The following is a 72,089-nucleotide window of genomic DNA, read 5'->3' on the forward strand; positions in this document are numbered from 1 at the left end:
TTGCTGCTCCTACTTGCAATTATTATGAGAGAGGAACTATATCTCCACCTCTCTATGTTTCCAACATGATAAAATTGCAAGAAACTGCTTATACTATGCATTGGCCTTTACTAGGTGTGCATGAATTGTTCTTTTATGACATGCCGATGCATAGAAAGAGAGTTAGACTTCATCATTACATGATATATGTTGCTTTGTGCTCACTACTAAATTACAAATCATTGTTAATTAAAATTGGCTTTGATATAACCTTGGGATCCGGGTGGATCCATTACTTGAGCACTATATGCCTAGCTTAATGGCTTTAAAGAAAGCGCTGCCAGGGAGACAACCAGGAAGTTTTAGAGAGTCAATTATTTCTGTTGTGTGCTTTCATATAGTTTAAAAACAACAAAAATAAACAGGGGAACCCAAATCTTTTTCAAAAAGAAAAGCGAAAGTGAGAAAGACGAGCATTGTTGAAGTGGGAGCTAGCCTTGAACATTGTTCATGCTCATGGAAACTTTGTGAATCTTGATTACAGAAACTTTTCAACAAAAATAATTATCCCCTTGTACAATTCCATTGTATTATTAAAATAATGTGCCAAGGTTTGCCTTTAGGATGTTTACAATGCTTGTTGGTTTGTGCGGTGCAGGACAGAAACTTTGGCTGTAGTGCGCGATTTTACATTTTTTACTGGAACGTCAAATGGTTCTGAAACTTTTTGCACTGTCTTTCTATACAAATGTTTTATTTGTCCTAATTTTGGTAGAATTTTTCAAGTATCAGAAGTATGGTGAATGTTCAGATTATTACAGACTGTTCTGTTTTAGACAGATTCTGTTTTTGATGCATAGTTTGCTTGTTTTGATGAAACTATCAATTTATATCAGTGGATTAAGCCATGTAAAAGCTATATTACAGTAGCTACAATGCAAAAACAAAATATGAATTGGTTTGCAACAATACTTAGCGTAGTGATTTGCTTTATTATACTAACGGATCTTACCGAGTTTTCTGTTGAAGTTTTGTGTGGATGAAGTGTTCGATGATCGAGAAGGTCTCGATGTGAGAAGAAGGAAGAGAGGCAAGAGCTCAAGCTTGGGGATGCCCGAGGCACTCCAAGTAAATATTCAAGGAGACTCAAGCGTCTAAGCTTGGGGATGCCCTGGAAGGCATCCCATCTTTCTTCAACAAGTATCGGTATGTTTTCGGATTCGTTTCATTCATGTGATATGTGCAAATCTTGGAGCGTCTTTTGCATTTAGTTTTCACTTTTCTTTTATGCACCATGCTGGTATGAGATAGTCCTTCGTTGATTTATAGAATGCTCTTTGTTTTCTCAATAACCGTTTGCAACAGGAAAACCCCATTAGCAAGCTAATTGGCCAATTAGCGGGCTAATTTCCCTATTATTAATTAGCGGGCTAATTATGAAACTGTGTGCGTATGCAGCCATCACCGCAGACGGAGCAGGTGGGCGATTAAGACAGTCTGTACGAGGTACTAAGGCTACTCTGGAGAGTAACATATACTAGTATCATGCATATGATACTACCTTCATAGTGCATAGTATCATAAAGTACTCCCTCTGTTCCTAAATATTTGTCTTTTAAGAGATTTCAAATGGACTACCATATACGGATGTATATAGATATATTTTAGAGTGTAGATTCACTCATTTTGCTTCGTATGTAGTCACTTGTTGAAATCTCTAGAAAGACAAATATTTAGGAATGGAGGGAGTAGTATCATAGATTACCATATTTATTGCCATGCATGACACAAAGTAGCCTAGCATTTAACATGATACGGTATCTACCTATGTTACTATATCCCTCTCTCTCTCTCTTATTTAATTGTGTGCCACATAAGCATGTTTGCTAGTCCCAAGTGCATGTTACCGGTTATGTTACCCCACTATGGCTAGCCTAAGTGACATGCACGATCGATCGCTAATAGCCTAATTAACACCCCACCTGCCGCAGACGCGGCTGCACTAAGAGAAGGCCTTAAGTTTCTCCAAAGTTTGGGAAGCAACAATGTGTTTGTAAGAAGGGATAACATTACTGTCACAGATGCCATAAAGGGGAATGCAGGCCAAGGTATGGTGGCGGCACCCATTTTGGAGGAGTGCATGATCCTTTTGCAAGAGTTTGGGAAGGTTTCAATAGAGCATTGTAACCGTGAGTCAAATTTAGTTGCTCATGAGCTTGCTAGTTGGGGAAGTGCTAACAACCCATCTGTGTGGGTTGATGAACCGCCGAACTTTATTGTAAATCTTCTTGTGGACGATGTAGCAGTCATTGAGAAATAAAGCTAGCCGTGAAGGCCTTCCTGTCCAAAAAGAAAAAACACCCCACATGCCGCGAGCCGTCTAATGAAGGAAAAATGTTCAAAATAAAACTTGAACTTGTGTGCGAAAGCTAAATCGAACCCTAAACTTGTAATCCCGGAAATCAGCACATCGTACTTTCTAATCCCGGTCTATTTTAAACCTTGACGGTATTTAGCTAGTATTTGCTGGACATTAGGACAAATTGGGCCGGCCGATTAGCACAGTCGCTCGCTTGCTCTACTCTGTAGTTTTCTTTTCAAATTTTTTTTTACAAGCAGCCGCAAAAATAAGAGCACAGTCGCTTGCTTACTCAACTCTGTAGTTCTTTTTTCAACAAAAAATATAAGCAGCCGCAAAATTAAGTTTCATGTAAGGAGACTCAATCTCAGGAAACCGCACTACCACAGACTGCACCTAGCCAATAGCCCTGATGGCTCCTAGTGATTATAAATAGCGCGTCGCATTAGAAAACTCTTAGAAGCATTCATATATTAAAAAACTGATAGAAGCATTCCTGAAATTTTTTGAAACATTCCTGAAAGAAAATGTGAACAATTTTTAAATACCGATAATATATTTTTAACGCAAATAATTCACGAAATTACAATTTTTTTGGCCATATTAATCGTGACGTTTACTGTTTGGTAATATTCAATGTTGATTTTGAAAAAAAAAATCGTGCCTCATAAATTGCAATGTGTTTGAACTTGGGAATTTCACATGATAATGGAACATCACACTTTAACATCCCATGCTTTTGAGATTTCTTCGAGACTTTAACACATTGTTTCCGAGTGGTTTTCATCGGTTTCCACCGAAACTTTGTTTTCATGTAATATTCTATCCTTCTTCATCAAAAGAAAAGGAAAATTAGAAGCTTTCATGCATGCACAGCCCGGACATCTCAGATCATACAAAGGCATTAATATCCCAGATGATACAAGCACATTGTCAGAGAGTTTCAACGTACTTTTATTCCACGTACTTATGCATGCACATATACATGCAAGTCTGGTACAGTATTAATTCCAGCAACACAACACGACACATTTTTACGATTACGCATGTACTCCCTCCATTCCTAAATATTTGTTTTTCTAGATATTTCCAACAAGTGACTACATATGTAGCGCTGCCTCATGAGGTATGTTTGATGGGTTTGCAAATTTAGCTGTAATCTTGAGGGCATACATAGGATAGGACAAAGGAATATAGGAGATTACGTGTGGGCAGCGCTACGAGCTGGCACATAACCTAATCTTGAGGGTCACGGGAGGAAAATATAGGAGATTACGTGTGGCCATGCATGCACATGCAAGCTACTAGCAGCGCAGAGATGTCTACTATACGTTTCGTACTCTGGTTTATTATATACTGGCTCGTTGGCACGCATGGACACATACGCTACAACTAGCTGTCTAATTATTAGTTAATTGTCCCCATTGGGCAGTGGTTGTGCTGGCAAATAATTTCAATATTGACAAAGGAATTACACTGTTGTAGTAGCTAGTTTACAATATCGCCGCAAAAGAAAACTAGCTTACGATATTCATGTGATGGACCTAGGCCGCTGTGTGAACAAGGGCGCGTGAATAAATTACTAATTTTCTATTTTTCAATTGTCTATAATATATTTATATTTCAGTCATCTTTCAATCTTTGGATCAACACCTACAGTTATCGTACTTTCCGGCAAAAATGCGCACATTGAGTACTAAACTTTTATGTTAGGTAATAATATGCCATTTTAGGTAATCAATACCTTAAAAGTATTATAACACTTGAGATTTAGTAAAAGTGAAATCATATGCTCTCTATTCATCGAAATGCTGTATGCTGCTGTTGAGCTTCTTGTCTAGGTAAAATAAATGATTGCATTGTTTGTTGTATGCAAAGACCCACACTGTGTTTAGTCTGTAGCAAACTTATTAATTACTAGTTTATGCAAGGATGAATCTAGCTTTATTTTTCGATGGGCTAATTTGTAGCTAACGAATTTCTAGTGCATGCAAGGATGAATGAGTCATCCTATTAAGCATTTCATGCGAAGGATAGTGGGCATTGCGCCTTGACAGATCCTTTCTTTTTTTGGCGGGAAGCCCTGACACATCCTTAATGCTTAATATTGTAGCACATCTAGTAATATTTTCATTTTTAGAAAGTATGTTTTTTATTTAATAGGTTTCAGAAACAAATGTTAATGTTAGTTTGAAAGTGAGCCTTAGTTGAGCTGAGCACGTGTCCGGTTAATATATATTCATGTATTTTCCAAAAATAAAAGAAAATAAAAAAATGAACAAAGTAAGCATAAATGCAAATAAAAGGTGGAGAAAGCAAAACATAAAAAAATGTTTGAAGGAAAAAATAAGAAAAAGGAATATGCAAAAAATGACACCCAAACATCAGCCACGTATTGCGATCTTCGGGCAGTATGCCCGCTATCCTTGACATGAAGTCGTAGAAGCTAAAGAACAACCAGATTTGAGATGAAAATGTTTGAGCAGGGAAAGGAGTTGCGGAAGACAACCAATAATAATGAAGGACTTTTTTACTTTACTCGGGGGAAATCTGGAAGACTTGTATTCTCTTTGTTTTCGCCCCTTCGGGTTCATTCCGATCTTCTTCAAACGTTAGACCGGGATTTTATCACCTTTTCTCGCCTTGTAGCCACAACCATTATATATATGATCCTAAAAAACAATTATATATATTACAAAAGCAACAATGATTTTAGAGTAGGATTTTCCATGATGAATTCTTGACGTGCATTCATGCAAGTATACCAATATTATTTTGTAGCTAATTTTATGAATGCCCAGCCTAAGTCGTGGGGGCCAATATAAAACTGCAATCCCACACATGAAATAAAACCGGCCACGTGCTTAGCTCAACTCAGGCTCACTTTTGGCCCACTTCATCTAGCATTTTGAATTGCACAAACCACTTTGACCGGTACACAAGAAGGAAAACGCGCTATGCAACACAATAGAACACTCTCCTGCCTAAGATTGCACCAAGCCATAAGCAGCTTCCACTTCTTTTGCAATGACTTCCATGCAAGGAAAATGCAACTCTAAACATTTTAAATATGCTTCGAGAAGTTTCTGGGTTCGTAACTGCATGTAAGGATGATATGAACTGCATGGCCGATACAAAGATCGTTGTTACCCAAAAAAAATACAAAGATCAATGTTGCATGCTCTCGCATTACAGCTCCCTTGCCATGTATCGCACGTCGTTGGCGATAAAGCTCTCGTCGATACTAAATTAATTCATCCTTGATCCGATTTATTTGTTTTTCTCTTCCTATGATCCATATAAAACATAGAGTTGACTTTGATCTAGGTGCTTGTACTCCCTCCCTTCTATAACGTAGTGCGTATACCTTTTTTCTTCTGAAAAGTCAAAGATTACAAACTTTGACCAAGTCTATAGAGGAAGCTATTTATATCTACCATACCAAATATATAAAATATGAATCTATGTCTTATGATGAATCTAATGATATATGTTTGGCATTCCATATGTAAATGTTTTTCTCCACAAACTTGGTCAAAGTTTGTGAGGTTTGACTTGTCAAAAAGCTATATGCCTCTTTGATCTTAAACTTAAAAATATTGGTTTTATATTGTGGAACGGAGAGAGTATATGTTTTTGGAGTGGACGATGACGGGCAGAATATATATAACACACAGCTCAAGTTAACACAACTTCAACATATTTCAGATGATACATGCTAGGGGCATATAGCCGGTACAGTATTTCACATGATGATACAAACCCCTGATTAGGTGGGTCATTTATTTGGACACCACAACATCACACACTTTCACGCACTTACACGAAATGATCATTGCGTGCATGCATAATGCTAATGCATGACAGGGAACTTAGGCATGCACGAGACATATAGATGAACTGAAACACAAACTGTAGTAGTATATAGAAAGCTGCATGCATGGCATGTGTACGCAGCATGGCATGCTTGGACAAGTACGTCGATTGATCAGAGCGGGCAGGTGAAGCCGCGCGGGCAGGTCTTGTGGCACTGGTTGAGTAGGAGGACGAGGTCGACGGGGACGTTGAGGTTGATGACGCCGAGGACCTTGGCCCTGATGGCGGTGCAGAGGCACACAGCGGCGTCAAGGTCGGCCAGACCGGCCAGCAGCGGGCAGCACCGCTCATTGGGCGGCACGCCGAGCCCGAGCTTCACCAGGTTCAGCACGTTGGCACACACGCCCAGCTTCAGCGTGTCGATCGGGCACGTGCCGCCGTTGGTCGATGGAGGCGATGGTGGGGTCGGGGTCAGGCAGTGGGGTCCGCAGCCACCATACACAGCGGTGACCATCAAGTTTAGGCCGAGGAGTAGGAGGAAGAGCTTGGTCAATGGCGCCATTGCGAAAGCTTTGGTCGAGAGGAAGCAAGGCTTACAATAGACGGGAAGGGCTTGTAGGTGTTGTGCGTTTGGGCTGTGTGAGGAGGTTGTATTTATAGCCCGGTTGCACATACGTACGACTACCCTTACCCTAGCTTATTGATGCAAGTGTGTTGATCCCATGATCGATCGTTCGAGTTTGATTCTACAGCTTAACGTAAACTATAACAAAATCCATCTACGTACGTGTACCCCGATGTGCTAGCCAACAAAATGTTTAGAGCGAGATATACGCCCGGCGATTTTTCAATACTTGATGGGCATCCGTATTTTCAAACAAGCTCCGCACACAGAATAGCGGGATACTAGTGGCTGGAATGCGCTGAAGATATGCTGTGTGATGACTTTTATGCCATGGCCATGCATGTTGTAGTTGCTAAGTTCGTTGGGTACCATGCATGGACACGTATAGCAGATGCATATTATTTGGAGTGCAGGAGAAGTCAACTATAGATGTTCCATAGCTAGCTTTGGCTTATACATGCATGGTCGTTGGTGTGGACACTTATCCAGGCACTGGTTTTTATAGAAAATGCTCAACATGTATTTGAAATCTCAAATAAATGTTCATCGTGTATTTAAATTTTTTCAACATGCATCAACTGTTCAATGTGTAGTAAAAAAAGTAGACATGTATTTTAAAAAATAAATAGAAGAAAAAATGATAAAGAAAAACACAGAAAAAAAAGAAAAAGAAAAGAGAAACGTCATGGAATCTTCCCAAAACCAAAACCTATAGAAGGTTGCATGAACCGCTCCATAGAAGCTTCCGAAAACCGCAAAACCTCTATTGCACACAATAATTGAGCCGGTCCACCATGTCGATCTCCAAAGGCGAGCATAAAAAAAAAGCAGTTTTTAGCATTTGTGGTAGGAGAGGCCCAGGAGCAGATGAACCGCATGGCCTCGTGTTGTAGTCATCATTTCCTGGCCCAATCAGATGTACAGGAAGGCCGAGGCCTAGTGCCCCAGCTGGCACTAGTGCCATACAACTGACACATTTCTTGTAAAAACTGTATCAACCAAGTTCTCATAGAGGTACTATTTCTCCATCAGTAGTCGTGCCACAAGACTCTAGATTCTAGATTAATCTCCACGCTTGCTTGGCTAGAAGAGACTGATTATAAGTTCTCATGTCTCTGAAACCCATTCCTCCCATAGTTTGGAAGGATCTTCTTGTCCCAAGGAAGCTAGGCCATCTTTATTTTACCCTTCTCCACTCCCCACATGTAGGATCTTCGCCCGCACAAAACCTTGCAAACAATGCAGACCACTGCAGCAGATTGATGTCATTGTGACTTGTGAGACCCTGGCGTGCCAAAGAAACAGTGTCAAATCCCGAGGTCTTCTGGTGCAAATGTTTCAATAATCACGGTGGGAATTTTATGATGGCCCTAGTATTTCATTTGTTGAGTATTTCGGAAGTTCTTCCATTTTTAGTGCATGCAATCTTGGTCTCGAGTGTTAGAATAGCGCATCAGGGGCAAAATAGTCCTCGTACAGATTAACATGTCCATGTGCCAAGCATCGATTAAACGCTTGATGTCCCAATATTGAACCGTTGAAGTTGACAACTTGCTCCTCCGCACACTTTGTTTCTTCAAGAAACGCCGTCATCGCCTCCGTTTCATACACATCTTCCTCATCTAACGAAGGCAAATCCATGAATTCAACCTAGCAGTACTCCTCGTCATAATCCATTATTTTTGCATCAAAGAAAAAAAACCACAACGCCAAGAAATTTCGCTATGGCACTTGACCGACCAGTTGCCATGCACGGCCTCCATAATGGATGTCGCCGACATGGGCGAGGGTACATGGGCGATGCCCGAATCCGACAGAGTGCGGCTGCAGCATAGGCCTAGGCGAGTAGACGCATAGAGCGGCAGAGGTCCCAAGGCATGGTGAGTGTCGGGTGGGGGACTACTGGGGCGGTGTCTGTCTCTAGGAGAAGATGAGGAGGGTAGGATTGTGAATGTCCGCAAGCTCTAGGTGAGGTTTGGGGTGTCGGAGTCCGCTGTGGTGGAAGTCTGGACTCCCCCAGGGCTCCCTCGATTTGGGGCCGGTCTGTGGGATCTCGGATGCCCAAACCGATCCATTCCAATTTGGTGGTCCGTTGCTGGTGCCTAATAGTGTCCAAACATTCGAGACTGTTTTGGTGCCCATGTTGAACTTGCCCTTACGAGTGGAACATGCATCTTCTCAAAGAGAGAAAATCACATGAAACAAGGTTTCAAAGAAAACTTCGTGGAAACCACGTTTGGAAATTTCAAAAAAATCCAAAAAAAGGGGATGTTAAGAGGGTGATGGCCTGCTGCCATGCGAAATTCCAAGTTCAAACACATTATGGTTTATGAGCTATAAAAAGAACAAATTCAGCTATTAATTGTGACGTTTACTGTTGGGCAATATTCAATGTTGATTTCGATTTTTTTTCGTGCCTCATAAATTGCAATGTGTTTGAACTTGGGAATTTCACATGATAATGGAACATCACACTTTAACATCCCATGCTTTTGAGATTTCTTCGAGACACTAACACATTGTTTCCGAGTGGTTTTCATCGGTTTCCACCGAAACTTTGTTTTCATGTAATATTCTATCCTTCTTCATCAAAGGAAAAGGAAAATTAGAAGCTTTCATGCATGCACAGCCCGGACATCTCAGATCATACAAAGGCATTAATATCCCAGATGATACAAGCACATTGTTAGAGAGTTTCAACGTACTTTTATTCCACGTACTTATGCATGCACATATACATGCAAGTCTGGTACAGTATTAATTCCAACAACACAACACGACACATTTTTACGATTACGCATATACTCCCTCCATTCCTAAATATTTGTTTTTCTAGATATTTCCAACAAGTGACTACATATGTAGCGCTGCCTCATGAGGTATGTTTGATGGGTTTGCAAATTTAGCTGTAATCTTGAGGGCATACATAGGATAGGACAAAGGAATATAGGAGATTACGTGTGGGCAGCGCTACGAGCTGGCACATAACCTAATATTGAGGGTCACGGGAGGAAAATATAGGAGATTACGTGTGGCCATGCATGCACATGCAAGCTACTAGCAGCGCAGAGATGTCTACTATACGTTTCGTACTCTGGTTTATTATATACTGGCTCGTTGGCACGCATGGACACATACGCTACAACTAGCTGTCTAATTATTAGTTAATTGTCCCCATTGGGCAGTGGTTGTGCTGGCAAATAATTTCAATATTGACAAAGGAATTACACTGTTGTAGTAGCTAGTTTACAATATCGCCGCAAAAGAAAACTAGCTTACGATATTCATGTGATGGACCTAGGCCGCTGTGTGAACAAGGGCGCGTGAATAAATTACTAATTTTCTATTTTTCAATTGTCTATAATATATTTATATTTCAGTCATCTTTCAATCTTTGGATCAACACCTACAGTTATCGTACTTTCCGGCAAAAATGCGCACATTGAGTACTAAACTTTTATGTTAGGTAATAATATGCCATTTTAGGTAATCAATACCTTAAAAGTATTATAACACTTGAGATTTAGTAAAAGTGAAATCATATGCTCTCTATTCATCGAAATGCTGTATGCCGCTGTTGAGCTTCTTGTCTAGGTAAAATAAATGATTGCATTGTTTGTTGTATGCAAAGACCCACACTGTGTTTAGTCTGTAGCAAACTTATTAATTACTAGTTTATGCAAGGATGAATCTAGCTTTATTTTTCGATGGGCTAATTTGTAGCTAACGAATTTCTAGTGCATGCAAGGATGAATGAGTCATCCTATTAAGCATTTCATGCGAAGGATAGTGGGCATTGCGCCTTGACAGATCCTTTCTTTTTTTGGCGGGAAGCCCTGACACATCCTTAATGCTTAATATTGTAGCACATCTAGTAATATTTTCATTTTTAGAAAGTATGTTTTTTATTTAATAGGTTTCAGAAACAAATGTTAATGTTAGTTTGAAAGTGAGCCTTAGTTGAGCTGAGCACGTGTCCGGTTAATATATATTCATGTATTTTCCAAAAATAAAAGAACATAAAAAAATGAACAAAGTAAGCATATATGCAAATAAAAGGTGGAGAAAGCAAAACACAAAAAAATGTTTGAAGGAAAAAATAAGAAAAAGGAATATGCAAAAAATGACACCCAAACATCAGCCACGTATTGCGATCTTCGGACAGTATGCCCGCTATCCTTGACATGAAGTCGTAGAAGCTAAAGAACAACCAGATTTGAGATGAAAATGTTTGAGCAGGGAAAGGAGTTGCGGAAGACAACCAATAACAATGAAGGACTTTTTTTACTTTACTCGGGGGAAATCTGGAAGACTTGTATTCTCTTTGTTTTCGCCCCTTCGGGTTCATTCCGATCTTCTTCAAACATTAGACCGGGATTTTATCACCTTTTCTCGCCTTGTAGCCACAACCATTATATATATGATCCTAAAAAACAATTATATATATTACAAAAGCAACAATGATTTTAGAGTAGGATTTTCCATGATGAATTCTTGACGTGCATTCATGCAAGTATACCAATATTATTTTGTAGCTAATTTATGAATGCCCAGCCTAAGTCGTGGTGGCCAATATAAAACTGCAATCCCACACATGAAATAAAACCGGCCACGTGCTTAGCTCAGCTCAGGCTCACTTTCGGCCCACTTCATCTAGCATTTTGAATTGCACAAACCACTTTGACCGGTACACAAGAAGGAAAACGCGCTATGCAACACAATAGAACACTCTCCTGCCTAAGATTGCACCAAGCCATAAGCAGCTTCCACTTCTTTTGCAATGACTTTCATGCAAGGAAAATGCAACTCTAAACATTTCAAATATGCTTCGAGAAGTTTCTGGGTTCGTAACTGCATGTAAGGATGATATGAACTGCATGGCAGATACAAAGATCGTTGTTACCCAAAAAAATACAAAGATCGATGTTGCATGCTCTCGCATTACAGCTCCCTTGCCATGTATCGCACGTCGTTGGCGATAAAGCTCTCGTCGATACTAAATTAATTCATCCTTGATCCGATTTATTTGTTTTTCTCTTCCTATGATCCATATAAAACATAGAGTTGACTTTGATCTAGGTGCTTGTACTCCCTCCCTTCTATAACGTAGTGCGTATACCTTTTTTCTTCTGAAAAGTCAAAGATTACAAACTTTGACCAAGTCTATAGAGGAAGCTATTTATATCTACCATACCAAATATATAAAATATGAATCTATGTCTTATGATGAATCTAATGATATATGTTTGGCATTCCATATGTAAATGTTTTTCTCCACAAACTTGGTCAAAGTTTGTGAGGTTTGACTTGTCAAAAAGCTATATGCCTCTTTGATCTTAAACTTAAAAATATTGGTTTTATATTGTGGAACGGAGAGAGTATATGTTTTTGGAGTGGACGATGACGGGCAGAATATATATAACACACAGCTCAAGTTAACACAACTTCAACATATTTCAGATGATACATGCTAGGGGCATATAGCCGGTACAGTATTTCACATGATGATACAAACCCCTGATTAGGTGGGTCATTTATTTGGACACCACAACATCACACACTTTCACGCACTTACACGAAATGATCATTGCGTGCATGCATAATGCTAATGCATGACAGGGAACTTAGGCATGCACGAGACATATAGATGAACTGAAACACAAACTGTAGTAGTATATAGAAAGCTGCATGCATGGCATGTGTACGCAGCATGGCATGCTTGGACAAGTACGTCGATTGATCAGAGCGGGCAGGTGAAGCCGCGCGGGCAGGTCTTGTGGCACTGGTTGAGTAGGAGGACGAGGTCGACGGGGACGTTGAGGTTGATGACGCCGAGGACCTTGGCCCTGATGGCGGTGCAGAGGCACACAGCGGCGTCAAGGTCGGCCAGACCGGCCAGCAGCGGGCAGCACCGCTCGTTGGGCGGCACGCCGAGCCCGAGCTTCACCAGGTTCAGCACGTTGGCACACACGCCCAGCTTCAGCGTGTCGATCGGGCACGTGCCGCCGTTGGTCGATGGAGGCGATGGTGGGGTCGGGGTCAGGCAGTGGGGTCCGCAGCCACCATACACAGCGGTGACCATCAAGTTTAGGCCGAGGAGTAGGAGGAAGAGCTTGGTCGATGGCGCCATTGCGAAAGCTTTGGTCGAGAGGAAGCAAGGCTTACAATAGACGGGAAGGGCTTGTAGGTGTTGTGCGTTTGGGCTGTGTGAGGAGGTTGTATTTATAGCCCGGTTGCACATACGTACGACTACCCTTACCCTAGCTTATTGATGCAAGTGTGTTGATCCCATGATCGATCGTTCGAGTTTGATTCTACAGCTTAACGTAAACTATAACAAAATCCATCTACGTACGTGTACCCCGATGTGCTAGCCAACAAAATGTTTAGAGCGAGATATACGCCCGGCGATTTTTCAATACTTGATGGGCATCCGTATTTTCAAACAAGCTCCGCACACAGAATAGCGGGATACTAGTGGCTGGAATGCGCTGAAGATATGCTGTGTGATGACTTTTATGCCATGGCCATGCATGTTGTAGTTGCTAAGTTCGTTGGGTACCATGCATGGACACGTATAGCAGATGCATATTATTTGGAGTGCAGGAGAAGTCAACTATAGATGTTCCATAGCTAGCTTTGGCTTATACATGCATGGTCGTTGGTGTGGACACTTATCCAGGCACTGGTTTTTATAGAAAATGCTCAACATGTATTTGAAATCTCAAATAAATGCTCATCGTGTATTTAAATTTTTTCAACATGCATCAACTGTTCAATGTGTAGTAAAAAAAGTAGACATGTATTTTAAAAAATAAATAGAAGAAAAAACGATAAAGAAAAACACAGAAAAAAAAGAAAAAGAAAAGAGAAACGTCATGGAATCTTCCCAAAACCAAAACCTATAGAAGGTTGCATGAACCGCTCCATAGAAGCTTCCGAAAACCGCAAAACCTCTATTGCACACAATAATTGAGCCGGTCCACCATGTCGATCTCCAAAGGCGAGCACAAAGAAAAAGCAGTTTTTAGCATTTGCGGTAGGAGAGGCCCAGGAGCAGATGAACCGCATGGCCTCGTGTTGTAGTCATCATTTCCTGGCCCAATCGGATGTACAGGAAGGCCGAGGCCTAGTGCCCCAGCTGGCACTAGTGCCATACAACTGACACATTTCTTGTAAAAACTGTATCAACCAAGTTCTCATAGAGGTACTATTTCTCCATCAGTAGTCGTGCCACAAGACTATCTAGATTCTAGATTAATCTCCACGCTTGCTTGGCTAGAAGAGACTGATTATACGTTCTCATGTCTCTGAAACCCATTCCTCCCATAGTTTGGAAGGATCTCCTTGTCCCAAGGAAGCTAGGCCATCTTTATTTTACCCTTCTCCACTCCCCACATGTAGGATCTTCGCCCGCACAAAACCTTGCAAACAATGCAGACCACTGCAGCAGATTGATGTCACTGTGACTTGTGAGACCCTGGCATGCCAAAGAAACAGTGTCAAATCCCGAGGTCTTCTGATGCAAATGTTTCAATAATCACGGTGGGAATTTTATGATGGCCCTAGTATTTCCTTTGTTGAGTATATGGGAAGTTCTTCCATTTTTAGTGCATGCAATCTTGGTCTCGAGTGTTAGAATAGCGCATCAGGGGAAAAATAGTCCTCGTACAGATTAACATGTCCATGTGTCAAGCATCGATTAAACGCTTGATGTCCCAATATTGAACCGTTGAAGTTGACAACTTGCTCCTCCGCACACTTTGTTTCTTCAAGAGACGCCGTCATCGCCTCCGTTTAATACACATCTTCCTCATCTAACGAAGGCAAATCCATGAATTCAACCTAGTAGTACTCCTCGTCATAATCCATTATGTTTGCATCAAAGAAAAAAACCAGAACGCCAAGAAATTTCGCTATGGCATTTGACCGACCAGTTGCCATGCACGGCCTCCATAATGGATGTCGCCGACATGGGCGAGGGTACATGGGCGATGCCCGAATCCGGCAGAGTGCGGCTGCAGCATAGGCCTAGGCGAGTAGACGCATAGAGCGGCAGAGGTCCCAAGGCATGGTGAGTGTCGGGTGGGGGACTAGTGGGGCGGTGTCTGTCTCTAGGAGAAGATGAGGAGGGTAGGATTGTGAATGTCCGCAAGCTCTAGGTGAGGTTTGGGGTGTCGGAGTCCGCTGTGGTGGAAGTCTGGACTCCCCCAGGGCTCCCTCGATTTGGGGCCGGTCTGTGGGATCTAGGATGCCCAAACCGATCCGTTCCAATTCGGTGGTCCGTTGCTGGTGCCTAATAGTGTCCAAACATTCGAGACTGTTTTGGTGCCCATGTTGAACTTGCCCTTACGAGTGGAACATGCATCTTCTCAAAGAGAGAAAATCACATGAAACAAGGTTTCAAAGAAAACTTCGTGGAAACCACGTTTGGAAATTTCAAAAAAATCTAAAAAAAAGGGATGTTAAGAGGGTGATGGCCTGCTGCCATGCGAAATTCCAAGTTCAAACACATTATGGTTTATGAGCTATAAAAAGAACAAATTCAGCTATTAATTGTGACGTTTACTGTTGGGAAATATTCAATGTTGATTTCGATTTTTTTTCGTGCCTCATAAATTGCAATGTGTTTGAACTTGGGAATTTCACATGATAATGGAACATCACACTTTAACATCCCATGCTTTTGAGATTTCTTCAAGACACTAACACATTGTTTCCGAGTGGTTTTCATCGGTTTCCACCGAAACTTTGTTTTCATGTAATATTCTATCCTTCTTCATCAAAAGAAAAGGAAAATTAGAAGCTTTCATGCATGCACAGCCCGGACATCTCAGATCATACAAAGGCATTAATATCCCAGATGATACAAGCACATTGTTAGAGAGTTTCAACGTACTTTTATTCCACGTACTTACGCATGCACATATACATGCAAGTCTGGTACAGTATTAATTCCAACAACACAACACGACACATTTTTACGATTACGCATGTACTCCCTCCATTCCTAAATATTTGTTTTTCTAGATATTTCCAACAAGTGACTACATATGTAGCGCTGCCTCATGAGGTATGTTTGATGGGTTTGCAAATTTAGCTGTAATCTTGAGGGCATACATAGGATAGGACAAAGGAATATAGGAGATTACGTGTGGGCAGCGCTACGAGCTGGCACATAACCTAATCTTGAGGGTCACGGGAGGAAAATATAGGAGATTACGTGTGGCCATGCATGCACATGCAAGCTACTAGCAGCGCAGAGATGTCTACTATACGTTTCGTACTCTGGTTTATTATATACTGGCTCGTTGGCACGCATGGACACATACGCTACAACTAGCTGTCTAATTATTAGTTAATTGTCCCCATTGGGCAGTGGTTGTGCTGGCAAATAATTTCAATATTGACAAAGGAATTACACTGTTGTAGTAGCTAGTTTACAATATCGCCGCAAAAGAAAACTAGCTTACGATATTCATGTGATGGACCTAGGCCGCTGTGTGAACAAGGGCGCGTGAATAAATTACTAATTTTCTATTTTTCAATTGTCTATAATATATTTATATTTCAGTCATCTTTCAATCTTTGGATCAACACCTACAGTTATCGTACTTTCCGGCAAAAATGCGCACATTGAGTACTAAACTTTTATGTTAGGTAATAATATGCCATTTTAGGTAATCAATACCTTAAAAGTATTATAACACTTGAGATTTAGTAAAAGTGAAATCATATGCTCTCTATTCATCGAAATGCTGTATGCCGCTGTTGAGCTTCTTGTCTAGGTAAAATAAATGATTGCATTGTTTGTTGTATGCAAAGACCCACACTGTGTTTAGTCTGTAGCAAACTTATTAATTACTAGTTTATGCAAGGATGAATCTAGCTTTATTTTTCAATGGGCTAATTTGTAGCTAACGAATTTCTAGTGCATGCAAGGATGAATGAGTCATCCTATTAAGCATTTCATGCGAAGGATAGTGGGCATTGCGCCTTGACAGATCCTTTCTTTTTTTGGCGGGAAGCCCTGACACATCCTTAATGCTTAATATTGTAGCACATCTAGTAATATTTTCATTTTTAGAAAGTATGTTTTTTATTTAATAGGTTTCAGAAACAAATGTTAATGTTAGTTTGAAAGTGAGCCTTAGTTGAGCTGAGCACGTGTCCGGTTAATATATATTCATGTATTTTCCAAAAATAAAAGAAAATAAAAAAATGAACAAAGTAAGCATATATGCAAATAAAAGGTGGAGAAAGCAAAACATAAAAAAATGTTTGAAGGAAAAAATAAGAAAAAGGAATATGCAAAAAATGACACCCAAACATCAGCCACGTATTGCGATCTTCGGACAGTATGCCCGCTATCCTTGACATGAAGTCGTAGAAGCTAAAGAACAACCAGATTTGAGATGAAAATGTTTGAGCAGGGAAAGGAGTTGCGGAAGACAACCAATAACAATGAAGGACTTTTTTACTTTACTCGGGGGAAATCTGGAAGACTTGTATTCTCTTTGTTTTCGCCCCTTCGGGTTCATTCCGATCTTCTTCAAACGTTAGACCGGGATTTTATCACCTTTTCTCGCCTTGTAGCCACAACCATTATATATATGATCCTAAAAAACAATTATATATATTACAAAAGCAACAATGATTTTAGAGTAGGATTTTCCATGATGAATTCTTGACGTGCATTCATGCAAGTATACCAATATTATTTTGTAGCTAATTTATGAATGCCCAGCCTAAGTCGTGGTGGCCAATATAAAACTGCAATCCCACACATGAAATAAAACCGGCCACGTGCTTAGCTCAGCTCAGGCTCACTTTCGGCCCACTTCATCTAGCATTTTGAATTGCACAAACCACTTTGACCGGTACACAAGAAGGAAAACGCGCTATGCAACACAATAGAACACTCTCCTGCCTAAGATTGCACCAAGCCATAAGCAGCTTCCACTTCTTTTGCAATGACTTTCATGCAAGGAAAATGCAACTCTAAACATTTCAAATATGCTTCGAGAAGTTTCTGGGTTCGTAACTGCATGTAAGGATGATATGAACTGCATGGCAGATACAAAGATCGTTGTTACCCAAAAAAATACAAAGATCGATGTTGCATGCTCTCGCATTACAGCTCCCTTGCCATGTATCGCACGTCGTTGGCGATAAAGCTCTCGTCGATACTAAATTAATTCATCCTTGATCCGATTTATTTGTTTTTCTCTTCCTATGATCCATATAAAACATAGAGTTGACTTTGATCTAGGTGCTTGTACTCCCTCCCTTCTATAACGTAGTGCGTATACCTTTTTTCTTCTGAAAAGTCAAAGATTACAAACTTTGACCAAGTCTATAGAGGAAGCTATTTATATCTACCATACCAAATATATAAAATATGAATCTATGTCTTATGATGAATCTAATGATATATGTTTGGCATTCCATATGTAAATGTTTTTCTCCACAAACTTGGTCAAAGTTTGTGAGGTTTGACTTGTCAAAAAGCTATATGCCTCTTTGATCTTAAACTTAAAAATATTGGTTTTATATTGTGGAACGGAGAGAGTATATGTTTTTGGAGTGGACGATGACGGGCAGAATATATATAACACACAGCTCAAGTTAACACAACTTCAACATATTTCAGATGATACATGCTAGGGGCATATAGCCGGTACAGTATTTCACATGATGATACAAACCCCTGATTAGGTGGGTCATTTATTTGGACACCACAACATCACACACTTTCACGCACTTACACGAAATGATCATTGCGTGCATGCATAATGCTAATGCATGACAGGGAACTTAGGCATGCACGAGACATATAGATGAACTGAAACACAAACTGTAGTAGTATATAGAAAGCTGCATGCATGGCATGTGTACGCAGCATGGCATGCTTGGACAAGTACGTCGATTGATCAGAGCGGGCAGGTGAAGCCGCGCGGGCAGGTCTTGTGGCACTGGTTGAGTAGGAGGACGAGGTCGACGGGGACGTTGAGGTTGATGACGCCGAGGACCTTGGCCCTGATGGCGGTGCAGAGGCACACAGCGGCGTCAAGGTCGGCCAGACCGGCCAGCAGCGGGCAGCACCGCTCGTTGGGCGGCACGCCGAGCCCGAGCTTCACCAGGTTCAGCACGTTGGCACACACGCCCAGCTTCAGCGTGTCGATCGGGCACGTGCCGCCGTTGGTCGATGGAGGCGATGGTGGGGTCGGGGTCAGGCAGTGGGGTCCGCAGCCACCATACACAGCGGTGACCATCAAGTTTAGGCCGAGGAGTAGGAGGAAGAGCTTGGTCGATGGCGCCATTGCGAAAGCTTTGGTCGAGAGGAAGCAAGGCTTACAATAGACGGGAAGGGCTTGTAGGTGTTGTGCGTTTGGGCTGTGTGAGGAGGTTGTATTTATAGCCCGGTTGCACATACGTACGACTACCCTTACCCTAGCTTATTGATGCAAGTGTGTTGATCCCATGATCGATCGTTCGAGTTTGATTCTACAGCTTAACGTAAACTATAACAAAATCCATCTACGTACGTGTACCCCGATGTGCTAGCCAACAAAATGTTTAGAGCGAGATATACGCCCGGCGATTTTTCAATACTTGATGGGCATCCGTATTTTCAAACAAGCTCCGCACACAGAATAGCGGGATACTAGTGGCTGGAATGCGCTGAAGATATGCTGTGTGATGACTTTTATGCCATGGCCATGCATGTTGTAGTTGCTAAGTTCGTTGGGTACCATGCATGGACACGTATAGCAGATGCACATTATTTGGAGTGCAGGAGAAGTCAACTATAGATGTTCCATAGCTAGCTTTGGCTTATACATGCATGGTCGTTGGTGTGGACACTTATCTAGGCACTGGTTTTTATAGAAAATGCTCAACATGTATTTGAAATCTCAAATAAATGTTCATCGTGTATTTAAATTTTTTCAACATGCATCAACTGTTCAATGTGTAGTAAAAAAAGTAGACATGTATTTTAGAAAATAAATAGAAGAAAAAACGATAAAGAAAAACACAGAAAAAAAAAAGAAAAAGAAAAGAGAAACGTCATGGAATCTTCCCAAAACCAAAACCTATAGAAGGTTGCATGAACCGCTCCATAGAAGCTTCCGAAAACCGCAAAACCTCTATTGCACACAATAATTGAGCCGGTCCACCATGTCGATCTCCAAAGGCGAGCACAAAGAAAAAGCAGTTTTTAGCATTTGCGGTAGGAGAGGCCCAGGAGCAGATGAACCGCATGGCCTCGTGTTGTAGTCATCATTTCCTGGCCCAATCGGATGTACAGGAAGGCCGAGGCCTAGTGCCCCAGCTGGCACTAGTGCCATACAACTGACACATTTCTTGTAAAAACTGTATCAACCAAGTTCTCATAGAGGTACTATTTCTCCATCAGTAGTCGTGCCACAAGACTATCTAGATTCTAGATTAATCTCCACGCTTGCTTGGCTAGAAGAGACTGATTATAAGTTCTCATGTCTCTGAAACCCATTCCTCCCATAGTTTGGAAGGATCTTCTTGTCCCGAGGAAGCTAGGCCATCTTTATTTTACCCTTCTCCACTCCCCACATGTAGGATCTTCGCCTGCAAAAAACCTTGCAAACAATGCAGACCACTGCAGCAGATTGATGTCATTGTGACTTGTGAGACCCTGGCATGCCAAAGAAACAGTGTCAAATCCCGAGGTCTTCTGATGCAAATGTTTCAATAATCACGGTGGGAATTTTATGATGGCCCTAGTATTTCCTTTGTTGAGTATATGGGAAGTTCTTCCATTTTTAGTGCATGCAATCTTGGTCTCGAGTGTTAGAATAGCGCATCAGGGGCAAAATAGTCCTCGTACATATTAACATGTCCATGTGCCAAGCAACGATTAAACGCTTGATGTCCCAATATTGAACCGTTGAAGTTGACAACTTGCTCCTCCGCACACTTTGTTTCTTCAAGAGACGCCGTCATCGCCTCCGTTTCATACACATCTTCCTCATCTAACGGAGGCAAATCCATGGATTCAACCTAGCAGTACTCCTCGTCATAATCCATTATGTTTGCATCAAAGAAAAAAAACCACAATGCCAAGAAATTTCGCTATGGCATTTGACAGACCAGTTGCCATGCACGGCCTCCATAATGGATGTCGCCGACATGGGCGAGGGTACATGGGCGATGCCCGAATCCGGCAGAGTGCGGCTGCAGCATAGGCCTAGGCGAGTAGACGCATAGAGCGGCAGAGGTCCCAAGGCATGGTGAGTGTCGGGTGGGGGACTACTGGGGCGGTGTCTGTCTCTAGGAGAAGATGAGGAGGGTAGGATTGTGAATGTCCGCAAGCTCTAGGTGAGGTTTGGGGTGTCGGAGTCCGCTGTGGTGGAAGTCTGGACTCCCCCAGGGCTCCCTCGATTTGGGGCCGGTCTGTGGGATCTCGGATGCCCAAACCGATCCGTTCCAATTTGGTGGTCCGTTGCTGGTGCCTAAGAGTGTCCAAACATTCGAGACTGTTTTGGTGCCCATGTTGAACTTGCCCTTACGAGTGGAACATGCATCTTCTCAAAGAGAGAAAATCACATGAAACAAGGTTTCAAAGAAAACTTCGTGGAAACCATGTTTGGAAATTTCAAAAAAATCAGAAAAAAGGGGATGTTAAGAGGGTGATGGCCTGCTGCCATGCGGAATTCCAAGTTCAAACACATTATGGTTTATGAGCTATAAAAAGAACAAATTCAGCTATTAATTGTGACGTTTACTGTTGGGCAATATTCAATGTTGATTTTGATTTTTTTTCGTGCCTCATAAATTGCAATGTGTTTGAACTTGGGAATTTCACATGATAATGGAACATCACACTTTAACATCCCATGCTTTTGAGATTTCTTCGAGACTTTAACACATTGTTTCCGAGTGGTTTTCATCGGTTTCCACTGAAACTTTGTTTTCATGTAATATTCTATCCTTCTTCATCAAAAGAAAAGGAAAATTAGAAGCTTTCATGCATGCACAGCCCGGACATCTCAGATCATACAAAGGCATTAATATCCCAGATGATACAAGCACATTGTTAGAGAGTTTCAACGTACTTTTATTCCACGTACTTATGCATGCACATATACATGCAAGTCTGGTACAGTATTAATTCCAACAACACAACACGACACATTTTTACGATTACGCATGTACTCCCTCCATTCCTAAATATTTGTTTTTCTAGATATTTCCAACAAGTGACTACATATGTAGCGCTGCCTCATGAGGTATGTTTGATGGGTTTGCAAATTTAGCTGTAATCTTGAGGGCATACATAGGATAGGACAAAGGAATATAGGAGATTACGTGTGGGCAGCGCTACGAGCTGGCACATAACCTAATCTTGAGGGTCACGGGACGAAAATATAGGAGATTACGTGTGGCCATGCATGCACATGCAAGCTACTAGCAGCGCAGAGATGTCTACTATACGTTTCGTACTCTGGTTTATTATATACTGGCTCGTTGGCACGCATGGACACATACGCTACAACTAGCTGTCTAATTATTAGTTAATTGTCCCCATTGGGCAGTGGTTGTGCTGGCAAATAATTTCAATATTGACAAAGGAATTACACTGTTGTATTAGCTAGTTTACAATATCGCCGCAAAAGAAAACTAGCTTATGATATTCATGTGATGGACCTAGGCTGCTGTGTGAACAAGGGCGCGTGAATAAATTACTAATTTTCTATTTTTCAATTGTCTATATTATATTTATATTTCAGTCATCTTTCAATCTTTGGATCAACACTTACAGTTATCGTACTTTCTCGCAAAAATGCGCACATTGAGTACTAAACTTTTATGTTAGGTAATAATATGCCATTTTAGGTAATCAATACCTTAAAAGTATTATAACACTTGAGATTTAGTAAAAGTGAAATCATATGCTCTCTATTCATCGAAATGCTGTATGCCGCTGTTGAGCTTCTTGTCTAGGTAAAATAAATGATTGCATTGTTTGTTGTATGCAAAGACCCACACTGTGTTTAGTCTGTAGCAAACTTATTAATTACTAGTTTATGCAAGGATGAATCTAGCTTTATTTTTCGATGGGCTAATTTGTAGCCAACGAATTTCTAGTGCATGCAAGGATGAATGAGTCATCCTATTAAGCATTTCATGCGAAGGATAGTGGGCATTGCGCCTTGACAGATCCTTTCTTTTTTTGGCGGGAAGCCCTGACACATCCTTAATGCTTAATATTGTAGCACATCTAGTAATATTTTCATTTTTAGAAAGTATGTTTTTATTTAATAGGTTTCAGAAACAAATGTTAATGTTAGTTTGAAAGTGAGCCTTACTTGAGCTGAGCACGTGTCCGGTTAATATATATTCATGTATTTTCCAAAAATAAAAGAACATAAAAAAATGAACAAAGTAAGCATAAATGCAAATAAAAGGTGGAGAAAGAAAAACATAAAAAATGTTTGAAGGAAAAAATAAGAAAAAGGAATATGCAAAAAATGACACCCAAACATCAGCCACGTATTGCGATCTTCGGGCAGTATGCCCGCTATCCTTGACATGAAGTCGTAGAAGCTAAAGAACAACCAGATTTGAGATGAAAATGTTTGAGCAGGGAAAGGAGTTGCGGAAGACAACCAATAATAATGAAGGACTTTTTTACTTTACTCGGGGGAAATCTGGAAGACTTGTATTCTCTTCGTTTTCGCCCCTTCGGGTTCATTCCGATCTTCTTCAAACGTTGACCGGGATTTTATCACCTTTTCTTGCCTTGTAGCCACAACCATTATATATATGATCCTAAAAAACAATTATATATATTACAAAAACAACAATGATTTTAGAGTAGGATTTTCCATGATGAATTCTTGACGTGCATTCATGCAAGTATACCAATATTATTTTGTAGCTAATTTATGAATACCCAGCCTAAGTCGTGGTGGCCAATATAAAACTGCGATCCCACACATGAAATAAAACCAGCCACGTGCTTAGCTCAACTCAGGCTCACTTTCGGCCCACTTCATCTAGCATTTTGAATTGCACAAACCACTTTGACCGGTACACAAGAAGGAAAACGCGCTATGCAACACAATAGAACACTCTCCTGCCTAAGATTGCACCAAGCCATAAGCAGCTTCCACTTCTTTTGCAATGACTTCCATGCAAGGAAAATGCAACTCTAAACATTTTAAATATGCTTCGAGAAGTTTCCGGGTTCGTAACTGCATGTAAGGATGATATGAACTGCATGGCCGATACAAAGATCGTTGTTACCCAAAAAATACAAAGATGGATGTTGCATGCTCTCGCATTACAGCTCCCTTGCCATGTATCGCACGTCGTTGGCGATAAAGCTCTCGTCGATACTAAATTAATTCATCCTTGATCCGATTTATTTGTTTTTCTCTTCCTATGATCCATATAAAACATAGAGTTGACTTTGATCTAGGTGCTTGTACTCCCTCCCTTCTATAACGTAGTGCGTATACCTTTTTTCTTCTGAAAAGTCAAAGATTACAAACTTTGACCAAGTCTATAGAGGAAGCTATTTATGTCTACCATACCAAATATATAAAATATGAATCTATGTCTTATGATGAATCTAATGATATATGTTTGGCATTCCATATGTAAATGTTTTTCTCCACAAACTTGGTCAAAGTTTGTGAGGTTTGACTTGTCAAAAAGCTATATGCCTCTTTGATCTTAAACTTAAAAATATTGGTTTTATATTGTGGAACGGAGAGAGTATATGTTTTTGGAGTGGACGATGACGGGCAGAATATATATAACACACAGCTCAAGTTAACACAACTTCAACATATTTCAGATGATACATGCTAGGGGCATATAGCCGGTACAGTATTTCACGTGATGATACAAACCCCTGATTAGGTGGGTCATTTATTTGGACACCACAACATCACACACTTTCACGCACTTACACGAAATGATCATTGCGTGCATGCATAATGCTAATGCATGACAGGGAACTTAGGCATGCACGAGACATATAGATGAACTGAAACACAAACTGTAGTAGTATATACAAAGCTGCATGCATGGCATGTGTACGCAACATGGCATGCTTGGACAAGTACGTCGATTGATCAGAGCGGGCAGGTGAAGCCGCGCGGGCAGGTCTTGTGGCACTGGTTGAGTAGGAGGACGAGGTCGACGGGGACGTTGAGGTTGATGACGCCGAGGACCTTGGCCCTGATGGCGGTGCAGAGGCACACAGCGGCGTCAAGGTCGGCTAGACCGGCCAGCAGCGGGCAGCACCGCTCATTGGGCGGCACGCCAAGCCCGAGCTTCACCAGGTTCAGCACGTTGGCACACGCGCCCAGCTTCAGCGTGTCGATCGGGCACGTGCCGCCGTTGGTCGATGGAGGCGATGGTGGGGTCGGGGTCAGGCAGTGGGGTCCGCAGCCACCATATACAGCGGTGACCATCAAGTTTAGGCCAAGGAGTAGGAGGAAGAGCTTGGTCGATGGCGCCATTGCGAAAGCTTTGGTCGAGAGGAAGCAAGGCTTACAATAGACGGGAAGGGCTTGTAGGTGTTGTGCGTTTGGGCTGTGTGAGGAGGTTGTATTTATAGCCTGGTTGCACATACGTACGACTACCCTTACCCTAGCTTATTGATGCAAGTGTGTTGATCCCATGATCGATCGTTCGAGTTTGATTCTACAGCTTAACGTAAACTATAACAAAATCCATCTACGTACGTGTACCCCGATGTGCTAGCCAACAAAATGTTTAGAGCGAGATATACGCCCGGCGATTTTTCAATACTTGATGGGCATCCGTATTTTCAAACAAGCTCCGCACACAGAATAGCGGGATACTAGTGGCTGGAATGCGCTGAAGATATGCTGTGTGATGACTTTTATGCCATGGCCATGCATGTTGTAGTTGCTAAGTTCGTTGGGTACCATGCATGGACACGTATAGCAGATGCATATTATTTGGAGTGCAGGAGAAGTCAACTATAGATGTTCCATAGCTAGCTTTGGCTTATACATGCATGGTCGTTGGTGTGGACACTTATCCAGGCACTGGTTTTTATAGAAAATGCTCAACATGTATTTGAAATCTCAAATAAATGTTCATCGTGTATTTAAATTTTTTCAACATGCATCAACATTTTCTTTTGTTTTTTCTAAAACTGAAAAGGCGGTCCAAGGGGGGGGGGGGGGGGGGGGGGTGGAGTTTGAAAATGGGCCCTTTAGTACCGGTTCGTGCCATGAACCGGTACTAATGCCTCAAAGCCCATTAGTACCGGTTGGTGGCACCAACTGGTACTAAAGGTTAGACCTTTAGTCCCGGTTGGTGCCACCAACCGGTACTAATGGGCATCGCACCCTTTAGTCCCGGTTCGTGGCACCAACCGGGACTAAAGGGCCCAGGTGAACCGAGACTAATGGCTTAGCCGCACGAACCGGGACCAATGCTCACATTAGTCCCGGTTCGTGACTGAACCGGGACTAATGTGAATATTGCCCTGTGACGAAAGCCCTGTTTCGTACTAGTGAAAGAAAAAGAAAAGAGAAACGTCATGGAATCTTCCCAAAACCAAAACCTATAGAAGGTTGCATGAACCGCTCCATAGAAGCTTCCGAAAGCCGCAAAACCTCTATTGCACACAATAATTGAGCCGGTCCACCATGTCGATCTCCAAAGGCGAGCACAAAGAAAAAGCAGTTTTTAGCATTTGCGGTAGGAGAGGACCAGGAGCAGATGAACCGCATGGCCTCGTGTTGTAGTCATCATTTCCTAGCCCAATCGGATGTACAGGAAGGCCGAGGCCTAGTGCCCCAGCTGGCACTAGTGCCATACAACTGACACATTTCTTGTAAAAACTGTATCAACCAAGTTCTCATTTGGGGCGGGTAGTTGGGGTCAATAGCTCCTGTGCGACGTTTTTCATGCGAATTGGAAGAAGTGCGACGTTGTTGGAATGAATGGCTGTGATGCGTTGTTTTAGAAGCAAACAATAGCTCCAATGCGACATGGCTCTATTTAACCATGAAATGAAAAACACGAGGGGTTAGCGATTCGAGTTATGAAACGCGGGCCCTAGCAGTTGCTTGCATGCGGGTGGGACCCATAACTTATCCACGCAAGCATGCCCGTGCTCATCAGCGTGCCCCGACCCAAGCCAGCCACGAGCCCGAGCCAGCCCACCCCACCCTCCCCCCCCCCCCCCCCCCGCCCTCCATTGCTTGCCCTGCCCCTTTCCTTTCCCACCTTCTTCTTCCTCTGCTCCGGCAACGAAGCGCGCCGCCGGCAAGTGACGTCTAGCTCGACTTCGGCCTCCCGCCAATCATGGACGCAGTACGGTCCACTGTCGTTGACAAGATGCCCCGATTGCCCGCGCATGAAGCCTCTGAAGCGTTTGACTTGTGTGAGGGAAGAAAATGGCAACCGTGGGCGCGAGTTTGTGAAATGCTTGAGCAAGCCACAGCCGGGGCAGGTTAGATCTGTGTTCTTGACCAATCCTATGGTCTAATTTCTCCCGATTTCTTTCTTTTTTTCCTCGAATTAGGGCGGTGGATCTGGGTGATGGATCTAGGATTCATGCGCCGCCGGCCCCCTATTTTTCAGGTTCTGAAGAAATGTGGGCATTTTGAGTGGCTCGATGACTATGTTGAAAGGTTGAAATTGGAGGGATCAACAGGAACCCAAGAGCTCAATTTTGGGGGGCGGCTTGCCGTGGAACAAGCCCCCAATTTGGCGGACAGAGCCGATCCGATGATGCACAGTGCAGAACTGAAGTGTGAATTGAAGAAAATTGGCAAGCAACTAAAGCATCTGATCGATTTGAAGCAGCAAGCAAATATGATGGCTGGAGCATTTTATGGTTGTGTCATTGCTATGGGTTTATTTTACTTGATGTTCATCAATCGCTAGAATTATTTAGAGTTTCAGTTAGTGTGTCAACTAGTTTCAGGGGTTCCTAGTAGTTTGAGTTAGCCAGGGATCATTTGTTAGATGAATTTGAATAAGTCTGAAGCAAAACTTGCTTGAATTATTGTAATGATATTCTCAGGGGCCCTATTCAGTGTTCATGCTCTGTTTCCTCTGTTTTTGTTCTTCAGTTAACAGAGTACACACCCAAATTCACTTTCTAGTAAAAAACAAAACTGGGCTGCCGAATAGATGTTGGGCCGTGAGAAAATGGGCCCTGAGAAAATAACCATGGCCAAGACCAGCCCACCCGCGTAGAGGCACCAGCCCACCTATAACTTCGGCAAATAAAATGGGGCCCAATAAAATGTTACTTGTTTTTATTTTGGCCTTTTTCTTGCACTAAATTTTGTGATGGATCATTTTTTGATGCACTAAAACTAAATGTTAATTGTTTTTATGCATGTCTACGGTTCCATGAACTAAATTAGTTGATGCTTGCATGAAGTGCCCGAAGTAAATTAGTTTGCATTTCCTAGTTGCACCCATGTCCATAGTGGGTTTGCATGGGGCTCCTAGTTGCATGTCCATGGTTTGGCCAATATTTTGAAGATGGTGTGTGTGGTGATTGGGGTGTAGAAACCCGGGCCCGTACGAATAATAAGCAAAAACAACCCATAGCAATCCACAAATAATAGCACGAAACACACAATATATATAGTAGCATAACGATTATATAGAAGCATAACGATTGCAACCCATAGTTCCACGATAGCCTTACAACTCCATGATAGCCTTACAACTTAAAGTACTAATAAAACTTAATAATAGTAGCATGTCCTCCTCCTCCGGGGCCACCTCGCTCCTCCGGGCGCCGCCCTTCACTCCTCCCCGTTGTTGATGGGGTACGGGAGCGTGTGCATAACGCCGTTGTTGGGGAAGATGCCGTTGAAGTCGGTGAAGATATTGTAGGTTGTGAAAGCTATGAACTCACAACCAACCCAATACGCTCGCCCGAGGAGATGGAAAGCATCGAAAGGGTTAGTGAACGTGGCGAGGAGCCCAACCACAACGCCGTTGTGGTTGACCTCCTCAAGATGGTAAATCCGAGGAGAGCCGCGGGGGAGGTGGCGGAAGCCGGCCGCAAGGAAGAACTCCGTTAACTCCCTTGCGCCCCTCCACCTTGAGATCGCCCAAACCCTAAGGGTTCTCTCTACATACACTCCGGCCGGGTAGAGCCTTTCCGGCACGGTTGGGGGGAAGCGGTAGGTGGGGCCGTTGTACTGCATGGTGGAGGGGTGGCTCGAGGGCTCGATCGGGTTTGATGGAGAAGAAGGAAGAAGGAGGGAAGAGGAGGCAGAGGATGGGGTGTGGATGAGGAGGGAGAGGAAGACGATAGTGCGGCTTAAATTGCCCAAGTGCGACGTGGTTTCACCCCGTAGAATTAATGGGCGCGCGGTGTTTGGTGGCGCCCCATGAAAGTGTGTACACGAGCGTGGGAAACGGGCTGCGATCCTTCTGTGCCACCGGTCGCGGGTCAAGGGGGACGGGCTAACGCACGCGTCTGTGCCGTTGTGGGTCAAGGGGACACGCCTGCCCTAGGTTCTCTACGTGTGCCGCCCGTGCATTCATGCCGTAGCCCATTAATTTGCACATCTTGCGAGGGCCTGGCTAGAGGGCAACGTTCGGTCGGTGGGAGATGTGACAATAATGGACGCCTTCATTTGCCCATCTTGTAACAGGCAGCACGCCGTTTGAACTGCATCGATACCCACATCGATACCCCATGCCAGTATTGCGTCCTCAAAGAGGAGCACGCCATGCAGCGTTGGCTTTTTGGTTGTCTTCATCGGGCTGCTGCATTGTGGCCGGGTGCATGCTTTGATGCGACGATGCATCGGTTCAAATGGTAGGCATGCGACAGGTTACTGCGTCGATAGGGGTGGCGGAGCAGGGCTACGTCGAGGGCATGCATGCAACGCACGGGCGCAGTTCTGCGGGTGGGCATGCATGCTGCGAGTAGGCACTGGCACGCATGCAACGATGGAAAGGGCACTGCGTAGGTTTGGTCCATGCACCGCGTCAACTCTTGCCGTTGGATTCAAATGAACGGTCCTGATGCCCCAACGAGAGAGGCTGATCCAAACCCCACTGGTTCAACCAATCAGCGCGTCTCATGCGGATCGATGCACACTGATTCAACCAATGAGCGCGTCTCATGCGGATCGATGCACACTGTAGCTAACCCTAGCGCCTGATCTCAACCGTCCACGCACAACGATCGACGACCCGGTAGTGTGCGGGGTTTTGAGGGGTTTTGAGGGGTTTTAACTGATTAGGGTTGAGCATAACTAATTCAAAAAAAAAATCAAAAAATATAAAACTTGCGCACATAGTCTTATTATGTCGTATAGTAACGAGAAAAAAATATAAATATGGTTCATATACATTTTTACAAAAAATCCTTCACAAAACTGTCATTTCTCGAACAATGTAGTATGGAGTTCAAGGGAGAGAGTAGTGGGCACCCGAGAGTAGATGGGGTTTTGAAAATGAAAAGTGTGAAAACCTCACCAAAATTTCATTTTGGATTGACTAAGAAAGATCTTAACTTACTTTTCTCATTTTCATGTTTTAAACTTGTTTTATATATAATTTGCTATTAAACCTTGTTTTTTCAGAAAAAAGAAAATAATAGAAAATTAATTCAATAAATAGTGAGACTTTAGATTTACACTAAATAGGTAGAATAGATGTGTAGAAAAATTATTTGGCTGGTTTAGACAAGGTGCCAAAAAAACTTGCTTAAATATGAGGTCGTTTATCCTACCTTTGGAGGTCATTTGAGACACACTTTTCATGACTATGAGTTCAACTTACCAAAAGGGCTCGGAATGATCAGAAAGCAAACATATTTCAGTTGAGGTACTTTAGATAGCATTAAAACATCAATACCCCATCCCTAATTCAAATTTGAGCCCAAATTTGAATTTAAATTTGAATTTTATTTGACTGGTTTAGACAAGGTACCAACAAACAAGTTCGAATAGAAATACGGGGATACATAGTGACTACCAGTACGCACCAAGTTACAAATATTATTACATGCCCCAAATTTTCAAACTGTTCTCTGTTCTACCTCTTCCTACCACGTCGCGTGCCCTTCTTCGCCTTAGCACTTCTTGTTTTTGGTTCTACTACACACACAAGTTCACTGATCATCTTGGTTTTCTTCACTGGTCTTTTCAACACCTCGCCAACACCCTCGTGATCAGTGTCTTCAGTCTCAATGTTGACAACAGTTTCAGTTTCTTCGGTGTGTACCTCAACATGGGTTTCTTCAGTCTGAACCTCGACATGCTCAGGTTCAGTTTCAACCTCGAGAGCAGTTTCTTCAGTCTGAATGTTGACTGCAGCAAGATTTTCTTCAGTCTGAACCTCGACACGCCCAGGTTCAGTTTCAACCTCGAGAGCAGTTTCTTCAGTCTGAATGTTGACTGCAGCAAGATTTTCTTCAGTCTGCTCAGGCTCAGGCACACTTCTCTTCTTTCTACCGCCATTGACTCTTGCTTTTTTTGTTGGCCAACACTGTTCAACAACAAGGGGCTGACTTGCTCGCTTCCTCCTGGCCATTGGGAAAATGTTATAGATATAGTAATTGGAAAAAAGCACCAAATCAAAACACAAAAAAATACACAAGAACATACTTTGGCTTATCAGGAGTGTAACGGCATTTGACAGATCCCACTGTGTGCCCAAGTTCCTGGCACAACTTGCATCTGTTTTTGTTACCTTTTTGGGCCCTTTTTGGCTTTCCATCTTCCTTTCCCTTCTTACTACTCCCACCTTTCTCAAACCATGCCTTGAATCTACTCTGTTTAGGCCTGCCAGCCTTTCTTTTCGTCAAGGGAGGACACATGGAAAATTCAATGTCCACTTCAGGCCACTGAGACTGATCTGTAAGTGCTGGAATTGGAGTAGCATATGCAGCTTTGAATCTTGCTACCGAATAATATTCATGCAAATATGGGTGCATGTTTATCTTCGGTTGGGATGCTAAGAAGAGAATGGCATGCTCACATGGTTTACCAGTGTGTTGCCACTCGAGGCAAGTGCAATCATGCAATTCAGTGTTAACAACATGTCTCCTTCCAGTTTTGTTATCTCTAACTTCAGCACCCCAAGGTGAAGATTTTTCAACAAACAAATGTGAAAGACATCTGCTCCTATTGACCACCTGTTGTACCACTGCTGGAAGCTTATCACCTTGCAGACAATCACCTATCCTTTTTCTCAATTCCCACAACCGCATGACCATGATCCTGATTTGGTCAACCATGTCATGCATAGGCAAATCTTTTAACTCCTTCACCTTGTTGTTGAAACTCTCTGCCAAATTGTTGTTGATGTGGTCACACTTGATGGCAGTGTTGAATGCTGACCTGTACCATAACAAAGAATGGTAGGTGTTCAGCCATGGACCAAACTCATCACATGCTGCCATTATCTTATCAAGATGATATTTGTGTGTCTGTCTAGTGTAAGATCTTGCTGCTGGCCACATGCGCCCAAATTCTTCTCCTCTAAATTTTTTGATCAAATTCATCCATAAATGACCGAAGCACTCCCTCTGCTCAGCATGTGGGAAAACATTTTTCACTGAATTTTCAAGCCCCTTACATGCATCTGTGTGTATAGCCAAAGGTGACACTGGCCCTAGGCATCTTTTCAACTGGATCATGAACCATGTCCATGAAGCCTCTGTTTCTGACTGAAACAAGCCAACAGCAATAGGAAACATCCAGTTGTGTCCATCTAGAGCATTGCATGCTGCCAACTGACCATTCCACTTGCCTGTCAAAAATGATGAGTCTATGCTCAAATATGGACGGCACCCTGCTTTGAACCCATCGATGCAAGGCTTCAAAGCCATAAAAAACTTGGAGAACTTGACTTCACCTTCGGCTGATACCTCTGTATCTATCTCCACAACACTGCCAGGTGACCTCTTTTCCACCTCTGCTTTGAAGTTGTAAAGCATCCTAAATGTATTTTCCCAATCACCATATAAAATTTTCATTGCCCTTTGTTTTGCCTTCCAGACTGTGGTATATTTCAGTTTAATGGGTACATCTTTTCCAAGTCTACTTTGAGTTTCTTGGCAGTAGTGTTTGGTGTTTTGGCTAAAATTGGGGTGATCTTTTCTGCAACCCAAAGTTGTGATGTCATGGTTGATACTCTCTGTGAACTTGTAATACAAGTATGTTGATTGGGGATTTGGTTAACCCTGACAGTACTTCCATCAGGTTGCAGTCTAGCACATATGTACCACTTGCAAGGCTTCACACTACCATCAAATCCTCTGCACCTCGCATAAAACTTCTTTCTATCAGTCCAAACAGTCTTGGCATCAAACTCATGTTTCACTGCATAAGTCTTGAAACACATCCTAAACTCCTTCATGCTTGGGAACAACTTGCCTACTTCAATGACAGGGTTTTCTTTGTCATACACATGCACAAGCTCATCATCATGTGCATCATCTACTTCATCCGTAGCTTGTTCCATCAACTGTCCATCTACTTCTTCATCAGCATTAGCAGGCAAACTAGATTCGCCCCTCTCCTGCTTATCTCTGTCATCGACTGGAATGCCAAAAAGTTTGTCCATCTCAATGTCAGGCATTGGTGCAATGACCAAATCAGTAGGCTCATCTAATTCAACTACATTCCAATCAACAATTGCTGCAGTTTTAGCTTCAGTTCCAGTCACCTGTCCCTCTTCGGCTATTACTGTAAGTTCAGTACACATGGGAATCAATGGCCTCTGTGTAGCCCAATCATCATCTACCATCTGCGCAGCCAATTGTGATGGAACATATCCAACCTTCGAAAAAATGTTCAGATCAACGAGCTCAGCAAAAAAATTAGCCCGTTTGCTTGTCCAGCAGTTTTGCCGATCGATTTCTTCAACAATCTGTTCACCATCTTCTATTCTCACATACTCTCCTTTCCAATCATCAAACCGCAACAGTGATACTTCTTGCTCTGGACCCCAAACTATATTCTCCCCAATTTTTTCCACCCATTTCTTCACTGCCGTCTCTCCCATGTTCTGTAGAACTTGTGGATCAATCTCTGTAAACTCAACCTCCCATTTAACAATTGTGTCTCTCTCAATGTTCTGTATGCTACCATCAACTAATTTTGCCTTTGATGGAAAGAAATTGACTATCAATTCGAAGGTCCGAGCGGAAGCATCCCCTCTGTCAGTGGCGGACAGTGTGAGCCCGTGAGAAAGAGCAGACGAGGCCACCCCCTAATTGCATGCAAAATTGGATCGGAGAGAGGCGCATTACCTATTCGAAGTTGAATCTGGCGGCTCCATCTCAGTATGCCCACGGACTCCCCTCACAACCTATCGATTCCGCAAGCGAAAACAGAGGAAACGAGCTGAGATCCACGGGCCCGAGAGAGGAACGGGAGGGCGAATAGGGTTTGAATTCACTCACCATTTTCTTATGATGAAGGCTCCGCTGCCGTTGAGAACGAGGGCTCCGCCGCCGCCACCGAGAACGCAAGATCCGCCGCCACCGGAGAAGAAGGGGGGCAGAGTGGCGGGCCGGCACGGTCGGGCGGCAGGGCACGGTCAGCTGTTTTGAGAAACAATTAAGTTGGACCCACATGTCCTAACATAAACGGGCGGGCTTGGTTGACGACCAATTTAACCACATTTAACACCCCATGTGGCCCTGGGCTATTTACACGCTCAAATGTGTCGCACCACGGCCATTCGCTCGAACAACGTCGCACTCTTGCCAATTCACCTCAAAAACGTCGCACATGAGCTATTGACCCCGGGCAGTTGTATCCGCAACCGCGAACGGTGGAGACCATCAGTGCCATGGCAAGGAGCAGGAGGGCGAGCTTTGACGATGGCGCCATTGCTAGAGCTTTGATCGAGGAACCTAGTCACGTGTGTATGTGATTGTACTGCTGTATGTCCTCGGGTTGTTTTGGCTGGTATTTATAGCCGGATTGTACATGATGCAAGAGGTTGTGTACGCCTTGATGATCAGATCAGAATCAGATCGTGTACCCTCATGGATCAATGCTCTGAACCTATGTACGTACTTTACAACAAGCCACGCGCTGCTTACAGTACAGGTGCCCTCATGGCACTAGCTGGAATTGGCTGATATTTTTGGGGAGCACGCCATGGCCATGTACTGCTTGCTCTCGTTATTGTGAACGTACACTATTGGCATGCATGTGCAGAGCTCAATTAGGTAGTAGCAGGCCAAGTCAACTATGTGCTCCTATATATAGCTGGGCATTGCGCATTGGCTCCTCTCCTCATATGTGGCACTAAATTGGTAGTTGCGTCCCTCAAGATCGGATGCTAACAATCCGGGACTACGATATGATTTAATTTTAATTTGGATCTACCCTCATGCACACAAGTTGACTCGTTAGGCCAGTGGTTCTCATAGTAGACCAATTAATATGTGAAATATCACGGCCAATGGCTCTCCTCTACTCAAGCGTGGCACACTATTATATGATCTGGCATGATTTCATTTGGATTTACCCTCATGCACAGAAGTTGACTAATTAGGTGTGCCTATACAGCTCCCAGATCTTTGCACTCCCCTCAATCACAACTCCTCCCTCATTCCAACAAATAAGGCGCATACGCATCCCAAATTTAAACTTTAACCATAAATTCGAAATCAAATGTGAATTATATGTGATAAAAATCATACTGTTGAATTCGTATTGAAAAGGAATTTTTAATGGTATGATTTTAAGTCACCACAATATATATTATATATTGATCCAATTTAGAAAGTGTACGTGCCTTATTCGTTGGAATAGAGGGTGTAATCAACTAACAAAGATGTCCGTTTTAGCGATTGTGCATGGTTCGGCTTCGTCAGTCCATCCGTCACTTGATCGTTGGTTGACATGAACCAAATTTCCAAGGCCTTGCAAGCCACTCTTAATTTCATCTCCTTCACTAATTTGGTAGTACAAAGTACGGAATTTGAAAAATTAAGGTGCCTTTAAAGTTAAAAGTCTTTATGTAGTTTGTTCACAAGATAGTGATCTTGACTAAGGATTACTTGGCAATACATAATTTGGATGGTAGTAAACGGTGTTGTCTCTGTGATCAACATGAATAGATTCAACATCTTTTCCTCAAATGACAACTAACCAAGCTAGTGTGGCGCACATTGCACATGGCCTTTAATGTCAATCCTCCTAATACCATTGCTACTTTATTTGAGACTTGGCTAAATGGGGTAGATCTTCAAATACCGACGCATATTCGAGTTGGATTGTGCGCATTACGTTGGGCTATATGGAACTATTGAAATTACGTAATTTTTAACGGACAAAACATCACAAATTTTTTATAGGTCATCTACAAGGCAACTGACTGATCCGTACGTGGTCGTTACTCAGCCGTGCAAATTTTTTTATAGGTCATACACTTTTACACAAAACGACCTTGATGTTTCTAGACATCAACCCACAGTCTGATGAGGAAGTTCCATATGTTGTTGTTCGTCCGTTTCATCCGGCCTCCCCGTTTCTTATCGTCATGCCATATCCAAGATAAAAATGTATGTCTTGTGGGACGTGAAATTCTTAGCCTGTCAATGGTCCACCTTTATACATCATATATACGTGCCTATACACGAAAAGCAATACATCATGCAATTCACATATTCTACATGGTATCAGTTTCTGGGTTCTAATCCTAGCCTTCCGCCGCCGCGCGCCTCCTTCGCGCCGCCGCCACCGTTCGCGCGCTCCCCCGCGTCGGCCGCTGCTTCTCCGTGCCGCTCGCAAACCTGCCGCCTGCGTCCAGATCTTCTGCACGATCTCCTGCTGCCGCTGTCCTCGCCTCCGCTGCCGCTGCGATCGGTTTGTGGCCGCCCTGCCGTGCCGCGCGCTTCCCCAGCCTGCACGCCGCCAGCCCGCTTCGCCTCCCAGCCGCGTGCCCGCACGTCGGCCGCCCGCTTCGCCTCCCGGCCGCGTGCCCGCTTCGCCTGCTTCTCCCGGTCCCGCCAACAGCCGCTCGCTAGCCGCCGCCTGCCCGCTTCGCCAAATCCGATCGCTAGCCGCGCCCGATTCCATGCAGTACGGGCTCTCCGTGTAGCGCGTGCAGGAAGTCCGCCTCGTGGCCGCTTCGTCCGTTGACCTGGACGTACATGCATGCAAGCACGTCCAATAGGTACATGCAACGGAGCAGCTAGGACCTAGCCGGCGTCGCACCAATCAACCACATCAGCACAGCCGCACGGAAAACTCCTCCGCACGGGTGCGTGATCCCACACGAGCGGCCGCCTCCTTAGGCCCCGATGGCGTTCGACCCATCCGCCGCCGCCTCTGCCGTCCCGTCGACGGCGCCCTCTGGCGCGGCTCTGCAGCCGACGTACTACGGCGCGGCCTCGCCACCGCCAGCATCTCCGGTCAGTCCCGCTACGGGCTCTCTGGCGCGGCTCCGCAACCGCCGGCGCTCTCCGGCCAGTTCCGCTATGGGCCCTCTGGCGCGGCTCCGCTGCCGGCGTCCTGCGGCGCGGCCCTGTTACTGTCGGCGCTCTCCGGCCAGTCCGTCGTCGCCCCGCCGCCGGCGCCGCCTCTGCCCGTCGACCCCTTGCTGTTGTGCGGGGCGTTCGACGCGCCCGTTTCCACGTACGGGAATCATACGTACGGGGCTCCGTCCGTGTACGTGTTTCTCGGGTACTGGTTGGGGTTATCAGCGGGCCAGCAGGGTTTTTCGGCGGGCCATCCGGCCTACCTGGCACCGCAGTCGCAGCCGGGGCTGCCACCCATTCCGTATGGAGAGTATCCACCGCCGCAACCGAGCGGCGGCTACGGCCTCCCCATGGCGTCTCCGTCCCCCTCGCCGGCCTTACCGTCGGCGCCCTGGGACCCGGTGCTCCTCCCCGCACTGCATGCCGCTCCTACGCCGAATAACTACACTGGAGGTGATTGGTACATGGACACCGGGGCTACGGCTCACATGTTTGCTCATCCTGGTAACTTTGCCTTCTTCACTCCTGTCTCCACCGACCGCCGCATCATTGTCGGCGACGGTTCCACACTTCCTATCACACACATTGGGCACACTTCTTTTCCTTCTAGTTCTACTCCATTATCTTTGTCTAACATACTTGTGTCACCTCATCTTATTAAGAATCTCATTTCTGTTCGTTGTTTCACTTGTGAAAATCCTGTTACCGTTGAATTTGACGAGCTTGGTGTTTGTGTCAAAGACGCTCGAACCCGGATGGTACTTCACCGATGTGACAGCCCCGACGAGCTCTATCCGGTGCACTCGCCTTCATCCACCACCACCGCACCAGTTGCTCTCTCCGCTGGAGTCGATCTCTGGCATGCTCGCTTGGGTCATCCCAACCCCGTCACACTTCGTCATATTCTTCGGAGTTTCAGTTTCAGTTGCAATAAGATCGAGGATCACACTTGTCATGCCTGTCGAGTCGGCAAACATGTTCGTCTGCCGTTTAATAATTCCACCACCATTGCTTCTTTTCCTTTTCAGTTGATTCATAGCGGTGCATGGACTTCTCCGGTTCCCAGTAACTCGGGCTATTTATATTATCTGGTCATTCTCGATGATTATTCTCATTATGTGTGGACTTTTCCTTTGCGCAGAAAGTCGGATGCACTCTCTACCTTGACGGCTTTTTACTCCTATGTCCGCACGCAGTTTGGGCGTCCCATCCTTGCGCTTCAGACGGACAATGGAAAAGAGTTCGACAACCTTGCTTTCCGCACCTTTTTGTCGCATCACGGTACAGTTTTCCGCCTCACATGCCTGTACACTTCACAGCAGAACGGTCGAGCCGAACGCGTCCTTCGCACTATAAATGACTGCGTTCGCACGCTCCTGTTTCATGCCAACGTGCCACCTCGTTTCTGGTCGGACGCACTCGCCACTACATCACTTCTTCTTAACATTAGACCCTGCCGCCCATGGTGATACTACGCACCTCACCATCTTCTCTTTAGTACGCCCCCGTCTTATGACGACTTGCGTATTTTTGGGTGCCTTTGCTATCCCAGCACTGTCGAGACTGCTTCTCACAAGCTTGCACCTCGATCTGTCGCTTGCATCTTCATCGGCTACCCCTCTAACTCCAAGGGATATCGGTGCTATGATCCCGTTTCCCACCGTGTGTTCACCTCCCGGCACGTTTACTTTGATGAGCATGTGCTTCCGTTTCACCAGGTACCCCGACTGTTCCTCCCGCCACCGGTGACGCGGACTCCTTGCGCGCCTCTCTTGGCCCTCCCCTGGCTTTGCGGCGTGCCCCCCGCATGCATGCGGCGCCTCCTACAGCCGCGGTGCTGGCGACCTCGGCGCCCCGACGTTGGCGCCTGCGGCCCCTGCGGCTCCCCCGGCGCCCGCGGCCCCCTCGGCCCCCATGGCGCTTGTGGCCGGTTCGGTCACCCGCGCCCGTACGGGCGTTTTTCGCCCGAGGTCGCACTACGCCTCGGATGACTACGTCCATGCGGCATCCACCTCTGAGCCGTCGCCGTTGCCGTCCTCCGTTCGAGCCGCTCTTCGTGACCCGCTCTGGATGGCTACGGTGCAAGAGGAGTTCGACGCCCTGTTGCGCAACCGGACATGGCAGCTTGTTCTTCGTCCCCGGCACGCCAACGTGATTACCGGGAAGTCGGTCTTTAAACACAAGCTCTGTCCTGATAGTACCCTTGATCGCTACAAAGCGCGTTGGGTCGTTCGTGGCTTCCGACAGCGTGCTGGCATCGACTTCACCGACACCTTCGCTCCGGTCATCAAGCCCGGCACGATACGCACAGTTCTCCACCTTGCAGTCTCCCGTGCTTGGCCGGTGCACCAGATGGACGTCTCTAATGCCTTCCTCCATGGTCACCTCGAGGAGCAGGTCTTCTACCAGCAGCCCATCGGGTTTGCTGACCCGACGGTTCCCGACCACGTGTGCCTGCTTTCGCGGTCCTTGTACGGACTCAATCAGGCTCCGCGCGCTTGGTACCAGCGCATTGCGGCGTTTCTCCACCAGCTTGGGTTCCGCTCTACCCGCTCGGACACCTCGCTCTTCGTCTATCATCAGGGCTCTGATACGTCTCCGTCGTATCTATAATTTTTTATTGTTCCATGCCAATATTATACAACTTTCATATACTTTTGTCAAGTTTTTATACTATTTTTGGGACTAACATATTGATCCAGTGCCCAGTGCCAGTTCCTGTTTGTTGCATGTTTTTGTTTCGCAGAATATCCATATCAAACGGAGTCCAAACGGGATAAAAATGGACGGAGAATATTTTTGGAATATTTTGAAAATTCCGGAAGAAGAATCAACGCGAGACGGTGCCCGAGGTGGACACGAGGCAGGGGGCGCGCCCCTGACCCTCGTGGGCCACCCGTAAGGCGGTTGCTGCTCTACTTTGGACGCAAGAAAACTAATTTTCGGAAAAAAATCTCGGCGAAGGTTTCAGGCCAATCGGAGTTACGGGTCTCCATATATATATATATATATACGAAACGGTGAAAGGGCAGCCGGGGAGAGCGCAGAAACAGGGAGAAACAGAGAGGCAGATCCAATCTCGGAGGGGCTCTCGCCCCTCCCACGCCATGGAGGGCAAGGACCAGAGGTGTCGTGGAATAGTCACGGCAGATGTCCTCGTGCAAGGACTTAGTCGTGGAGCCATCGCAACTAGGAAGCTTAAAGGGGTTAAACGGGACAAAGGACACATGGTTTATACTAGTTCGGCCCCTTATGGTGAAGGTAAAAGCCTACTCCAGTTGAGGTGGAATTACTTAAGGTTTCGATGACCTGGGAGCTAAACCGCTATGCCTTGCTATCGATCTGATCTTACTTGCCCTGAACCGCCGCTGGGTCGTCCCTTTATATAGAGAGGTTAACGCCCAGCGGTTCTTAGAGTCCCGGCCGGCTTATAAACAGTGTCCGGCTCGGACTCTTAACTTTTCCTGCCTTACACTACAAGTCATGCCTTAACGGCGGTTTATCCCTACGGGCCTTAAGCCGCCTCTAGGCCTTACGCCCATTACTGAACCGCCATCCTAAAGCTTGATATTAGGCTTCATGATAGATGATCGTCATAACCTGGCCCCTCCTGGGCAGGTGACTCCAGTAGTTATATCCCCAACATTAGGCCCCAGATTGATTTGAACCGGTTCATGTCAATCTTCAATGCCTTAATAAAAAATCTTCTGGCTTCTGTCTGCGCAAAGGTTATAACCCGCCATGACGTCATCTTCTGGATTCTTTGTAAACCGCCGTGGCGTCATCCGCCATTAATGCACGTTCTGCCCAACATATCTCAACCGATCCTTGTCTTAATAACTACCCCGAAAATAAAGGCGTCTCTGCAGCTGGATAATCATGTCTTCAGCCTCCTCGTTTTTCGCGCCTATTCATCAGCCGTCCCTTATAAGTAGGCCCGGCCCTTAGGTCTTCGTCATTCTTCCCTTTCCATCGTCTTCCTCCTCTCGACGCCTCAGAGCCCGAGCTCCGCCGCCGCCGCCGCGCATCCCGTCTGCACCAACCAAGGCCGCTGCATCGACCTGTCTTGACCAGAGAACCGCGGCGCACCTCCGCTGCTCATCAGCACCAGTAAGTCCTCGCCGTCCCGTATATTAGATCCGCATTAGGGTTCGCGAGTTCTTCTGTGTTCTTCGTGGTTCCTCGCGATTCCTTCGCAGTTCTTCCACAACGGCCTCCTTTGATCCAAGAGTAGTACATAACTTCGGCGGTAGTCGTTTCACGCCCATTTTCAATACTAGCAGATCCCTTTTGCTTGCAAAAAGACCTCATTTAGAGCTTATGAACTTCTCTGTATCAGTTTTTAGGTCTAGAAATTTTTCTTTTCTGGACGATAGTTTGATCCAAAATAATCCCTGCAATTCGTGAAACTTGTTTGTGCAACACTTAGGCAGAAAACTGCATCTGTTAGCCATGGCGGCTCATATCGCCAGCTTAAAAGAGGCCATGCTTTGTGAAATTTCCGGATCATTCATAATAGAGTTAAATAACTTAATTGCTCATGATATCCACGGCGGCTTAAATAACCTGACACAATTAGCCATATATCATTAGGCCCCTTCATAAGCCGCCATCTTGAATACTGAACTGAAATCTTCCTCCGGCTTAAATTGGACCGGAAATTTTATTTTGTCATAGGCTTCCATCTTTCACAATACCGCCTAGGGCTCCCAAAGCACCCGTCACATGCAACTGGGTTAGATCCAACGTCACTGACAACATCTTAGCTGATTTTGTAAAGACGGGTTATCTGCCAAGGAAAGAGATCATGTCTTATCGTGCTCCTGACCCGTCAGAAGAGAAACCTCATCCCAAGGAGGGGGAAGTTGTTATTTTCACTGATCACATGAAACGGGGTTTCGCTCCACCCGGCTCCAAATTTTTCAGAGATATCCTGCATTTTTTTGATCTGCGACCTCAAGACATCGGACCCAACTCCGTGTCAAACATCTGCAACTTCCAAGTATTCTGTGAGGTGTACCTCGGAGAAGAACCTAGCTTGCTACTCTTTAGGGAGTTATTTTATCTGAACCGCCAGAATGAATGTGCCAACGGGCCTAGCTTGGAACTCGGTGGAATCTCAATCCAACGACAGAGAGATTGTCTCTTCCCTTATGTTGAGCCGCCAAGCCACCCGAAAGACTGGAACCAGACAGGGTTCTACTGCCAAGACACTTCTCCGGCTGATGAGAACCCCCTGCCAGGCTTTCGTGCCCTGCGTCTGGAGTCAAATCACCCCTTGCCAGACAAATTATCTCAAGCTGAACGTCAACCACTTACTCCCACCATCAACAAAATCAAAGCTCTTCTGGGGAACGGCCTAAATGGCATTGATCTGGTCCGGGTCTGGATTGCCTGGCGGGTGATTCCTTTAAGCCGCCGCCCCGGCTTGATGTGTGATTACACGAGCCAGAAGGATGATCCTCTTTGGCACAGTCCAGATGACTTACCTGAGGACGTCATTCATGATACAACCAAGTCTCTTCTGAACGAGAGCCTGGCAGATTGCGGGAGAGTGGGCTTAAGCCCTTTCTGCAAGGCTAACCCGGCTCCAGCGGTAAACCATTGACGTGAATACTTCACCTTCCATTTTAACGATTTTGTCTTGACTCACTAACCTTTGTTGTATTTTACAGGCTAATGATAAATTCTGGAAGGTCAAGTATGACCACGAAGCTGCCAAAAAAGCCAGAAAAGTTAAGAAAGCCGCCAGGAAAGCCGCTCCCCGTAAGAAGGGGAATAAACCTAGCGCCTCGGACCTGCTTCATCTAGAAGACACCTCCGAGTCAGAGGTAGCTCTTGATTCTTTAGGCTCCTTCTTTAACCATCTTATTGACACGGATTATCAGCAGGAGGACACCGGAACGAGTCATGAAGTGAATGAAGAGGTAACTATAATTTCCTCCGACTCCGAGCCTTTGCCGAGACAGAAAGTCCAAAGAGTAACCCGGAAAGTAAGATTTTCACATCCTTTAGCTTATCAAGATCCTCAATTTCTTTTGAAGCGACAGATTTATGAGAATCGGAGGCAAACCCGGACCAGCAAAGATGCAGACCTCTCCTCCGGCTTACCCGAAGCATCAAGAAAGCGCCGGACTGAGGTTATCTCCGACTTATATTCTTTGTATCCTTTGGCGGGCGTCACTCGTCAACCACTCAACTATTCTGACTCAAACTACCAGGGAACTTCACCTTCCTCCGGCGACTCAATGCAATCCAGCTTGCCGGCTTTCAAAACCGCTCCTGTGTAATGATGATCAGTTTACTTTGTGCTTATCTTACTCATGTTTTTGCACTAACCCTTTGACTTGCAGTGTACAAGTGAAGCCCAGCAAGAGGGCGAAGAAAAATAAGCCGGCCGAAAAGCCGATCCTGGCTGAGCCGGAACTCAGAACGGCTGCTCCTGATGCCTCTGCTGATGAGTCGCCGGCTGTACCATCTCCTGATGCCACCACTGCTCCAACTGTTGAACAAGCTATGGAAGGTTCTGAGAGCCCGGAGATCCCCAGCCCGGCTCATCCAGATGATCCGGACGTTGAGATCACCCGGACTGAGTTTGTCGAACCGGGACGACCTACCGTGCTGGCCAAGTGCTCTTCCAAGGAAGAACTTCTGGAGCGCCGCCGGGCCAAGTTGGACATCACTGACTATGCTCATCTGAGCATTGAAGATATTGTCTTTGGCTATGTGAATCAAGTGCACAACAGCCGGGATCTGGAGATTGTCATGGTGAAACAAATACAGCAAAAATCTAAGGTATAACTCTCTTTCTTACTCCATAGTTATACTTACCATGCCAGTCCCCAAGTCTATTACTTATAATAAAATATGTTGTCGACTTAATACCGGCTTAGTAATTACTGCAAGAAAAACGGCTTACCTGGTAGCACTCAAGGGCCGGTTTAATCAGCATATCTGAACCGGTCCTTGCCTTGTTTTAATCAAGTAGTTGAACAGCAATATGCATTAGCCCCCAAATGCCAAGTACCTTTGCTTGTAAAGTGCCTCGGACTTATTTGCATGAACCACCACTGGAAATAGAGCTCTTCAGCATACATTAGCCCCCAAGTGCCAAGTGTCTTTGCTTGTAAAGTGCTTGGGACTTAATGTTGCATTATAATCACCCTAACTGTGACCCGGAATTTATACAGGCCGCCTTCAAGCAATTTGAATCGGAGATCTCTGATTTAAAGAACCGCCTGAAGACTCAAGAAAATGAAACCCAAAAGGCCAACTCCAAGTTTGAATTCGTGTAGCTGCTCAAGAGAAACAGAAGAAGAAGTTTGAAACAGAGAGAAAAGCCTGGGCGGATGAAAAGACGGCTTTGCTCAGTCGGGCCGAACAAGCGGAGGCCACTCTTGCTAAAACAACCGCCGAGCTATCCGGCTTAAAACGCCATGTGTCTCAGATGGTCTCCGCTATCTTTGGTAAGTTACTCTGTAAGTGTTTAGCCAGTTTACACCTTTTCCAAAGAGCATCTCAATTGTCATCAGCTTACCTGACTTTGCAATGCAGGTCCCAGGAGCTCCAATCTTAATCAAAATGTGCTGACAAAACTGAAGGCGGTTTATACCTTGGTGGAGCAACTTTACACCGGGTCACAACGTGCCTTAGCCGTTGTGGCTCTGTCAAATGAAGTTCCCACTCATCTGGCGGATGTACTCAGGCGGCTTGCCGTCCTTCCTCAACGCTTCCAAGAACTAAGACGAGCTTCTGCAAGAGCCGGAGCCATAGCCGCTCTGAGCCGGGCCAAGGCATTTCTACCTGAGCTAGACCCGGCTGACATCACCCTTGGGTATCCCAGTCTAAAGGAGGACGGCACCCCATTTGACCAGAAAGACATCGCCGCTTGCGTGAAGAGCGTACGCCCTGTGGCCACACTGATTGGTAATGACACAGATCTTACCAAATATCAACCGGGCTATGACGCAGAGAATCAGAGGATCCCAACACCTCGTTATGAAGCAGTCAGCCTGATTCCTCCAACTCGTAAGCATACCTTCGCCCCTGAAGTTGACCCGGCCGGGTTAATTGATCACGAAGCTCAATTTGAAGCCTTGAGTGGCATTGACTGGAAATCATCAACCTTCCAGGACATGGAAACAGCCGGAGGAGTGGAAAGGGATGAACCGGAAGCTTCAACCCAACATCATCTTTGATCTCTGAGGCGGCTCATGGTTATGCCTTAAAAAACAATGCCTCACCTTTTGGACTCGGGGAGTCGTGTAATAGAGTAGGACAAACACTTAATTTTGTCGTGCCATCGCGCACGTGTGTAGCGCTCAACATTGTTTTAAGCTGCCCTTTTATATTCTTCCGGGTTATGTTTGATCCTCTGTTTTCCTTATGTTTAAAGAGCTGTCTTTAATTGTCCTGCATTGAAAAAACAAATCACAAGTCCCTGGGCGGCTTACCGCATGGAGAGTCATATACTTTACATATAACCCAGAATCATAACAAACCGGTTCTCAATTATATCCTTGAGACAACCATAACAGCATACCTGTGATCCTTCAAGTACACCTCCGGTTTATGTGATCCGAATAATGAGTAAAAACCCAACTATGTAATATGATGCTTATCATGTGTGATCAACTTTATTGATCAAAGTTAAGCCGTTGGAATAGAAACCACCCTTGAACACTTTAGATATAATCAAAAGAACTTGTTTGCAACAAAGAGACTTCAAAAATTTGGAGGCTTCTGATTCGAATACGACCAGAGAACCGTCCCAAAGGGGTTAAGCTAAGATTCGAATACGATCATATAGCCCCCAGTGGCTTTGGCATTGCCGATCAAGAGGGTACCGACAGCTATGTTCTCTTTGGTTCGAATACGACCTATGTTTGAACAGGAAGCCCCCAAATGACCTTGAAAGTTGTTTAACGACGCTGATTCGAATATGATCCACGTCGGTTCCCAAAGGGGGTTGAGCTATGATTCAAATATGATCAAGAAACTCCCCAGTGAGCTCGGCAATATGCCAATCAAGTGGGTATCGACAGCTATGTTCTCTTTGGTTCGAATATGACCTATGTTTGAACAGGAAGCCCCCAAGTGATCATATACTTAACGGCTAGATTCGAATATGATCATAAGCCGGATCAGCCTCCAAGTGATCATGTGATATCATAATGAAAATAACAATGACACATTTACCTTTGGAGGGGAAAAAAGGACAGAGGTCCTGCTTTATTATTCATCATAATATATACATGGCTATAGAAATATGTGCATTATGAGCAATATTCCACGGCCGGCGGGTCTCCTCCTCCGACTTGCGTGAATCTTTGTGCTCTCGAACATCGATGAGGTAGTATGAACCGTTGTGCAAGTTCTTGCTGACCACAAAGGGCCCTTCCCAAGGTGGGGATAGCTTGTGTGCATCTGTTTGATCCTGGATGAGCCGGAGCACCAAATCACCTTCCTAAAAGGTCCTGGACTTAACCCGGCGGCTGTGATAGCGGCACAGGTCTTGTTGGTAAATCACCGAGCGAGCTGCTGCTACGTCACGTTGTTCGTCCAACAAGTCAAGAGCATCTTGACGTGCTTGTTCATTATCCGCCTCGATATAAGCCGCCACTCGAGGCGAGTCATGACGGATGTCGCTAGGGAGAACCGCCTCGGCTCCGTAAACCATGAAGAAAGGTGTGTAACGCATAGACCTGTTAGGAGTAGTATTTATGCTCCATAACACAGAGGGTAACTCCTCCACCCAACAACCCGGCGTCCGTTGCAAAGGGACCAAAAGCCGGGGCTTGATGCCTTTCAAGATTTCCTGATTGGCTCTCTCAGCTTGACCATTGGATTTGGGGTGAGCTACTGATGAAACATCAAGCCGTATATGCTCTCGTTGACAAAGTTCCTCCATGGCGCCTTTAGACAGATTGGTACCATTGTCAGTTATAATGCTGTGTGGAAAACCAAAGCGAAATATCACCTTCTTCATGAACTGAACCGTCGTGGCTGCATCACACTTACTAACCGGTTCTGCCTCAACCCACTTTGTGAACTTGTCAACCGCCACCAAGAGGTGGGTCTTCTTATCCTTGGACCTTTTGAAAGGCCCAACCATATCAAGCCCCCAGACTGCAAACGGCCAAGTGATTGGGATCATCCTCAACTCTTGAGCCGGCACGTGAGCACGTCTTGAGAACTTCTGACAACCGTCACATTTACTGACCAAATCCTCTGCATCAGCATGAGCCGTCAGCCAATAAAAACCATGACGAAAAGCTTTAGCCACAAGGGATTTTGAGCCGGCATGATGGCCACAATCTCCCTCGTGAATCTCTCGTAAAATTTCTTGACCCTCCTCGGGGGAAACACAACGCTGAAAAGCCCCAGTGACACTGCGATGATGCAGCTCGCCATTGACAATTATCATTGACTTAGACCGCCGGGTTATCTGTCTGGCCAAAGTTTCATCCTCAGGCAATTCTCCCCGGGTCATGTAAGCCAAGTATGGCACTGTCCAATCTGGGATAACGTGAAGAGCCGCCACCAACTGTGCTTCTAGGTCAGGAACAACCAAGTCTTCCTCCGTAGGAAACTTGACATAAGGGTTATGCAGAATATCCAAGAAAGTGTTAGGCGACACCGGCTTACGCTGAGAGCCCAGCCGGCTTAAGGCATCAGCAGCCTCGTTCTTTCTGCGGTCAATGTGCTCCACTTGATAACCCTGAAAATGCCCGGCGATGGCATCAACTTCACGGCGATAAGCCACCATGAGGGGGTCCTTGGAATCCCACTTGCCTGATACCTGTTGAGCCACCAAATCTGAGTCGCCAAAGCATCTCACCCGGCTTAAGCTCATCTCTTTAGCCATCCGAAGACCATGGAGCAAGGCCTCATACTCAGCTGCATTGTTAGTACAGGGAAACATCAACCGTAGCACATAACGAAATTTGTCACCTCGAAGGGAAGCTAAAACGACTCCAGCCCCCGAGCCCTCCAACTGCCTGGACCCGTCGAAGTGAATAGTCCAGTATGTGCTATCTGGTCTCTCCTCAGGCATATGCAGTTCTGTCCAGTCGTTGATGAAGTCTACCAATGCTTGAGATTTGATAGCAGTGCGTGGCACATACTTTAAATCATGAGGCCCATGTTCAACGGCCCACTTAGCAACTCTTCCGGTGGCTTCTCTGTTTTGGATAATATCTCCTAGAGGAGCAGAACTAACGACAATGACGGGGTGGCCCTGGAAATAATGCTTAAGCTTCCGGCTTGCCGTGAACACCCCATAAACAAGCTTCTGCCAATGTGGATACCGTTGCTTGGACTCAATAAGTACTTCGCTGACGTAGTAAACCGGCCGCTGAACCGGATGTTCCTTACCCGCCTCCTTGCGCTCCACCACGACGGCCACACTGACGGCTCGTGTGTTAGCGGCTACATACAACAATAAGGGCTCCTTATCGACAGGGGCAGCAAGGACTGGCAGCTCAGCTAACTGTCTTTTCAAATCCTCAAAAGCAGCATTAGCAGCATCACTCCAGACAAAGTCATCTGTTTTCTTCATCATCTGATACAGTGGTATGGCCTTTTCGCCCAACCGGCTTATAAATCGACTCAAAGCAGCGATGCGACCCGCCAGACGCTGGACGTCATTTATGCACGCCGGCTTAGCCAGAGAGGTGATTGCCTTGATCTTCTCCGTGTTAGCTTCAATGCCTCTGTGAGAAACCAGAAAACCTAAGAGCTTGCCTGCAGGAACACCAAAAACACACTTGGCCGGGTTAAGCATCATCTTGTAGACCCGGAGATTATCAAAGGTCTCTCTCAGATCATCTATCAAGGTCTCCTTCTCTCTGGATTTGACCACAATATCATCCACATAGGCGTGAACGTTGCACCCAATCTGATTATGAAGACAATTCTGCACGCAACGCTGGTAAGTTGCCTGTGCACTCTTGAGCCCAAAAGGCATAGACACATAACAGAAGGCTCCAAAGGGAGTAATGAACGCCGTCTTCTCTTGGTCCTTAACAGCCATTTTGATCTGATGGTAACCAGAGTAAGCATCCAAAAAACTCAAACGCTCACAACCCCGCCGTAGCATCAATAATCTGATCAATACGAGGGAGAGCAAACGGATCAGCCGGACAAGCCTTGTTTAAATCCGTATAATCCACACACATACGCCAGGTGCCGTTCTTCTTGAGTACGAGCACCGGGTTAGCTAACCATTCTGGATGAAAGACTTCCACAATGAACCCGGTCGCCAAGAGCCGAGCTACTTCCTCACCAATGGCCTTCCGCCTCTCCTCATTAAACCGCCGGAGGAATTGCCTGACTGGCTTAAATTTTGGATCAATATTAAGAGTGTGCTCAGCGAGTTCTCTCGATGCACCTGGCATGTCATAAGGTTTCCATGCAAAGATGTCCCGGTTCTCACGGATGAACTCGATGAGCGCGCCTTCCTATTTAGGATCCAGATTGGCGCTGATGCTGAACTGCTTAGATGAGTCACCTGGAACAAAGTCAACAAGCTTAGTCTCATCGGCCGACTTAAATTTCATTACCGGCTCATGCTGCGTGGTTGGCTTTTTCAGAGGCGTCATATCTGTCGGGTCAACATTATCCTTATAAAACTTCAACTCCTCTGTTGCACAAACAGATTCAGCGTAAGCAGCGTCACCTTCCTCGCACTCCAAAGCTATCTTCCGGCTGCCATGAACCGTAATGGTCCCGTTGTGACCCGGCATCTTGAGCTGCAAATATACGTAACACGGCCGTGCCATGAACTTGGCGTAAGCCGGCCGCCCAAATAAAGCATGGTACGGGCTTCTTATTTTGACCACCTCGAAAGTCAGTTTTTCCGCCCTGTAGTTGCACTCATCTCCAAAGGCTACTTCCAGCTCGATCTTACCAACTGGATACGCCGACTTACCGGGCACCACCCCATGGAAAACAGTGTTGGACTGGTTGAGGTTTTTATCAGTTAATCCCATATGACGGAAGGTCTCATAATAGAGGATGTTGATGCTACTGCCTCCATCCATGAGCACTTTAGTGAATTTATACCCACCAACCTGAGGAGCCACCACCAAGGCCAGGTGACCCGGATTATCAACCCGGGGTGGGTGATCTTCCCTACTCCATACAATAGGCTGCTCAGACCATCGCAAGTAACGTGGAACCGCCGGCTCAACTGCGTTCACAACCCTCTTATGAAGCTTCTGGTCTCGCTTGCACAAACCGGTCGTAAACACATGATACTGTCCACTATTGAGCTGCTTTGGATTGGTCTGGTATCCCCCCTGCTGCTGCTGTTGATTACCCCAGTCAGATTGCTGGTTAAAACCACTTTGGTTACCTTGAAAATTCTGAAAATTGGAATTTGAACCGCCGCCCGGGCCATGAAAGCCGCCGGCACCTGAGCCGCCGCCCTGCCCATTGTTACCGTTCAGCATGTTGGAATTCTTGAAAGCTTTCATGACCGCGCAGTCTTTCCATAGATGAGTGGCCGGCTTCTCCCTAGAGCCATGCCTTGGGCAGGGCTCATTTAACAATTGCTCAAGCGTCGGGCCTGACCCGCCAGACCGGCGAGGCTGTCTCCCCTTACGTCGGTGATTGTTACCCTGCGTGTTGGTGTTGGCCACAAACTCCATACCATCATCGGCCTTACGCTTATTACCTCCCTGACTCGCCGGGTTATGCTGAGGGCCCTTGCCGTTGCCATTCTTCTTTCCCTTCCCTGTCTTTTCCTCATCAGACGCGGGATCCTTGGTACCATCAGAGTCGGCGTACTTGACCAGAGCCGCCATCAGCGTACCCATATCGTTGCAATCGCACTTGAGCCGCCCAAGCTTCATCTTCAGGGGCGCAAAACGACAATTTTGCTCCCACATCAAGACCGCAGAGCCAGCATCCATCTTATCAGACGAATGTATTATCTCTTTGACCCGGCGTACCCAATGGGTTGTAGACTCGCCTTCTTGCTGCTTGCAGTTAGTCAAATCCACAATTGACATAGATTGCCTACATGTATCTTTGAAGTTTTGGATGAACCGGGCTTTTAGCTCTGCCCATGACCCGATGGAATTGGGTAGCAGTCCCTTCAACCAAGTGCGGGCAGTCCCATCCAACATCATGGTGAAGTATTTGGCCATTGCCGCTTCGCTGACCTCCAGCAACTCCATAGCCATCTCGTAGCTCTCAATCCATGCTCCGGGCTGTAAATCAGCCGTGTAATTATGTACCTTCCTAGGTCCTTTGAAATCCTTGGGCAGACGTTCGTTACGGAGAGCCGGCACCAGACAAGGGACACCTCCGGTCCTCGTAGCTATGCCCGCCTTGATAGACGCCGTCGGATAAACCGGGAGGGGTTGGTAAGCTGTCAGCTGAGCCGCCTGTTCCGCCTCTTGACGTGCTCTGTCTTGGTCTACCGCGTTAAAGGCTCCATTATGCGCCGGGCCATGGTCAACTGGCAAGTCACGGCACCGGACGTTGCTTGAGCCGGTCGCTGAAACCATGTGTCTGCTATAACTTGGGCTCCGGTTTGGACGAGGAGTTGAATGAATCCTGTCCCGACTATACGAATGTGCCTCCTGTTGTGCCAGAGCCATCTGAAGAAGTTCCCTGACCCTGCGGGTTTCGACCGCCGTTGGAGAGTCACCCTCGACTGGGAGAGCCGCCAGTCGCGCCGCTGCAGTGATCATGTTTTCCAACGGATTAGAATAATGACCCGGTGGTATTGGCACGTATTGAGGTAGGGAAGTATTCACCCGGGGAGGCCCCATCACTTGCGGCTGAACCGGCGTTCCAGCCCCGGGTGCTGTGATTTCTGGCGGGTTACTGGGCCCTGCACCGGGCGTATTGAAGAGGTTTCGAGGATCATAAACCGGAGGGAGCCGAGATTGAGCCTTCTGATGCCTCCTTCTCATGATCTCATTGGATGCGTTCTAATCCATCGTGAGCCGGAAAGACTGCGCCTGAATCAGTTGAGTCTGGGCGTCCAGAGCCGCCCGTTCTGCAGCCATCCTGATTCCTTCCGCTGCCAGATCTTCCTTGGCTCGTGCTATATCCAGCTTTAACTGTGCCACCTCCACATCATGTTGAGCTTGATCCGCTGGGACGACCGTGGCGGTTAGCAGGGCAGTCATCTTATCCGTGAGATCCATCAGCACCTGAGTCGGTGAGTGCGCAGGGCCTCCTGCCCCAGCGGCGGAGTTTTGAACAAGTTGCGTGCCGGCCATGAAGATTCCAACCCGGCTTGGCGGCTCAAAAGGGTCCGGAATACTGTTGCCAACGGAACAACCCCCGAGCCTGCTGTCTTGAAGTTGATAAAACGAGTCCGTCTCACCTGTGGATGATTCATCATCAGAGCAGATGGCCGTATCATCGCTAGATCTAGATCCTTCAGAGAGTCCTCCGTGGATACATCCCACGAAAGCACGTTTCAAGGCGGGCAGAGCCCGGGCGGGTCTCACACGCTGAGCCATCTCGATGAGGTCGGTGCCGATGTCCGGCTCAGGGCCCGGCTCGCCGATCTTGCCAATGAAAACGTGGATTCCGCCGAAGGGGACCCGGTACCCGTACTCGATTGAGCAGGCGTCGGGGCCCCAGCCTGCGTCGTTGATGTAGAGCTTGCCGCGACGACTCTTGGTCATCCGGCCCACAACGTATCCCTTGAGCCCTTCGAAGCTGCCCTTCAAGAACTCAAATCCACCGTGCGCTGGCCCCACGGTTGGCGCCAACTGTCGTGGAATAGTCACGGCAGATGTCCTCGTGCAAGGACTTAGTCGTGGAGCCATCGCAACTAGGAAGCTTAAAGGGGTGAAACGGGACAAAGGACACGTGGTTTATACTGGTTCGGCCCCTTACGGTGAAGGTAAAAGCCTACTCCAGTTGAGGTGGAATTACTTAAGCTTTCGATGACCAGGGAGCTAAACCGCTATGCCTGGCCATCGATCTGATCTTACTTGCCCTGAACCGCCGCAGGGTTGTCCCTTTATATAGAGAGGTTAACGCCCAGCGGCTCTCAGAGTCCCGGCCGGCTTATAAACAATGTCCGGCTCGGACTCTTAACTATTCCTGCCTTACACTACAAGTCATGCCTTAACGGTGGTTTATCCCTACGGGCCTTAAGCCGCCTCTAGGCGTTAGGCCCATTACTGAACCGCCATCCTCAAGCTTGATATTGGGCTTCACGATAGATGATCATCATAACCCGGCCCCTCCTGGGCGGGTGACTCCAGTAGTTATATCCCCAACAAGAGGGGAAACCCTTCTCCCATCTAGGGACGAGGTCACGGAAGAAGAAGAAGAAGAAGCGGGGCCCTCTCCCCCTCTCTTCCGGTGGGGCCGGAACGTCGCCGGAGCCATCATCATCACCGCAATCTTCACCAACAACTTCACCGCCATCATCACCAACTCTCCCCCCCTCTGTGCAGCGGTGTAACCCCTCTTTTACCCGCTGTACTCTCTACTTAAACATGGTGCTCAACGCTATATATTATTTCCCAATGATGTATGGCTATCCTATGATGTTTGAGTAGATCCGTTTTGTCCTATGGGTTAATTGATGATCGTGATTGGTTTGAGTTGCATGTTTTATTATTGGTGCTGTCCTATGGTGCTCTCCGTGTCGCGCAAGCGTGAGGGATCCCCGCTGTAGGGTTTGCAATATGTTCATGATTTGCTTACGGTGGGTGGCGTGAGTGACAGAAGCACAGACCCAACTAAGTAGGTTGTTTGCGTATGGGATAAAGAGGACTTGATGCTTTAATGCTATGGTTGGGTTTTACCTTAATGATTTTTAGTAGTTGCGGATGCTTGCTAGAGTTCCAATCATAAGTGCATATGATCCAAGTAGAGAAAGTATGTTAGCTTATGCCTCTCCCTCAAATAAAATTGCAATAATGATTACCGGTCTAGTTATCGATTGCCTAGGGACAAATAACTTTCTTGTGACAAAAAGCTCTTTACTAAAACTAATTTAGTTGTGTCTTCATCTAAACAGCCCCTAGCTTTTATTTACGCTCTCTTTATATTCTTGCAAACCAACAACACCTACAAAGTACTTCTAGTTTCATACTTGTTCTAGGTAAAGCGAACGTTAAGCGTGCGTAGAGTTGTATCGGTGGTCGATAGAACTTGAGGGAATATTTGTTCTACCTTTAGCTCCTCGTTGGGTTCGAAACTCTTACTTATCGAAAGAGGATACAATTGATCCCCTATACTTGTGGGTTATCAAGACCTTTTTCTTGCGCCGTTGCCGGGGAGCAATAGCGTGGGGTGAATATTCTCGTGTGTGCTTGTTTGCTTTATCACTAAGTAATTTTTATTTGCTGTTCTAAGTTGTTCTCTATCTTTAGTTATGGATATGGAACACGAAATACCAAAAAAATTAGGTGTACTTGCTACTCATGGAGATGGGGAACCTCCTAAAAGCCTCGATGCTCATTATGTGAAAGAAATTATGTACTACTTTGATAATCCTGAGAAAACCCCATTCAATTATGTAATGGGAGACACGTTGGATCAACATGAATACTTTAGGGATTATCGCTTGACTCAAAAGGGGAAACTATTATGGGATCAAATTTATATGTTGAAGTGGTATGCTCGGCAAGTATGCTTGAGATATGATTATACTTGTTGCTCTAGGATGAAGGCTCCACACCTTCCCTTTTCATGCAAATTTAATGATAATGAAACCTTAGCTTCTTATGCTAATGGTATATATGATTACTATGATGTGGAACAAATAGAAGAATTTGTTGCTTTTAAGGGTGCTTATGAAATTGAATCTTTGTTTGAAAAGTATGAAGCTTTTGATGATGATGTTTATAGACCTGAAAATTTTGCTATATTGAAATATTGCTATGATAATTATGAATATAATTCCTATATTGATGCGCTTATTGAGAAAGTCTCCGCTGTCCAAGAAGAGACTAATATTTTGCAGGAATCTATGGAAGAAGAAATTGATGAAACTGTGAGCTCATTGGATGAAAAAGATGATGAGGAGAGTGAAGAACAAAAGGAGGAAGAGCGGATTAGCTACCCGTGCCCACCTTCTAATGAGAGTAACTATTCAACTCATACATTGTTTAATTTCCCTTCGTGCTTACAGAAGGATGATTGCTATGACGACTATTATGATCCCGTTGATTCTCTTGAAATATCCCTTTTTGATGATGCTTGCTATGCTTGTGGCCGAGATGCCAATATGAATGATGCTTATGGAGATGAACTTGCTATAGTTCCTTATGTTAAACATGAAATTGTTGCTATTGCACCCACGCATGATAGTCCTATTATCTTTTTAAATTCTCCCGACTACACTATATCGGAGAAGTTTACCCTTATTAAGGATTATATTGATGGGTTGACTTTTACCGTTGCACATGATGATTTTGATGAATATAATATGCATGTGCTTGCTGCTCCTACTTGCAATTATTATGAGAGAGGAACTATATCTCCACCTCTCTATGTTTCCAACACGATAAAATTGCAAGAAACTGCTTATACTATGCATTGGCCTTTACTAGGTGTGCATGAATTGTTCTTTTATGACATGCCGATGCATAGGAAGAGAGTTAGACTTCGTCATTACATGATATATGTTGCTTTGTGCTCACTACTAAATTACAAATCATTGTTAATTAAAATTGGCTTTGATATACCTTGGGATCCGGGTGGATCCATTACTTGAGCACTATATGCCTAGCTTAATGGCTTTAAAGAAAGTGCTGCTAGGGAGACAACCCGGAAGTTTTAGAGAGTCAATTCGGATGTAACTTTTCGAGTAGATGATTTTTCATATAATTTTTTTATCCGAGTTCGTATACAAAAGTTATGCCCATTTTAAGAAATTCCAGAGAGATTTTGCAAATAAAGTCGAAATTCATATTTGTTAATTTTCCCAACAACTAGACCACATATCACATGGGAAACTTATTTTATTTTATTTTTTTGACATTTCCATCATTTTCTTTTTTTCTAAAACTAAAAAGGCGGTCCACAGGGGGTGTAGAGTTTGAAAATGGGCCCTTTAGTACCGGTTCGTGCCATGAACCGGTACTAATCGCTCAAAGCCCATTAGTACCGGTTGGTGGCACCAACCGGTACTAAAGGTTAGACCTTTAGTCCCGGTTGGTGCCACCAACCGGTACTAATGGGCATCGCACTCTTTAGTCCCGGTTCGTGGCACCAACCGGGACTAAAGGGCCCAGGTGAACAGGGACTAATGCCTTAGCCGCACGAATCGGGACCAATGCTCACATTAGTCCCGGTTCGTGACTGAACCGGGACTAATGTGAATATTGCCCTGTGACGAAAGCCCTGTTTTGTACTAGTGAAAGAAAAAGAAAAGAGAAACGTCATGGAATCTTCCCAAAACCAAAACCTATAGAAGGTTGCATGAACCGCTCCATAGAAGCTTCCGAAAACCGCAAAACCTCTATTGCACACAATAATTGAGCCGGTCCACCATGTCGAAAAAGCAGTTTTTAGCATTTGCGGTAGGAGAGGCCCAGGAGCAGATGAACCGCATGGCCTCGTGTTGTAGTCATCATTTCCTGGCCCAATCGGATATACAGGAAGGCCGAGGCCTAGTGCCCCAGCTGGCACTAGTGCCATACAACTGACACATTTCTTGTAAAAACTGTATCAACCAAGTTCTCATTGAGGTACTATTTCTCCATCAGTAGGCATTTGGGGCGGGCAGTTGGGGTCAATAGCTCCTGTGCGACGTTTTTCATGCGAATTGGAAGGAGTGCGACGTTGTTGGAATGAATGGCTGTGATGCGATGTTTTAGAAGCAAACAATAGCTCCAATGCGACATGGCTCTGTTTAACCATGAAATGAAAAACACGAGGGGTTAGCGATTCGAGTTATGACACGCGGGCCCTAGCAGTTACTCGCATGCGGGTGGGACCCACAACTTATCCACGCAAGCATGCCCGTGCTCATCAGCGTGCCCCGACCCAAGCCAGCCACGAGCCCGAGCCAGCCCAGCCCACCCCAACCCCCCCCCCCCCCCCCCGCCCTCCATTGCTTGCCCTGCCCGTTTCCTTTCCCACCTTCTTCTTCCTCTGCTCCGGCAACGAAGCGCGCCGCCGGCAAGTGATGTCTAGCTCGACTTCGGCCTCCCGCCAATCATGGACGCAGTACGGTCCACTGCCATTGACAAGATGCCCCGATTGCCCGCGCATGGAGCCTCTGAAGCGTTTGACTTGTGTGAGGGAAGAAAATGGCAACCGTGGGCGCGAGTTTGTGAAATGCTTGAGCAAGCCACAGCCGGGGCAGGTTAGATCTGTGTTCTTGACCAATCCTATGGTCTAATTTCTCCCGATATCTTTCTTTTTTTCCTCGAATTGGGGCGGTGGATCTGGGTGGTGGATCTAGGATTCATGCGCCGCCGGCCCCCTGTTTTTCAGGTTCTGAAGAAATGTGGGCTCAACTTAAACATGGTGCTCAATGCTATATATTATTTTCCAATGATGTATGGCTATCCTATGATGTTTGAGTAGATCCGTTTTGTCCTATGGGTTAATTGATGATCGTGATTGGTTTGAGTTGCATGTTTTATTATTGGTGCTGTCCTATGGTGCTCTCCGTGTCGCGCAAGCGTGAGGGATCCCCGCTGTAGGGTTTGCAATATGTTCATGATTTGCTTACGGTGGGTGGCGTGAGTGACAGAAGCACAGACCCGAGTAAGTAGGTTGTTTGCGTATGGGATAAAGAGGACTTAATGCTTTAATGCTATGGTTGGGTTTTACCTTAATGATCTTTAGTAGTTGCGGATGCTTGCTAGAGTTCCAATCATAAGTGCATATGATCCAAGTAGAGAAAGTATGTTAGCTTATGCCTCTCCCTCAAATAAAATTGCAATAATGATTACCGGTCTAGTTATCGATTGCCTAGGGACAAATAACTTTCTCATGACAAAAAGCTCTTTACTAAAACTAATTTAGTTGTGTCTTCATCTAAACAGCCCCTAGCTTTTATTTCCGCTCTCTTTATATTCTTGCAAACCAAAAACACCTACAAAGTACTTCTAGTTTCATACTTGTTCTAGGTAAAGCGAACGTTAAGCGTGCGTAGAGTTGTATCGGTGGTCGATAGAACTTGAGGGAATATTTGTTCTACCTTTAGCTCCTCGTTGGGTTCGACACTCTTACTTATCGAAAGAGGCTACAATTGATCCCCTATACTTGTGGGTTATCAAGACCTTTTTCTCACGCCGTTGCCGGGGAGCAATAGCGTGGGGTGAATATTCTCGTGTGTGCTTGTTTGCTTTATCACTAAGTAATTTTTATTTGCTGTTCTAAGTTGTTCTCTATCTTTAGTTATGGATATGGAACACGAAATACCAAAAAAATTAGGTGTACTTGCTACTCATGGAGATGGGGAACCTCCTAAAAGCCTCGATGCTCATTATGTGAAAGAAATTATGTACTACTTTGATAATCCTGAGAAAACCCCATTCAATTATGTAATGGGAGACACGTTGGATCAACATGAATACTTTAGGGATTATCGCTTGACTCAAAAGGGGAAACTATTATGGGATCAAATTTATATGTTGAAGTGGTATGCTCGGCAAGTATGCTTGAGATATGATTATACTTGTTGCTCTAGGATGAAGGCTCCACACCTTTCCTTTTCATGCAAATTTAATGATAATGAAACCTTAGCTTCTTATGCTAATGGTATATATGATTACTATGATGTGGAACAAATAGAAGAATTTGTTGCTTTTAAGGGTGCTTATGAAATTGAATCTTTGTTTGAAAAGTATGAAGCTTTTGATGATGATGTTTATAGACCTGAAAATTTTGCTATATTGAAATATTGCTATGATAATTATGAATATAATTCCTATATTGATGCGCTTATTAAGAAAGTCTCCGCTGTCCAAGAAGAGACTAATATTTTGCAGGAATCTATGGAAGAAGAAATTGATGAAACTGTGAGCTCATTGGATGAAAAAGATGATGAGGAGAGTGAAGAACAAAAGGAGGAAGAGCGGATTAGCTACCCGTGCCCACCTTCTAATGAGAGTAACTATTCAACTCATACATTGTTTAATTTCCCTTCGTGCTTACAGAAGGATGATTGCTATGATGACTATTATGATCCCGTTGATTCTCTTGAAATATCCCTTTTTGATGATGCTTGCTATGCTTGTGGCCGAGATGCCAATATGAATGATGCTTATGGAGATGAACTTGCTATAGTTCCTTATGTTAAACATGAAATTGTTGCTATTGCACCCACGCATGATAGTCCTATTATCTTTTTAAATTCTCCCGACTACACTATATCGGAGAAGTTTACCCTTATTAAGGATTATATTGATGGGTTGACTTTTACCGTTGCACATGATGATTTTGATGAATATAATATGCATGTGCTTGCTGCTCCTACTTGCAATTATTATGAGAGAGGAACTATATCTCCACCTCTCTATGTTTCCAACACGATAAAATTGCAAGAAACTGCTTATACTATGCATTGGCCTTTACTAGGTGTGCATGAATTGTTCTTTTATGACATGCCGATGCATAGGAAGAGAGTTAGACTTCGTCATTACATGATATATGTTGCTTTGTGCTCACTACTAAATTACAAATCATTGTTAATTAAAATTGGCTTTGATATACCTTGGGATCCGGGTGGATCCATTACTTGAGCACTATATGCCTAACTTAATGGCTTTAAAGAAAGTGCTGCCAGGGAGACAACCCGGAAGTTTTAGAGAGTCAATTCGGATGTAACTTTTCGAGTAGATGATTTTTCATATAATTTTTTTTCATCCGAGTTCGTATACAAAAGTTATGCCCATTTTAAGAAATTCCAGAGAGATTTTGCAAATAAAGTCGAAATTCATATTTGTTAATTTTCCCAACAACTAGACCACATATCACATGGGAAACTTATTTTATTTTATTTTTTTGACATTTCCATCATTTTCTTTTTTTTTCTAAAACTAAAAAGGCGGTCCACAGGGGGGGTAGAGTTTGAAAATGGGCCCTTTAGTACCGGTTCGTGCCATGAACCGGTACTAATCGCTCAAAGCCCATTAGTACCGGTTGGTGGCACCAACCGGTACTAAAGGTTAGACCTTTAGTCCCGGTTGGTGCCACCAACCGGTACTAATGGGCATCGCACTCTTTAGTCCCGGTTCGTGGCACCAACCGGGACTAAAGGGCCCAGGTGAACAGGGACTAATGCCTTAGCCGCACGAATCGGGACCAATGCTCACATTAGTCCCGGTTCGTGACTGAACCGGGACTAATGTGAATATTGCCCTGTGACGAAAGCCCTGTTTTGTACTAGTGAAAGAAAAAGAAAAGAGAAACGTCATGGAATCTTCCCAAAACCAAAACCTATAGAAGGTTGCATGAACCGCTCCATAGAAGCTTCCGAAAACCGCAAAACCTCTATTGCACACAATAATTGAGCCGGTCCACCATGTCGAAAAAGCAGTTTTTAGCATTTGCGGTAGGAGAGGCCCAGGAGCAGATGAACCACATGGCCTCGTGTTGTAGTCATCATTTCCTGGCCCAATCGGATGTACAGGAAGGCCGAGGCCTAGTGCCCCAGCTGGCACTAGTGCCATACAACTGACACATTTCTTGTAAAAACTGTATCAACCAAGTTCTCATTGAGGTACTATTTCTCCATCAGTAGGCATTTGGGGCGGGCAGTTGGGGTCAATAGCTCCTGTGCGACGTTTTTCATGCGAATTGGAAGGAGTGCGACGTTGTTGGAATGAATGGCTGTGATGCGATGTTTTAGAAGCAAACAATAGCTCCAATGCGACATGGCTCTGTTTAACCATGAAATGAAAAACACGAGGGGTTAGCGATTCGAGTTATGACACGCGGGCCCTAGCAGTTACTCGCATGCGGGTGGGACCCACAACTTATCCACGCAAGCATGCCCGTGCTCATCAGCGTGCCCCGACCCAAGCCAGAAACGAGCCCGAGACAGCCCACCCCACCCCCCCCCCCCCCCCCCCGCCCTCCATTGCTTGCCCAGCCCCTTTCCTTTCCCACCTTCTTCTTCCTCTGCTCCGGCAACGAAGCGCGCCGCCGGCAAGTGATGTCTAGCTCGACTTCGGCCTCCCGCCAATCATGGACGCAGTACAGTCCACTGCTGTTGACAAGATGCCCCGATTGCCCGCGCGTGGAGCCTCTGAAGCGTTTGACTTGTGTGAGGGAAGAAAATGGCAACCGTGGGCGCGAGTTTGTAAAATGCTTGAGCAAGCCACAGCCGGGGCAGGTTAGATCTGTGTTCTTGACCAATCCTATGGTCTAATTTCTCCCGATTTCTTTCTTTTTTTCCTCGAATTAGGGCGGTGGATCTGGGTGGTGGATCTAGGATTCATGCGCCGCCGGCCCCCTGTTTTTCAGGTTCTGAAGAAATGTGGGCATTTTGAGTGGCTCGATGACTATGTTGAAAGGTTGAAATTGGAGGGATCAACAGGAACCCAAGAGCTCAATTTTGGGGGGCGGCTTGCCGTGGAACTAGCCCCCAATTTGGCGGACAGAGCCGATCCGATGATGCACAGTGCAGAACTGAAGTGTGAATTGAAGAAAATTGGCAAGCAACTAAAGCATCTGATCGATTTGAAGCAGCAAGCAAATATGATGGCTGGAGCATTTTATGGTTGTGTCATTGCTATGGGTTTATTTTACTTGATGTTCATCAATCGCTAGAATTATTTAGAGTTTCAGTTAGTGTGTCAACTAGTTTCAGGGGTGCCCAGTAGTTTGAGTTAGCCAGGGATCATTTGTTAGATGAATTTGAATAAGTCTGAAGCAAAACTTGCTTGAATTATTGTAATGATATTCTCAGGGGCCCTATTCAGTGTTCATGCTCTGTTTCCTCTGTTTTTGTTCTTCAGTTAACAGAGTACACACCCAAATTCAGTTTCTAGTAAAAAAACAAAACTGGGCTGCCGAATAGATGTTGGGCCGTGAGAAAATGGGCCCTGAGAAAATAACCATGGCCAAGACCAGCCCACCCGCGTAGGGGCACCAGCCCACCTATAACTTCGGCAAATAAAATGGGGCCCAATAAAATGTTACTTGTTTTTATTTTGGCCTTTTTCTTGCACTAAATTTTGTGATGGATCATTTTTTGATGCACTAAAACTAAATGTTAATTTTTTTATGCATGTCTACGGTTCCATGAACTAAATGAGTTGATGCTTGCATGAAGTGCCCGAAGTAAATTAGTTTGCATTTCCTAGTTGCACCCATGTCCATAGTGGGTTTGCATGGGGCTCCTAGTTGCATGTCCATGGTTTGGCCAATATTTTGAAGATGGTGTGTGTGGTGATTGGGGTGTAGAAACCCGGGCCCGTAGCAACCCATAGCAATACACGGATAATAAGCAAAAACAACCCATAGCAATCCACAAATAATAGCACGAAACACACAATATATATAGTAGCATAACGATTATATAGAAGCATAACGATTGCAACCCATAGTTCCACGATAGCCTTACAACTCCATGATAGCCTTACAACTTAAAGTACTAATAAAACTTAATAATAGTAGCATAACGATTACAACTTAAAAAAACTAATACGACAGATCTATAGCAAGCTAGATAGATAGATATGGGGCCACCAAACACGGGTTCTTCGGGTTCTTCTTGTCCTCCTCCTCCGGGGCCACCTCGCTCCTCCGGGCGCCGCCCTTCACTCCTCCCCGTTGTTGATGGGGTACGGGAGCGTGTGCATAACGCTGTTGTTGGGGAAGATCCCGTTGAAGTCGGTGAAGATATTGTAGGTTGTGAAAGCTATGAACTCACAACCAACCCAATACGCTCGCCCGAGGAGATGGAAAGCATCGAAAGGGTTAGTGAACGTGGCGAGGAGCCCAACCACAACGCCGTTGTGGTTGACCTCCTCAAGATGGTACATCCGAGGAGAGCCGCGGGGGAGGTGGCGGAAGCCGGCTGCAAGGAAGAACTCCGTTAACTCCCTTGCGCCCCTCCACCTCGAGATCGCCCAAACCCTAAGGGTTCTCTCTACATACACTCCGGCCGGGTAGAGCCTTTCCGGCACGGTTGGGGGGAAGCGGTAGGTGGGGCCGTTGTACTGCATGGTGGCGGGGTGGCTCGAGGGCTCGATCGGGTTTGATGGAGAAGAAGGAAGAAGGAGGGAAGAGGAGGCAGAGGATGGGGTGTGGATGAGGAGGGAGAGGAAGACGATAGTGCGGCTTAAATTGCCCAAGTGCGACGTGGTTTCACCCCGTAGAATTAATGGGCGGGCGGCGTTTGGTGGCGCCCCATGAAAGTGTGTACACGAGCGTGGGAAATGGGCTGCGATCCTTCTGTGCCACCGGTCGCGGGTCAAGGGGGACGGGCTCACGCACGCGTCTGTGCCGTCGTGGGTCAAGGGGACACGCCTGCCCCAGGTTCTCTGCGTGTGCCGCCCGTGCATTCATGCCGTAGCCCATTAATTTGCACATCTTGCTAGGGCCTAGCTAGAGGGCAACGTTCGGTCGATGGGAGACGTGAAAATAATGGACGCCTTCATTTGCCCATCTTGTAACAGGCAGCACGCCGTTTGAACTGCATCGATACCCACATCGATACCCCATGCCAGTATTGCGTCCTCAAAGAGGAGCACGCCATGCAGCGTTGGCTTTTTGGTTGTCTTCATCGGGCTGCTGCATTGTGTCCGGGTGCATGCTTTGATGCGACGATGCATCGGTTCTAATGGTAGGCATGCGACAAGTTACTGCGTCGATAGGGGTGGCGGAGCAGGGCTACGTCGAGGGCATGCATGCAACGCACGGGCGCAGTTCTGCGGGTGGGCATGCATGCTGCGGGTAGGCACGGGCACGCATGCAACGATGGAAAGGGCACTGCGTAGGTTTGGTCCATGCACCGCGTCAACTCTTGCCGTTGGATTCAAATGAACGGTCCTGATGCCCCAACGAGAGAGGCTGATCCAAACCCCACTGATTCAACCAATCAGCGCGTCTCATGCGGATCGATGCACACCGATTCAACCAATGAGCGCGTCTCATGCGGATCGATGCACACTGTAGCTAACCCTAGCGCCTGATCTCAACCGTCCACGCACAACGATTGATGACCCGGTAGTGTGCGGGGTTTTGAGGGGTTTTGAGAGGGGTTTTGAGGGGTTTTGACTGCTTAGGGTTGAGCATAACTAATTCAAAAAAAATCAAAAAAATATAAAACTTGCGCACATAGTCTTATTATGTCGTATAGTAACGAGAAAAAAATATAAATATGGTTTATATACATTTTTACGAAAAATCCTTCACAAAATTGTCATTTCTCGAACAATGTAGTATGGAGTTCAAGGGAGAGAGTAGTGGGCACCCGAGAGTAGGTGGGGTTTTGAAAATGAAAAGTGTGAAAACCTCACCAAAACTTCATTTTGGATTGACTAAGAAAGATCTTAACTTACTTTTCTCATTTTCATGTTTTAAACTTGTTTTATATATAATTTGCTATTAAACCTTGTTTTTTCAAAAAAAAAAGAAAATAATAGAAAATTAATTCAATAAATAGTGAGACTTTAGATTTACACTATATAGGTAGAATAGATGTGTAGAAAAATTATTTGGCTGGTTTAGAAAAGGTGCCAAAAAAACTTGCTTAAATATGAGGCCGTTTATCCTACCTTTGAAGGTCATTTGAGACACACTTTTCATGACTATGAGTTCAACTTACCAAAAGGGCTCGGAATGATCAGCAAGCAAACATATTTCAGTTGAGGTACTTTAGATAGCATTAAAACATCAATACCCCATCCCTAATTCAAATTTGAGCCCAAATTTGAATGTAAATTTGAATTTTGTTCGGCTGGTTTAGACAAGGTACCAACAAACAAGTTCGAATAGAAATACGGGGATACATAGTGACTACCAGTGCGCACCAAGTTACAAATATTATTACATGCCCCAAATTTTCAAACTGTTCTCTGTTCTACCTCTTCCTACCACGTCGCGTGCCCTTCTTCGCCTTAGCACTTCTTGTTTTTGGTTCTACTACAGACACAAGTTCACTGATCATCTTGGTTTTCTTCACTGGTCTTTTCAACACCTCGCCAACACCCTCGTGATCAGTGTCTTCAGTCTCAATGTTGACAGCAGTTTCAGTTTCTTCGGTGTGTACCTCAACATGGGTTTCTTCAGTATGAACCTCGACACGCTCAGGTTCAGTTTCAACCTCGAGAGCAGTTTCTTCAGTCTGAATGTTGACTGCAGCAAGATTTTCTTCAGTCTGAACCTCGACACGCTCAGGTTCAGTTTCAACCTCGAGAGCAGTTTCTTCAGTCTGAATGTTGACTGCAGCAAGATTTTCTTCAGTCTGCTCAGGCTCAGGCACACTTCTCTTCTTTCTACCGCCATTGACTCTTGCTTTTTTTGTTGGCCAACACTGTTCAACAACAAGGGGCTGACTTGCTCGCTTTCTCCTGGCCATTGGGAAAATGTTATAGATATAGTAATTGGAAAAAAGCACCAAATCAAAACACAAAAAAATACACAAGAACATACTTTGACTTATCAGGAGTGTAATGGCATTTGACAGATCCCACTCTGTGCCCAAGTTCCTCGCACAACTTGCATCTGTTTTTGTTACCTTTTTGGGCCCTTTTTGGCTTTCCATCTTCCTTTCCCTTCTTACTACTCCCACCTTTCTCAAACCATGCCTTGAATCTACTCTGTTTAGGCCTGCCAGCCTTTCTTTTCGTCAAGGGAGGACACATGGAAAATTCAATGTCCACTTCAGGCCACTGAGACTGATCTGTAAGTGCTGGAATTGGAGTAGCATATGCAGCTTTGAATCTTGCTACCGAATAATATTCATGCAAATATGGGTGCATGTTTATCTTCGGTTGGGATGCTAAGAAGAGAATGGCATGCTCACATGGTTTACCAGTGTGTTGCCACTCGAGGCAAGTGCAATCATGCAATTCAGTGTTAACAACATGTCTCCTTCCAGTTTTGTTATCTCTAACTTCAGCACCCCAAGGTGAAGATTTTTCAACAAACAAATGTGAAAGACATCTGCTCCTATTGACCACCTGTTGTACCACTGCTGGAAGCTTATCACCTTGCAGACAATCACCTATCCTTCTTCTCAATTCCCACAACCGCATGACCATGATCCTGATTTGGTCAACCATGTCATGCACAGGCAAATCTTTTAACTCCTTCACCTTGTTGTTGAAACTCTCTGCCAAATTGTTGTTGATGTGGTCACACTTGATGGCAGTGTTGAATGCTGACCTGTACCATAACAAAGAATGGTAGGTGTTCAGCCATGGACCAAACTCATCACATACTGCCATTATCTTATCAAGATGATATTTGTGTGTCTGTCTAGTGTAAGATCTTGCTGCTGGCCACATGCGCCCAAATTCTTCTCCTCTAAATTTTTTGATCAAATTCATCCACAAATGACCGAAGCACTCCCTCTGCTCAGCATGTGGGAAAACATTTTTCACTGAATTTTCAAGCCCCTTACATGCATCTGTGTGTATAGCCAAAGGTGACACTGGCCCTAGGCATCTTTTCAACTGGATCATGAACCATGTCCATGAAGCCTCTGTTTCTGACTGAAACAAGCCAACAACAATAGGAAACATCCAGTTGTGTCCATCTAGAGCATTGCATGCTGCCAACTGACCATTCCACTTGCCTGTCAAAAATGATGAGTCTATGCTCAAATATGGACGGCACCCTGCTTTGAACCCATCGATGCAAGGCTTCAAAGCCATAAAAAACTTGGAGAACTTGACTTCACCTTCGGCTGATACCTCTGTATCTATCTCCACAACACTGCCAGGTGACCTCTTTTCCACCTCTGCTTTGAAGTTGTAAAGCATCCTAAATGTATTTGCCCAATCACCATATAAATTTTTCATTGCCCTTTGTTTTGCCTTCCATACTGTGGTATATTTCAGTTTAATGGGTATATCTTTTCCAAGTCTACTTTGAGTTTCTTGGTAGTAGTGTTTGGTGTTTTGGCTAAAATTGGGGTGATCTTTTCTGCAACCCAAAGTTGTGATGTCATGGTTGATACTCTCTGTGAACTTGTAATACAAGTATGTTGATTGGGGATTTGGTTAACCCTGACAGTACTTCCATCAGGTTGCAGTCTAGCAGATATGTACCACTTGCAAGGCTTCACACTACCATCAAATCCTCTGCACCTCGCATAAAACTTCTTTCTATCAGTCCAAACAGTCTTGGCATCAAACTCATGTTTCACTGCATAAGTCTTGAAACACATCCTAAACTCCTTCATGCTTGGGAACAACTTGCCTACTTCAATGACAGGGTTTTCTTTGTCATACACATGCACCAGCTCATCATCATGTGCATCATCTACTTCATCCGCAGCTTGTTCCATCAACTGTCCATCTACTTCTTCATCAGCATTAGCAGGCAAACTAGATTCGCCCCTCTCCTGCTTACCTCTGTCATCGACTGGAATGCCAAAAAGTTTGGCCATCTCAATGTCAGGCATTGGTGCAATGACCAAATCAGTAGGCTCATCTCATTCAACTACATTCCAATCAACAATTGCTGCAGTTTCAGTTTCAGTTCCAGTCACCTGTCCCTCTTCGGCTATTACTGTAAGTTCAGTACACATGGGAATCAATGGCCTCTGTGTAGCCCAATCATCATCTACCATCTGCGCAGCCAATTGTGATGGAACATATCCAACCTTCGAATAAATGTTCAGATCAACGAGCTCAGCAAAAAATTAGCCCGTTTGCTTGTCCAGCCGTTTTGCCGATCGATTTCTTCAACAATCTGTTCACCATCTTCTATTCTCACATACTCTCCTTTCCAATCATCAAACCGCAACAGTGATACTTCTTGCTCTGGACCCCAAACTATATTCTCCCCAATTTTTTCCACCCATTTCTTCACTGCCGTCTCTCCCATGTTCTGTAGAACTTGTGGATCAATCTCTGTAAACTCAACCTCCCATTTAACAATTGTGTCTCTCTCAATGTTCTGTATGCTACCATCAACTAATTTTGCCTTTGATGGAAAGAAATTGACTATCAATTCGAAGGTCCGAGCGGCAGCATCCCCTCTGTCAGTGGCGGACAGTGTGAGCCCGTGAGAAAGAGCAGACGAGGCCACCCCTAATTGCATGCAAAATTGGATCGGAGAGAGGCGCATTACCTATTCGAAGTTGAATCTGGCGGCTCCATCTCAGTATGCCCACGGACTCCCCTCACAACCTATCGATTCCGCAAGCGAAAGCAGAGGAAACGAGCTGAGATCCACGGGCCCGAGAGAGGAACGGGAGGGCGACTAGGGTTTGAATTCACTCACCATTTTCTTATGATGAAGGCTCCGCTGCCGTTGAGAACGAGGGCTCCGCCGCCGCCACCGAGAACGCAAGATCCGCCGCCACCGGAGAAGAAGGGGGGCAGAGTGGCGGGCCGGCACGGTCGGGCGGCAGGGCACGGTCAGCTGTTTTGAGGAACAATTAAGTTGGACCCACATGTCCTAACATAAACGGGCGGGCTTGGTTGACGACCAATTTAACCACATTTAACACCCCATGTGGCCCTGGGCTATTTACACGCTCAAATGTGTCGCACCACGGCCATTCGCTCGAACAACGTCGCACTCTTGCCAATTCACCTCAAAAACGTCGCACAGGAGCTATTGACCCCGGGCAGTTGTATCCGCAACCGCGAACGGTGGAGACCATCAGTGCCATGGCAAGGAGCAGGAGGGCGAGCTTTGACGATGGCGCCATTGCTAGAGCTTTGATCGAGGAACCTAGTCACGTGTGTATGTGATTGTACTGCTGTATGTCCTCGGGTTGTTTTGGCTGGTATTTATAGCCGGATTGTACATGATGCAAGAGCTTGTGTACGCCTTGATGATCAGATCAGAATCAGATCGTGTACCCTCATGGATCAATGCTCTGAACCTATGTACGTACTTTACAACAAGCCACGCGCTGCTTACAGTACAGGTGCCCTCATGGCACTAGCTGGAATTGGCTGATATTTTTGGGGAGCACGCCATGGCCATGTACTGCTTGCTCTCGTTATTGTGAACGTACACTATTGGCATGCATGTGCAGAGCTCAATTAGGTAGTAGCAGGCCAAGTCAACTATGTGCTCCTATATATAGCTGGGCATTGCGCATTGGCTCCTCTCCTCATATGTGGCACTAAATTGGTAGTTGCGTCCCTCAAGATCGGATGCTAACAATCCGGGACTACGATATGATTTAATTTTAATTTGGATCTACCCTCATGCACACAAGTTGACTCGTTAGGCCAGTGGTTCTCATAGTAGACCAATTAATATGTGAAATATCACGGCCAATGGCTCTCCTCTACTCAAGCGTGGCACACTATTATATGATCTGGCATGATTTCATTTGGATTTACCCTCATGCACAGAAGTTGACTAATTAGGTGTGCCTATACAGCTCCCAGATCTTTGCACTCCCCTCAATCACAACTCCTCCCTCATTCCAACAAATAAGGCGCATACGCATCCCAAATTTAAACTTTAACCATAAATTCGAAATCAAATGTGAATTATATGTGATAAAAATCATACTGTTGAATTCGTATTGAAAAGGAATTTTTAATGGTATGATTTTAAGTCACCACAATATATATTATATATTGATCCAATTTAGAAAGTGTGCGTGCCTTATTCGTTGGAATAGAGGGTGTAATCAACTAACAAAGATGTCCGTCTTAGCGATTGTGCATGGTTCGGCTTCGTCAGTCCATCCGTCACTTGATCGTTGGTTGACATGAACCAAATTTCCAAGGCCTTGCAAGCCACTCTTAATTTCATCTCCTTCACTAATTTGGTAGTACAAAGTACGGAATTTGAAAAATTAAGGTGCCTTTAAAGTTAAAAGTCTTTATGTAGTTTGTTCACAAGATAGTGATCTTGACTAAGGATTACTTGGCAATACATAATTTGGATGGTAGTAAACGGTGTTGTCTCTGTGATCAACATGAATAGATTCAACATCTTTTCCTCAAATGACAACTAGCCAAGCTAGTGTGGCGCACATTGCACATGGCCTTTAATGTCAATCCTCCTAATACCATTGCTACTTTATTTGAGACTTGGCTAAATGGGGTAGATCTTAAAATAGCGACGCATATTCGAGTTGGATTGTGCGCATTACGTTGGGCTATATGGAACTATTGAAATTACGTAATTTTTAACGGACAAAACATCACAAATTTTTTATAGGTCATCTACAAGGCAACTGACTGATTCGTACGTGGTCGTTACTCAGCCGTGCAAATTTTCTTATAGGTCATACACTTTTACACAAAACGACCTTGATGTTTCTAGACATCAACCCACAGTCTGATGAGGAAGTTCCATATGTTGTTGTTCGTCCGTTTCATCCGGCCTCCCCGTTTCTTATCGTCATGCCATATCCAAGATAAAAATGTATGTCTTGTGGGATGTGAAATTCTTAGCCTGTCCAACACATGCATAAGTAGTGGGACACCACGGTTAGAGCATCTCTAGTGGATGGTGTATATGGAGGTGGATGCTAAATATACACGATCAAAATCAAAAAATGTCTCCCAGTGGATCGTGTATCAGGTCGTGTACCTGTACACGTCGCTCCCACGAGCGTACCTGGCGTGGGAGTAAACAGGACCGAACCACGCCCGTGGGCTCGCTCCCGCTCCAGTTCCTCCCGCTCCCGCTCCCGCTCCCGCTCCCGGCCGCCTCCCCAAGGTCGCCGTCGCCCCTCTCCGGCCGCCGCCCAAGGTCGCCGTCGCGTCTCCTCTCCGGCCGCCGCCAAAGGTAACCATTTTTTCCTTTCTCGCAAGCGGGAGCAGAGGGGCGGCGGAGCGGGCGCGCGGTGGGGGGGAGGGGGGAGATGCAGGGGCGGCGGAGCGGTGGGGGGGAGGGGGGAGATGCAGGGGCGGCGGCCGGGCGTGCGGTGGGGGGAGGGGGGAGATGCAGGGGCGGCGGCCGGGCGCGCGGTGGGGAGGAGGGGGGAGATGCAGGGGCGGCGGAGCGGTGGGGGGGAGGGGGGAGATGCAGGGGCGGCGGCCGGTCGCGCCTGTCTGCTGGGGCGGCGGCCGAACGAGCGGCGCCGTGGGGAGGGGGGAGATGCAGGGGCAGCGGCCGGACGAGCGGCGCCGTGGGGAGATGCAGGGGCGGCGGCCGCACGCCCTGCAGCCCGATCTGGCGGCGGCGCCGGTGCCGGCGCGCGCCCTGGCGCGGGGACGGGCGGCTGGGCGACGGCCGGGTGGGGGGGAGGGGGGAGATGCAGGGGCGGCGGCCGGGGGTGTGGCTCGTGTGATCTTGGCGGCGAATGTGTGGGTGATTCCTGCGAGGACTGTAAAGTAGCAGGAATGAGTGATTTGGCTGTCCTTCAGTCAACTTAATATTTTGCATCTCGTTCAATAATTTTTTGCTTGTCAATTTGATGCCAGATTGTGGTCTAAAATAGCTGTGCATTGGTTGCTTGTAGATGGATGCTGACCAAAGCTTCTTGGTAACCCGTGGTTTTGGTTACATGCAAACACAACCAGAAAGTCCAATTGGAGAGCAGGCAACTCCATCAACTCAGCATCAAGCAACACCATCAACGCAGCAACGTTCTGCAATAATAGAGAAAGGAAAATCCAACAAAGGAAAAAATTGGTGTAGTGATGAGGACAAGGTTCTCATAGCAGCATGGGCAAATACAAGTTTGGATATTGTTGGGACTGATCAAAACCGAGATGCTTATTGGGCTAGAATTTCAGAGTACTACAACACACACAAGGAATCGTCATGGCCGGAGCGTAATCCTA

General features: G+C 45.5%; 4 protein-coding genes and 1 pseudogene across 4 annotated transcripts; 1 reads left to right on the plus strand and 4 right to left on the minus strand.

The window, feature by feature from the left end:
* Nucleotides 1-6,016: 6,016 nt before the first annotated feature.
* On the minus strand, nucleotides 6,017-6,716 carry LOC109754814 (cortical cell-delineating protein-like). Its single transcript, XM_045228071.2, has one exon. The coding sequence runs from the start codon at nucleotides 6,714-6,716 to the stop codon at nucleotides 6,327-6,329; it is 390 nt and encodes a 129-aa protein (XP_045084006.2). The 3' UTR covers nucleotides 6,017-6,326.
* A 5,493-nt stretch (nucleotides 6,717-12,209) lies between these two features.
* On the minus strand, nucleotides 12,210-13,738 carry LOC109754811 (cortical cell-delineating protein-like). The gene has a single exon (XM_040387690.2). The coding sequence runs from the start codon at nucleotides 13,018-13,020 to the stop codon at nucleotides 12,520-12,522; it is 501 nt and encodes a 166-aa protein (XP_040243624.2). The 5' UTR covers nucleotides 13,021-13,738; the 3' UTR covers nucleotides 12,210-12,519.
* Nucleotides 13,739-18,402: 4,664 nt separating this feature from the next.
* LOC141021408 (cortical cell-delineating protein-like) lies at nucleotides 18,403-19,946 on the minus strand. Its single transcript, XM_073497214.1, has one exon. The coding sequence runs from the start codon at nucleotides 19,211-19,213 to the stop codon at nucleotides 18,713-18,715; it is 501 nt and encodes a 166-aa protein (XP_073353315.1). The 5' UTR covers nucleotides 19,214-19,946; the 3' UTR covers nucleotides 18,403-18,712.
* Nucleotides 19,947-24,403: 4,457 nt separating this feature from the next.
* On the minus strand, nucleotides 24,404-25,353 carry LOC141021573 (cortical cell-delineating protein-like). Its single transcript, XM_073497411.1, has one exon. It carries the CDS (start codon nucleotides 25,292-25,294, stop codon nucleotides 24,905-24,907), a length of 390 nt encoding a protein of 129 aa, XP_073353512.1. The 5' UTR covers nucleotides 25,295-25,353; the 3' UTR covers nucleotides 24,404-24,904.
* Nucleotides 25,354-71,736: 46,383 nt separating this feature from the next.
* Nucleotides 71,737-72,089, plus strand: part of LOC109754795 (uncharacterized) — a 1,141-nt pseudogene continuing 788 nt past the window's right edge.

Source organism: Aegilops tauschii, chromosome 4 (assembly GCF_002575655.3).
Source record: "Aegilops tauschii subsp. strangulata cultivar AL8/78 chromosome 4, Aet v6.0, whole genome shotgun sequence".
Classification (NCBI taxonomy): domain Eukaryota; kingdom Viridiplantae; phylum Streptophyta; class Magnoliopsida; order Poales; family Poaceae; genus Aegilops; species Aegilops tauschii.

Coding starts and splice junctions, on each gene's coding strand:
- LOC141021573 (XM_073497411.1), bottom strand. CDS start 25,294: ATGGCGCCATCGACCAAGCTCTTCCTCCTACTCCTTGGCCTAAACTTG.
- LOC109754814 (XM_045228071.2), bottom strand. CDS start 6,716: ATGGCGCCATTGACCAAGCTCTTCCTCCTACTCCTCGGCCTAAACTTG.
- LOC141021408 (XM_073497214.1), bottom strand. CDS start 19,213: ATGTGCAACCGGGCTATAAATACAACCTCCTCACACAGCCCAAACGCA.
- LOC109754811 (XM_040387690.2), bottom strand. CDS start 13,020: ATGTGCAACCGGGCTATAAATACAACCTCCTCACACAGCCCAAACGCA.